The following is a 72,089-nucleotide window of genomic DNA, read 5'->3' on the forward strand; positions in this document are numbered from 1 at the left end:
AGGTGGCCAGGGCTGAAGATAGGCTGCAGTGGGTCATGACTTCTGATTTGTGAGCTCCAGTCCTTGAGGGCAGGGGAAATCCTGAGGCCAAATTGAAGTGATAAATCTAGAATGGGAAGATGTCTCTAAAGGCAGCAGTCTTCATGGGAAGTCATGACACCAACATAAAACTCTTGCGAGCCAGCTGCTGCTTCTTGTACTTGACATACATCTGACAGTGTCACCCTCTTCAAAGTCCTCTGGGGGCAATACTTCCCCATTTTACAGATGAGGAGACTAAGACATAGAGAGGTTAAGTCACTTGCCAGAGCCACCTTTTAAAAAAGATTTTATTTATTTTAGAGAGCAGGGCAGAGGATGAGGGAGAGGGAGAGAATCTCAAGCAGACCCCACACTGAGCGTGGAGTTGGATGCGGGGTTGATCCCACAATCCTGGGACAACCCCCTGAGCCAAAAACAGCGAGTTGGGTGTCAATCGACTGAGCCACCCAGGAGACCCCAGAACCAGGATTTGGAATCAAGTAACCTGGCTCTTCCCTACCCCACCTTCCCTACCCCACTGCCCTAAAATGCCCCCAAATAAAACTGAGTAAAATCCCAATCTATCAATATATAAAACAACTATTAGTCACATCTGTTCTGGGGGTGAGGAGGTCAAGGTCAGGGTTCAGAGAAGAAAGACGTGAGCTCCCTGAGATTTACCATCATACTGTGGGTTTCCCTTCCCCCCACGTTTAAGCACTGCTGGCATAGGGCCATTATGGAGTGTTCTGGGGAGACAGGGAGGTGATTTGGACTCATATTCAGAAGACCCTCAAATGCAGACTTGGTGTAACTGTCTTATGAGAAGGACCATTATATTTGCGTCATAGCTTTTGTTTTAAATTGTTTTTAAAGATTTTTATTTATTTATTTGACAGAGAGAAAGATCACAAGTAGGCAGAGAGGCAGGCAGAGTGGGGAGGGTGGGGAGCAGACTCCCTGACGAGCAGAGAGCCCGATGCGGGGCTCGATCCCAGGACCCTGAGACTATGACCTGAACTGAAAGGAGAGGCTCAACCCACTGAGCCAACTAGGAACCCCATACCTTTAGTTATAAAACCATTGATTTGTTGGGGCACCTGGATGGCTGAGTCAGTTGGGCATCTGACTCTTGATTTCAGTTCAGGTCGTGGTCTCAGGGTTGTGAGATTGAGCCCCAAGTCAGGCTCCCCACTGAGGGGGAGTCTGCTAGGGATCATCTCTCTCCCTCTCCCCCTCTCCCTGCTTGCATGTGTGTGGATGCTCTATCACTCAACTAAATAAATAAAAATCTTTAAAAAAACCTGATTTATTAAAACACATACTGGGGGCGCCTGGGTGGCTCAGTGGGTTAAAGCCTCTGTCTTCGGCTCAGGTCATGATCTCAGGGTCCTGGGATCGAGCCCCGCTTCGGGCTCTCCGCTCAGCGGGGAGCCTGCTTCCCTTCCTCTCTCTCTGTACCTTCCTCTCTGCCTACTTGTGATCTCTGTCTGTCAAATAAATAAATAAATAAATAAATCTTAAAAAAAAAAACACATACTGTAATATTTGTAAACCTCCCTGCCCCCTTTTTAGGTATTTCTCCTCCTCTTCCTCCTTTTTCTTTTCTCCATTGTTTTTTAAGAGTTGAGGTATAAATTATCCACTAAAAGAAACTAGGGCTGTTTGAAGAAATGACTGATTCCAGATTTGCATAAGGGAAATATAGATGCACATCTAGTTTCCAGAAATTAAGCAAACACACAAACAATCGTGGAAACATGTCAAAAGGACAAAGGAACCAGCTTTAAGGAACCAAATTTGGTATAAACTGAACATCAAATTAAATAATGATAGTAAGGGATCACAACGCATAGAATCAAATAAGAATCGATGAGTCCATATTGATACAAGCAAATAAGTAGAATCCCAACTTAAGAAACATAAAAGGAGTGGTAGAATTAGAAAAATCGCTGTTCAGCAGCTGACATAGTAACAATTTACTCAGGCAAGTGTCAACAATGAATAATAAAACTGGTAGGTGAAGGTATCATGGAAAACAGGATATTTACATAGACTTAAAGTATCTCCCTACAAGATACTTACAAACAACAAAGAGAAAAACAGTAACTTTACGGCAGAGAAATCTGGCAGGCACCACCTTAACCGAGTGATCAAAGTTAAAACCACATGATATCACATGCCTCCTGACACTTTGCCCTGAGAATGACACATCACTTCTGCGATAGTCCTGCCCAAGATGCAGAACCTGAACATAATCACGAGGTAACATAGGACAAGTCCAAATTGCAGAGCACTGTTCAAAATACCAGCCTTTCCTCTTCACAAATGTCAAGGTCACGAAAGACAAAGACTAAGAGACTGTTTCAGATCAAAGGAAACTAAAGACACATGACCGTGTAACACAATTCTAGACCAGAAAAATTCATGTTGTTATTTTGCTATAAAAGGCAGTAGTGGCACAATTGAGAAAACTTAGGTAAGATCTCTATGTTAGGTAACAATATCAAATCGATGTTTATATCTTGATTTTTAGAATCTTGTAAGAAAATGTTCTTGCTTTTATGAAATACACACTGAGATATTTAGGGATAAAGAGGACACATCAGGTCTGAAACTAGTCTCAAATGTTTCAGAAAAAAGGAAACATTTGAATAAGGGATATAGACCAACATCTAGATTTATGTTTTTTATATATCTCTCTCTCACATATATATAAATTTATATTTACATATCTATATATACAAATATGTTATATATTTAATTATAAATACAATAATATATTATATATAATATAACATTTTGTCATAAATACTTTATATATTATATATTTTTATATAAATAAAATGTTAAAAATAAAATGATATATAAAATAAATATATAATATTTGTATATATAGAAATATATACAAATAATGTATAAATATAAATATATATAAATAAGAGAGAGAGAATGATAAATCTAGTAAAATGTTAACCTCTGGGTAATGTGGAAAATCTGTGTAAAAGGTGTATGGCAACTCTTTATTATATTTTTCAACTAAAATTATAGTGCAGTATTAAAAATACACCTCTTGGACTGGAATTATTAAAGTGAACCCCAAAGTGGTAATTTTATAACCTGAGGCTCGTATTTGGTATAACATAAGCAAATTCATTCTATATATTATTTTATCAGATAAAATAAGTTAATTAATGACTTGTTAAATCTGAAGGTCATAAGTTATTTTTAGGCCATAAGTATATGATTGCAAAACTCTGAATTGTAACACATATGCAGTGAAGAGTAATTTTGCACTATATATGTATATATAAACATACATGTTTAAATTTTGCAAGCTCTACTACCATTGATGCTCACCCATTATTAATCTGCTCAGGAATCAGGGGAGGTGGACATCATTAACCTTATTTTACAGAAAAGAAACTGAGGGGCGCCTGGGTGGCTCAGTGGGTTAAAGCCTCTGCCTTCGGCTCAGGTCATGATCCCAGGGTCCTGGGATCGAGCCCTGCATCGGGCTCTCTGCTCCGTGGAGAGCCTGCTTCCTCCTCTCTCTCTGCCTGCCTCTCTGCCTACTTGTGATCTCTCTCTGTCAAATAAATAAATAAAATGTTAAAAAAAAAAAACTTAAAAGAGTAATTTAAAAAAAAAAAGAAAGAAAGAAAAGAAACTGAGGAAAACCATCCATAAGCAAGGGGCAGGATCCAGATTCAAAGCATCGTCTTTTGAATTTTATTTATTTATTTATTTATTTAATTTTTAAAAAAAAGATTTCATTTATTCATTTGAGAGAGACAGAGACAGCACAAGCAGGGGGAGCAGGAGAGGGAGAAGCAGGCTCCCTGCTGAGCAGGGAGCCTGATGCAGGGCTTGATCCCAGGACCCTGGGATCATGACCAGAGCCAAAGGCAGATGCTTAATGACTGAGCCACTCAGGCACCCCTTTATTTTATTTTTTTTAGAGATTTTATTTATTTATTTGAGAGAGAATGAGAGAGAGAGCATGCTTATGCATGAGCGGGGAAAGGAGCAGAGGCAGAGGGAGAGGCAGAGAATCCCAAGCATATTCCCCATTGAGCACAGAGCCTCACGTGGGGACTTGATCTCATGACTCTGAGATCATGACCTGAGCTGCAACCCAAAGCTGAAAGCTTAACCGAGTGAACCACCCAGGGGCCCCCCAAACCATCATCTTTGGAATTCCAAGGCCAGCATTTTTAAGTACTCTGCTACACTCATTAATGATGCTATTGTCATCAACAAACTGCGACTGAATTATCAGTTACTTTTCCAACCTGGAAAAGAGAAATCATTCTAACTAAAGAGGGTAAATGACAGGGAATTGATTGGATGTGCAGGTGGTGGAAGAGGGGAGAAGCCTAAGAGACACCAAGTGTAAGAAGCCACTGCTCCCCATCAGCCAGAGGGGCAAGGGAAAGGTCACTGGAGCCCAAAGGTCAGGGTCACCTGAGGAGGCCAGAACCATCACAGGCCTGTCTTTGGGAGCTGGAGCCGTGGAAGATGTGTAGCCATGACCAGAAACATTGCCTCAGGCTGAGAGAGGGAGGAAACCTCTTACCCTAGCCTTCTCCTTTCTCCTGTCTGCTGAGCAATAGCTAGTGCCCACTGGCTGACCCAGGAGTCTGTGACATGCAGCTTGAAGGGCTCTCTGGGCTACCCCTTCCCTGCCCTCACATACACGTTCAAGGGAAAGAAGAAAAGAGAGGGGAATGAGGAGGAGAAAGATCTCAGGGCACACAGGGCCAGACTAACACATGGCACTTCCCCTGTGGCCTTCTCAGAGCTCTTTCAGTGCCTGGCACACAGATCCAGGCTTCAGAGATGTGTGTGAAGAAATGATTGATTGTGGGGAAGGAGGGCATAGAGCCCCGTGTCATAGACTGTTTTAAAAAGTGAACACCTGTTCTCTTACTGGAGTGGTTTTGTGATTCCCTCAATTGGATACACACATGTTCCTCTAGGGGGCAGCACTACGATAATGAGAATGTGGTGACTTGTTTCAAGTCCTGCAACTAGGAATGATCTGGGGCTGAATTTGAACTCAGGCCATCGGCTGCAGAACCCAGGCTCTTAACATCTTTGTTCCTCCATGATCCAGAGAAAGCAAGAGACACAGTGATGTTGACTGTGGATCCTGGTCCTTATATGATTTTCAAAGTCGGGGCTACTTTGTGAGTGAACCAGCCCCAGCTCTGATGCTTACCCAGGACTTTCTGCCTCTGCCTTAGTCTGGCTGGGACAAAGCAGTTTCTACATATTTTATAAGACACCAGAGATAACTGGTCATGCCTGATGTTCCCTTCTGCTTCTGGGTGAGGTCAAAGGCCTTTGTCCTGACCTGGAGATCAGACTTAGATGGGGGTCCCTAAAACTGAGAAGGGAGTTGAGTTCAACATGGACAGCAAGAGAAAGCATCCAGTAGCAGCTCAAATTGGAAAGGGAGGTCAAAGGGAGTTCCTGGAGAACAAAGAAGAAAACAGAATGTGGACCTTAGCAATGACCTTCTCTGCTTTCTTCTTCTGAGGTGGTAAGCCTGGAATGAACTTCCTTCAATTCCCCAAATGGGTCTTCTCCCCTCTGGGCCTTTTCACAAGCTCTCTTTCTTCTCCCAATCCTACTCTTCCCTTAGTCTTTGCTTGGGGGCCAAAGCTGTGTTGACTTTGGACTAATGAGCCTGACCCACTTGCATTTTAATCTTACTCAGTTTTCAAATCTCACTTTAGAGCTCACTTGCTCCAGAAATCTCTTTATGACCCCTTGAAATCTGAGCATCTTGGAGTTCCCTCCTATAGCATTTACCACACTGGATTGTAAGTGTTTATGTCAGACTGGAAGGTTATGTGAGCAAGCACAACAACCTTGCTGCTCACTATTGCATCCCCGGGGCTAAGCACATAGTAGGTGCTCAACATATATTTGTTGAATGGATGGAGGAAAGTGCTCTGTTAGTCATCCAATGATGGTCCACCTGGCAGGGCTGGTCCCTCTCCTGTAACCTGCAAATAGTCATTTGTCCACAAGCTCGAGTTTCTTTCTTTGGTTTTTGAGTATCTTGCCTTTTGCGAAAGAAGCCAGACATTTCTTATTTATGATGGACACTTAATCCTTTGGATGGATCTGACCGAATCTTTCTTTTTTTAATTTTAATTTTTATTAATTTATTTGACAAAGAGAGAACAAGCAGGGGGAGGGGAAGAGAGAGAGGGAGAGGCAGGCTCCCTACTGAGCTGGGAGCACAGTGTGGGGCTCGATCCCAGGACCCTGGGATCATGACCTAAGGCAAAGGCAGATGCTTAACAGACAGAGCCACCCAGGCACCCTGACCATATCATTCTTTTTTTTTTTTTTAAGATTTTATTTATTTATTTGACAGAGATCACAAGCAGGTAGAGAGGCAGGCAGAGAGAGACGGGGAAGCAGGCTCCACGCCGAGCAGAGAACCTGATGCGGGACTCGACCTCAGGACCCCGGGATCATGACCTGAGCCGAAGGCAGAGGCTTTAACCCACTGAGCCACCCAGCCCCCTGACCATATCATTCTCAAGTCAAAATACAAAGTGCTGTAAAAATGCCAGGCAGGGGGCAGCATCGAGACTCAAGGCTGTCAGAAGAGTCTGTGGTCCCTGAAAAGTGGAAGGAGTAGGTGACCTCTGGACTTTAAGGCGCTCTGAGACCTTGTCCGTTTGTAGCTGTGTGGATTAACAGAGCCACATTCTCCTTGCTTCCCAGAGAAGAAATACCTCCCTCTAAAGCGGGTTTCTTAACCTCAGCACTATTGACATCTTGAACGAGATAATTCTTTGTTGTGGGGGGCTGTCCTGTGCTTTGAAGGTTAATGGATTGAATAGTGTTCCACCACCCCAGATTCATGTCCACATAGAATTTTAGAGTGTGACTTTGTTTGAAGTAAGGATCTTTGCAGATGTAATTAGTTAAGGATGGTGAGATGAAATCATCGTCGATTCTGGGTTGGCCATGAATCTCACGACTGTTGCTCTCATAAGAAAAGGAGAGGATACAGTAAGACACAAGGAAGAAGGTCATGTGAAGATGGAGGCAGAGAGGGGCACCCTAGAGCTACAAGCCAAGGAAGATCCAGGATTGCTGGGAGCCCCTAGAACCTAAGAAGGATTCCTCCCTAGAGCCTTCAGAAGGAGTGTGACCTCTTCTTGATTTTGGACTTCTAGCCTCCAGAACCACGAGACAATAAATTCTTGTTGTCATAAGCTGCCTGGGCTTGATACTTTGTTACAGCACCCGGGGGAATGGATGCAAGCCCCACCACAGCCTTCTGTCCTCTAGAGGCCAATAGCGACCCCCCCTCAGTTAAAACAAACAAAAGTATCTCCAGACTTTGCCAAATGTCCCCTGGGGGGTGCCATTTCCACCCCCCCCCAGAACCACCACTCTACCAAGTGGATATGATGAGGGAACAGAACATAGTAGGATGAACCTGCGTTTGAATTTCAGCCCCAGGACAGCCACGTAATTTGGGGAAAGTTGCTTAACTTCTCTGAACATGAGTTTCCTCACAGGCAAAATGGTAGTTCACAAGGTATTCGTATCTTGCAGAACCATCACACTGATGCAATAACAATGTGTAGAACGTGCTTAGCCCAATGTTTGACACAGAGCTGACAGTTAATAAGTAGCCACTGGAACAATAATTGTTGTGTTTTCATTAAGCAATAATTAATATTACCTAATTGATAATAAATATCTTAAGAAATCATAATGGCAACTATCATCACTATTATTTGAGGCCTGCAAGCTGAGTCGATTTTTCACTTAATCTATTACAGATGGTTGCCAAACTGGGGTGGTGGTTCCTTCCAGAGGGAGGAGGTACTGGGTCCCCATCTTAGCGTCGTAATTTCCAAACTACTATCTTTTCTTCCTCCATCTCATTTCAGCCTGAAAATAAACTTGTAAGATGCATAGGGTAGTCACTTAAAATAGGTCACCCTCATTTTACAGAGGTGGAAATTGAGGGGAAATTGAGGGAAATCGAGGGACAAAAACACTGAGTGACTTGTCCAAGTTCAGTGGCCAGCCCGGAACCCTAGACCACTAAACCACTCTGTCCCTACCTCCTCCACCTCTAAGTTACTACCTTTCTCGCTTTTTTAGATATCAAATCCTTCCTCCCTAACAAAGCTTGACTCTTAGCAAAGGAACTGATGGCCTACAGTTTTGAGTGTCTTCATATTTAACGGTTGTCTCTCCTATTGGTATCTGCTCAGCAAACATCTGTGGCTACTGGGCAGATAGTTTTCAGAGCTGAGATGAATTCTTCAGATAGGTGGAGTCCAGTTATATTTAAGAGTCAGGGTCCTGTGGGAAACAGAATTCCACTCAGTTCAGTTGAATAGATCTTAGTGAACGGACTTTTTTTTTTTTTTAAGATATTATTTATTTATTTGACAGAGAGAGAGAGATCACAAGTAGGCAGAGAGGCAGGTAGAGAGAGGGGGGTGGGGGGAAGCAGACTTCCCGCCGAGCAGAGAGCCCGATGCGAGGCTTGATCCCAGGACCCTGAGATCATGACCTGAGCTGAAGGCAGAGGCTCAAGTCTGAGCCTGAGCGACCCTGGTGCCCCCGGACTATTTTTTTTTTTTTTAAAGATGTTATTTATTTGACAGAGTCAGAGAGAGGACACAAGCAGGCAGAGGGAGAGAGAGAAGCAGTCTCCCCATCAGGCAAGGAGCCCGATGCGAGACTCGATCCCAGGACCCCGGGATCATGACTTGAGCCAAAAGCAGCCGCTTAACCAACTGAGCCACCCAGGCGTCCCGTGAACGGACTATTCACACTCACATGGGCAGAGCTAAGGAACCAACAAGGATGGTGAGGTAATCCAGGAACCAGCAACATTCTAAGTATGGAGGGATGGGGAGGGATGGTGAAACCAGTGTCTTTCCATGGCTGGTACTGTGAGTGAGGGGACACCAGACAGAAGGTAGTTCCGGGGGTTGGGTTATATGCCCCACTAGGACTGTGGAGCCCAAGCAGGGAAGCAGCAGGGAAGAAATCCCACAGATGCTCTCTCTTCCCAACCTCCTGTCTCCTCTGGGTGCCTCTCATTGGCTGAAGCCACCAGGAAGTCAGTCAGCAAGGGAGGTTGGGAAATGGAGTCCACAGGAACTACTCTCCAAGGGGATAGAGGATGGAAGGAGAGGGTTGCAGGAGTAGGAGATACACCAGCACAAAGATGGAGGGGTGGTGATGTGAAGAAGGCAGAGGTAGAATCAGCAAGCAGCACAGACGAGGAATTGATGTGAGTGGGCTATATCCGTGTGAACCTTTTGGCCATGCTCAGGAAGCCTAAACGTATTGACTCTGCCTTTTGTATCCTAAATGCTTATTTCAAAAACCAACTAATTTTGCCTGCTAAGTTGCCTGGACTCTATAGGGGGTAAGACGAAGGAGTTATCCTTGAAAGATAACTGAATCTAGTAATTTATGTCCTCTGAAAGCAAGCTGTCCAGCTAACTGGTGCTCACAAGGGTGTGAGGAGAGCAGAGATTCTGTGCCTTAAATTGGCTTTTTGAAGGGCATAGATGTTGGGGGTGTGGGTGTGGGTGTGCAGGGAGAGTCAGTGAAGCTAGTAGTCAGATGGCTAAGACTGGCTGTGCTCTTGTGAAGAAGCAAATGCGTTCTGAGACCAGCGACACCCACACATTCTGGGGAGAGGAACCTACTGTCATCTACCAGGCAAGGCTGGATTCTGGATTCCAAATGGAGGGAGGTAGAAGGGGCAGTGCATGGAAGTTTGTCTTTAGGAACAGTCTGTACCTTTCCTTCCTTAACAGCTTACTTCAGGGAAGGATACAACATCCAATTTAAGCCCAGAAGAGGGAGGCCTGCCCACTTGACTTAGCTTTCCTCCCTAGTGTCTGGAAATTCTCAGCTTGGTGCTAGCTCAATGGCCTCCTTGCTGGCCTCCAAGGTTTACTGTCGCCTCCCAGGTGGGAGTGAAGACAATGGCAATGCAGTGTTAGAACTAGACCAAGAATGACATTTCCTGTCATCTCTCTTCTATACCTCCCCTTCGCCTTAGTGAATCTTCCTGGCTGCCCACGAGCTAGGTATTTAACCCATTTATTCATCTTTCTCTGAAGGAAGAGACCTTGGGACAGAGGTAATGAAGGACTTGTCCAGAGTGACTCATACAACAAAAGAGTGACAGTGCCCAGATTCCAACCCAAGTCTGTTTGATCCCAGAACCTGAGCTCTTAAACCCCTCACAGTCCTGCCTTCACATTCTTGTATTTATTTAACAAATATCTATGGGACATCTACTATATGCTAGATGCTGTTTTAGGTACTGGGGATAAAGCTGTGTGCAAAACAAACAGAATCCCTTGCCCTCATGGAGCTCATATTTTAGCTGCTAGGGGTAGGGTGGGACTGGGGAGGAAAGACAGATAAACAAATGAATAAGCAGGGCACTTGCATTGCATGGCTCAGTCGGTGAAGTGGTCTGACTCTTGGTTTTGGGTCATGTCATGATCTCATTGTGAGCTGCATTGGGCTCCATGCTCAGCATGGAGTCTTCTTGGGGTTCCTTTCCTCTTCCTCTCCCTTTCCCCCACCCCCAGTTATGCTCATGCTCTTTCTCTCTCTCTCTCTCTCTCTCAAATAAATAAATAAATAATAAAATCTTAAAAAAAATAATAGGTAAATGGCACCTGGGAGGATCAGTTGGTTAAGGATTTGCCTCTTGATTTCAGCTCGGGTCATGATTTCAGGGTTGTGGGATTGAGCCCCGACTCGGGCTCCGTTCTCAGTAGGGAGTCTGCTTCAGATTCTCTCTCTCTTTCTGTCCTTCCCCCGGCTTGCATGCTCTCTCTCTCTCTCTCTCTCTCTCTCTCTCAAAATAAATGAATAATGTGTTTTTAAAAATGAGTAAATAAAATAATTTATTTATGGTAAGCCTTATGGGAAAAATTGAGGGTAGACAATACCAAAGTTAGGGTGGAGAAGCAGATAGGAAGGGGGCTTAATTTTTCCTAGGGTGATGAAGAAAGGCTCATTGCAAAGATACTAATTTAAGCAAAGACCTGAAGGAGATGAAGTACAAAAGGGGAGAAAATTTGGCCAATAAGCAGTGTTTTCTCCTCCTCACCCTAGGTTTTATTGGGGGTATAACTGACATGTAACAAATTGCACAGTGAGGGGTCATTTACAATAATTCAGGCAAAAGACGAAAGTAGGTCAGACTAGGGTGATCGTAGTAATGAGCAGAGTTCTAGATTTATTCTGAATGCACAGCCAGTGGGACCTGCTCACAGATCTGATGTAGGGACAAGAAAAAAAGGGTTAGTCAGGGATTACTCCCCATTTTCTGGTCTGAGTCCCTGGGAGAATGGAGTTGCCAGTTACTGAGATGGAGAAGAATGGGTGAAAAGCAGATTTGGAGGGAGAAGAAAAATGATAACTTTGGTGGCTATATGTCAAGTTTGACTCGCCCACTAAACATCTGAGTGCGGCTACTGGGTAGACGGTTTGATGTATGAGGCTGGGGTAGAGAAGAGAGCATGTTTGCTTGCTTGCATGCTTTACAGCTTTACTAAGGTATAATTGACATATAATACACAGCACATATTTAAATATTGAACAGCATACTATTAATTAAGTTTCGCAATTTTGTGGTTATTTGTGTTTAAAATTTAAAGCACTGACAAATACAACCCAAATGTTCATTGACAGATGGGTGAAGAAGCAAAATGTGGCAGGTACATACAATGGAATATTATTCGGCCTTTAATAGGAAGGAAACTCTCACACGTGCTATGTATGAATGAACCGTGAGAACATGACACTAAGTGAAAAAGCCAATCGCAAAAAGACAGATACTTTCTGATTGAGTTTATATGAGGAATTTAAAGCAGTCACAAAGGGCTTGGAGACAGAAAGTAGAATGGTGGTAGGCAGAGGCTGGGGCAGGGGAAAGGGGGAATGGAGAATTATTGTTTAATGGATACAGAGTTTCAGCTTTGCAACATAAAAAATCTCTGGCAATTGTTGCACAACAATACCGAGATACTAAACGCTACTGAATTGTGCACTTAGAGATGGTTAAGATGTTAAATTTTATGTTATGTGTTTTTTTTAAAGATTTTTTAAAATTTATTTGACACAGAGAGACATAGCAAGAGAGGGAACACAAGCGGGGGAGCGGGAGAGGGAGAAGCAGGCTTCCTGCTGAGCAGGGAGCCCGATGCGGGGCTTGATCCCAGGACCCCGGGTTCACGACCTGAGCCATCAAGGCGCCCTATGTTATGTGTTTTTTTTTAACCACAATTTAAACAGTGTAATGCTGTGAAACAGCGCAAACAGCAAGGCATTTTTGTCTGGTAACTGCAGACTTCAGCTTGTACATGTACTATGTTGTTAGCTCAATTCGAATAATATCTTTGTGATTGAAATTTATGATTTGTATTAGTTCAGGTCCTCTAAGCTAAGATGAAATTAGACATGAAGAGATTTACTTAATGGGGGAAATGCCTGTGGTGGGCAAAGGAAATGAAGCTGAAGTAGCCTGCGAGAGTGTTCAGACCACAGTACAGGTCACACGGTTGGGAAAGAAAAGAGGGAAGATTGGAGAGGAAATTTCTCAGACGACAGCATCTAACAGCATTTCAGCCAGGCCAATGGGGAGTCCCTAAGTCAAAGTTGCCCATTAGATGAGTCCCTGTAACCACTTCTTACCTGAGATCACTTCTTCCATACAAAATAGGTGACTAGATGCACCAGTCACAGCTTCACCCCTTGAAAAGATTTTCCCGCTCTCCTGTCTTTCGGGGCCTCCCACAAATGTAGTTGTGATGCAGCCACCCTCCACGTTTGTCTTGTACTCGCATTCTAAACCAGCCCATGTCTAAACCAAGCTCAGGCTTTTCCCTCCTTTTTAGCTGGTCGTGACCCTGTCCCCTCCCTGTCCTGGGTGTAAGACAGGGCAAGTGTGGTGGAGGACAAGTTGGTCGGGACTTCCCACTCATGCAGCTTTCTCAAGCTCTTTGGACCCCCTGGGACTCGACCCTGGATAGAACATTTCCATTTTACAATGGACTGAAGTTGTGCCTGTCCAACTTTATGCCTCGGTGGGTCCAGCAGAACCCAGGTCCCGATGAGCGGGACTGGATGCATGTTTGAGCATTCCATCTCTACCAGAGTCTAGAAACAGGCCAGGAGCTCTTTTTCAAAAGGCATGAAATTTCCTCCTGTGGACGGCATGATCTTTTTCCAAAATTCCAAGTCCTGCATTGTGGTCTCTCCACTGGATCTTGCTTTAAGCTTCACACTGCCTCTTTCCTCTCCACAGATACCTCCAATACCATAGGGCCTGCTCTATCATATAGCGCAATTGACAGGGCTATTTGCGCCATAGCCTGGACCTGTGGCAGAGTCCTTTCTTGCCCCAGGCCCTCTTGGGGATGGCATCTATTTGTATCACCTGGTATACAAGCATATTAATATTTCTAAAAGTGGTCTGTATTGTTCCTGGAGAGACCTACCAGTAGAGAAAAGGTGATGGCACGACTCAGGCTCTCTGCTGTCATCTCCAGTAATTCCACTCTGGCCTCAAATCTGTGCACCCTGTGGAAAAAAAAACAGAAGTTTTTCTTTGGAGTTTAGTGACTATATGTTGACACTAAGGCATGTCCCTTGGTGGGAGAAGGTGGCTGACCTCCACTCCAAGTGGTTTATCAGAGCTTGGTTTCAAACCACATCCAGCGCCCACCTCCACCTCAGAGAAGATTGCCCCTTCTGCCCTTTGCTCTCTTCCATCCCGGTGGGAGCAGACAGAAAGCTGCCCTGCCGCCTTGCCTATCCTTGCCATGATGCACATCAGTGTAGAAGTTAACGGCATGGATTTTGGTTGCTGCCAGAGCTTGATTCCTTTCCTGTGTGACAACGGACCACTCACCTAAGCTGCCCTATTGCTCAGTTCGTGATCTGTGAAATGAAGACTGAAATACCAATTTTATAAGACCGTTTTGGGGGTTAAATGAAATGATGACTATGAAAAAGTGTGAGGCGCAACAGTGCTGCGATCCTCACTCCACTTTCAACAGCGGGTTTAGGGGCTCTTTTCCTCATTTAACTGGAAGCAAGAGCCGGAATTGTCTGTTCTGTATATTCCCCCAGGACATAATCCCTATATAGGGATGTCTCTTGAATTTATACCATTTAATAATGATCCAGGTTTTTTTCTTCTAGGAATGCAGGACATCGGTATCTGATGAGAGAAACTACACTTAGAATGTGTGAAGAACCAGAGGGAGGACCGAGTAGAGGCCTCACGATGAGGTAGGGAAAGACACTGCAACAAATAGAATTAACTTCCCTTATCTGTTTCCTCTATTTGGAGAATACGCAGAATAGTAGATAATATTACAAGGTTGTCGCAAGGATTTGCATAAACTACGCTTAACACGGCGCCAAGGGTGTAGTAAGTGCCGCGCAAGCAATAGCTGCTAGTATTAGCAAGTTAAGAATGATGGTTGAGTAAGTGTAGGTGTCTGTGCTCTGGTGAGCACGGGGCTGGGCGGAGCGGCGTCGGGCGGAGCCTCTGGGAGCCCCGCCCCTCACGCACGCGTCCGGTCGCTCCGGCAACGCAGAGCTAGGTCGCAGCCCGCGTGACGCTTGGCCGCTAGCACAGCACGCTCTTGGCCTCACTGAGCATTGGCAAGGGCCACTTGGGAAGAGCGATGACTGATGAGGACTCTGAGACCACTGTCAGCGAGTTGCAGAGCGGGGAGGAAAACGAGCTGCCTGTTATCCAGCTGTGTGGGCTGGTGGAAGAGCTCAGGTACGGCCGGCCGGCTTCTGGAGGCCCAGAGGTCCATTATACAACTTCTTGGGCTCACGGCGAACCCCCCTTCTAGCAGCTGAATAGATGTAACTTCTGTACGTCTATACCTAGTTTAGGGCAGAACTGACGTGATATTCCTAATAGCCACAATTTTTTGAAAACTTATTTTGTGCCAGTTATTTTGCACGTAGTACCTTCTATAATAGCACGGGAGCCCCAGAAAGTGGGTGAGGAACCAAGACACAGGTTAACTCACTTTCCTAGCCAGTGGTGGTGCCAGGATTTAAACTCAGGTGCGACTCCACAGCCGACACTGGGAGTGTCGACATGCTGGGTATGTATGTATGTATGTATGTATGAATAAATACATACATACATACATACATACATACATAATTTAAAAAGGTGTTTTGATTTCTCAGGTTTTCCATTGAACCTGTGTCCATTAATCTTAAGATTCAGGCTACAGGAATTCACTCAGGAACATATGAAAATATCCAAGCTGTTCATATATATAAGTAGACACATGCATAACCTGTATGTTATATATATGAAAAAGCTAAAAAGGTCAAAATCTTGGCAAGCATATACAGGATGAACTCTAGTTGTCACCTCTAGTTGTTTAAAAACTGTCTGTTCCAAGTTTTTCCACCATTTATAATACTCTTTATAATACACTTCTTGTGGATTTTTTGTCTCTTGGGTGCTGGAAAGAACAGCTGAGAAACATAAACCAAAGGAAACATCTGAAGATTGTGGCTAGGTAATAACTTCAAGCATGCAGTAATTCAGAAGGAATTTCACAAATGGTTTAGAAGATACTGGAAGGTGGAACTTGTAGCTTCATCTCAGCAACAATTTTCAATATAATCCTAGATCTTTCAACTTTGTGGCTCATTAGACATTTAAAAAAATCAAATATTTAAATAGCACTGTTCTAAAGGCTTTGCATTCCTTATTGCAACCCTGAATAATAGGTACTATTATTATTCCCATTTTACAAAAGAGGAAATTGAGGCACCAAGAGGTTACATGTTTTGCAGAAGGTATGTAATTGCTATTAAGTGTTAAACACTAGTTATTTGGGGTTTAAAGTCATATTAATAGAACTTACTCAGGTACCCTCTGTCTTGCAGCTATGGAAACTCTGCTCTCAAAACTGAGACGGAGATGTTTGAGAAATATTATAATAAGCTGGAGCCCAGAGATCAGCGACATCCACGATTATCAGAAATTAAAATATCAGGAGCAGAATTTGCACAGGTACACTGTAGTGACCTAAGAATTCTTTTATTCTGTTTGTCCCTTTAGATGCAAGTGGTTTTTGTGTATCTGCCTTTGGTATGCCCTCTGTGGCTGAGTGGCATATGATTTTCAACCTGTTCTACTTTTTTTTTAAAGATTTTATTTATTTATTTGACAGACAGAGATCACAAGTAGGCAGAGAGGCAGGCAGAGAGAGAGAAAGGAGGAAGCAGGCTCCCTGCTGAGCAGAGAGCTGGACTCGGGGGCTCGATCCCAGGACCCTGGGGTCCTGGACTGAGCTGAAGGCAGAGGCTTTAACCCACTGAGCCACCCACGCACCCCCTCCCTGTTCTACTTTTAATTCTTCCTTTCCTTCTAAGGTTCTCTTTCAAGTGAGTGTGACGGGAATCAGGTTCAATTATTAGTGGACTGACTCACCCAAAATATCTGAGTTTACTTGAAATAATTCCCTTAAATTGGGGGACTCCAATGTTTACAAGGCCCAGCTAACCACATATAGGAGTGAAGTAGGTCTGCTGTGGGCATGGGAAAGTTCCTCGCTCATCTCAAAGTCCAACCAGGTGGACTGGTATTGCCAGAGCAGCTAATTTTTCGAGAGAAGCTGGAAATCTAGATTATTTGGTGGTATCTCCTGATTTTCAAATGTGGGTAATTAATTTTTGAAAATTTAAAACTGGATGTAGATCTGTCTTTTGAGGGTCAATCTCTTCAGGCCCATATGTTTCTTAGGGCCATATGTAGGGAATCATGTCTGGTTTTTTTGCTGATCACTGTGCCCCCAGATGCAATTTCTCTTCTGTTTTCAGTTTAGGAAGCATTGAGCTCTGGGCTTCCCCTGACACTGACCTGAATGCTAGTCTTTAGCAGGTTCATAGTCCTTCCACACCCTCAAGACACATTCCCTTATTTATTTTCAGTTCATTATCCAGTATAGGCCTTTGAATTCTTTAACACAGGACTTAGGCTGACTGGTGAAATAAACATCACCTTGGGCCTAATATCCTGAATCCTTTCACTTTGAGTTTGTTCTCCCTGGCGGTCACTCAGAGTAATTTCTAGCAGGTCTGAGTGGTCATTTTGACACCCAGCTTGAGCAACAATTCCTACTTGACAATGACTTGGTTCTTCTTGTATTGCAGTTACGAGGCAGGCGTAGGTCCAAGTCCCGCATGGGTATGGACCGTGTGATAGGCCTCAGTTGTGACCAAAAATGTGAGCTTGTACAAAAGGAGCTGGAAGACATGAAGGATGAAATAAGGCACATGAGAGCAAATGCTGAACGAGATCTGCAGCATCATGAGGTATACCATTTTCTCTATAGCCCATCCCACCTGGGCTCCCCACTTCCACCTCATTGAGAAGTACCTGGAGTATGTTAATATTTTTGTTATTTTGAAAGAAATATAAGTAGGAGAAGACAAATATAAGGACTGCTTTTAAGGAACTTCCCACCTGCTTGAGGAGACAAGAAATTTTAAACTTTTATTTATTTATTTATTTGAGAGAGGGAGGGAGAGCAGTGAGGAAGGGCAGAGGGAGAGGAGAGAGAGAATCTCAAGCAGACTCTGTGCCAAGTGCGGAGTCTGACACAGGGCTCGATCTCACGACCCTGAGATCATGACCTAAGCTGAAACCAAGAGTCAGACATTTAACCAACCATGCCACGCAGGTACCCCTAAACTTTTTTAAATGGAAAATTTCAAAAATGCACACATGTATAGAGGCTAGCACAGTGGACCCCTGTGTACTCAACAGCCACATGCAACAGTCATGAACATATGGCTACCCTTGTTTCCTCCATATCCCAACTTCTCCCTCATGATAGGCCACTGGGCTATTATGAAGTGACACCTCAATATATCATCCATCTATAAATATTTTAGTATATGTCTCTAAGATATGGATTCTCTTTAAGATTTTATTTATTTGAAAGAGAGTACTCGGGCTGGATGTGAGTGAGGGGGCAGAGGGAGAAGCGGGCTCTCCACTGAGCAGAGAACCTCAATTCTGGGACCCTGGGATCATGACCTGAGCCAAAGGCAGATGCCTAACCGACTGAGCTACCCAGATGTCCCTAAGATATGGATTCTTAAAAGAAAAAAAACTATAATAACCATAAGTGCTTTAAAAATGTTTGGTAATTCCTAATAATATAAGGAATCTGGGGCGTAAGTCAGTGAGTTGGGTGAGAAATCCTTTAAATCGCCTTCTGTGTGCAGCATGCATGACCATGGTCCATGTCTTTTTGGAGACCAACCAAGGTCAGTTTTCCTCCAGAGAAGAAACATCAGTGTTAGTTCCGTTTCCCATGGGATGTAGTTATTAGCTTGCATTAGAGAGCATTATTGTATGAGGAACAGATATTTCTGTTCTGTTTCTAAATTTTTCTGTTTCTAAACATGAGCACACAGACTCACACTCATTGCCTCCAGAGGGACAGATCAGTAGACTCATGTCTTTATTGATGGAATTACCTGTACCACTTAAACCTAACCTTTCCTCCCTCTCTCCTTTCTTTGTGCCCTACCCCCTACTTCTCTCTCTTGCCAAACATGCATTGTTGAATTATAACATGTTAATGCAGGCTAGAGTAGCCAAAAAAGTCTTTTTTGAAGAGGTGGGGCTATACATAGGGCTTGGCATGGTCTTGAAGAATGATGAGGAATAAAGTAGAGGCTTAAGAAAAGAAGGGCACCCTAGGTCGGGTGAATGACATGAGCAAGAAGTAGAAGTGGGAATGAATGTGTGCTTTAGGGCCTATACGAGGAAACTGGGGCTGTGAGACCTTGAGAGCCAGGCAGGGGAGTTTATCTTTGATGCCTTAGAAAGCAGGACCCTGATAAGGATGGCTGAGCAGGAGAGCAAGTGACAAGCTGAAAGTGGCAGTTATGGTGGATTGAAGTTCCTGCAGGTGGAAACCACAGGGAGAGGGGAGAGGCTGGCCAGTGAAGGAAGATGCTTTTGCTTCTTGGTGCCCAGGGACAAGGTCAGGACTGAGATGATTTGCTCTACAGCTACAGCTAGCTTTTCATTTTATTCTTTCAAATAGCATGTGTGTGTGTGTTTCCTTATTTAAAGACAATCTCTATGTTGTAGCAAAATTTGAATGTAGAAGTAAGCTAAAGGAGCATTTGTAAACATCCAGAATCTGCCTAGAGATAATTAGTGTTGACACTTGTGTTTATCTCCTAGAGTTTAGATTATTTTCTGGACATATATGAATTTATTTATAAAAAATATTATATTATTTTGTAAATTGTATTTTGCACTTACTGTCTTTCCATGTCAATACATATATTCATTTATACCACTTTCAAATTGCTGAAGTATATATATAAAGACTGTTGGTCTCCCTAGTAATCCGTCTCTCTGGATGTGGCTAATGTTTTGTTGTAATGTTTCCAGATTTTTTTTTTTTTAAGATTTTATTTATTTATTTGACAGGGAGAGAGAGAGAGAGATCACAAGTAGGCAGGGAAAGCCGGCAGAGAGAGGGGGAGAAGCAGGTTCCCTGCTGAGCAGAGAGCCCAATGCGGGGCTTGATCCCAGGGTCCTGGGATCATGACCTGAGCCGAAGGCAGAGGCTTTAGCCCACTGAGCCACCCAGGCGCCCCCAGATATTTTTTATATCCTATCCTATCCTATTATATTATATTATATATTATAATATAATTAATGTTATATATATAACATATTATATAACATATTATATATATCATTATATATAGTCTATATTATATATAATATATAATGTATAATAATATTATTATATAACATATAATAACATATATAACATATAATATTATATAGTTATATAACATATTAATGTTACAATTTTTAGTGGATAAGTATTATTTCAGATATGGAAATGTGTATGTATAGAGATACCTGAGGCCCTGTTTTTATTTGTTTACCACCTTCTTATGGATGCCCCCCCTTTTTTGAGGCCTGCTTCTTTTAAAAATTTTTGTTTATTTGTTTGAAAGAGAGAGAGTGTACCAGCAGTGGGGGAGGGGCAGAGGGAAAGGGAGAAGCAGACTCCCTGACAAGCAGGGAGCCTGATGCCATGGGGCTCGGTCCCAGCATCTGGAGATCATGACCCGAGGCAAAAGCAGACATTCAACTGACTGAGCCACCCAGGCGACCCGAGGCCTGCTTTTTAATGGTAACATTCCCATAGTCAAATTTGTATCTTATCAATATATTTCTAAGGCTAAGAAGAAACATTATGTATTAGACACAAAGAGGCCTGAGAATTTAGGTTTCCTCAGAGGGAGCTGTCCCTGAGGATTTTTGGAAACTGTTCTTTCTTTGTGCTGACTCCTGCAGGCTATCATTGAGGAAGCTGAAATTCGATGGGCTGAAGTTCAGAGAGCAGCGTATGATTTTAAAAAAGATATCCTAAAAACCATATCCAAGAAGAAAGGGAGTATTTTGGCCATTCAGAAAGTGATGAAGTACATTGAGGACATGAACCGCCGGAGGGTGAGTTGGCAGGAGGCCGGAGCTTAGAAAGGGAGAACAGATTCAGAGGATGAAGACATAAAAATGATCTACGTGAAGCGCCCCACTCCATTTGGTCCGCCATAAATGCTCTCCCCACATGCAGATTTATTGCATCCCCCAAAGTGTATGTCTTAAAAGGCACATTTATCAAGGCTGAAACCAATCAGGCTGGGTGAATATTAATAGTATCTCAGACTGATTTTTTTTCTTTTTTATTGTTGCTATTTGTTTCAAGATCTGATATGTTTCCTAGAGAAAAGTGAGGCAAGTCTATCTAATCAGGTGACTGCAGGGAGGGGGACAGGTAAATCTCAAGCTCTTTAAGTTCCATTATTATAACAATGAGGCATAAAATGTTCCTTCACTTTCAAAGATTTTGTAGCATGTCGAGCTTTGGATCCTGGACATAGGTAGGGTTACTAGCCCTAACAATGTATAAGTGATGAAAAATTATATAAACTACCAAGAGAATAAAAGACTGGAGAATCATAAGGTTGTTTTGTCAGGAATGACCCCTATATCCAAATGATACACCCCAATAATCTCGAATTTAAAAATAGTAGAAAATTTGCACAAAGCCTAACAAGTTACTTCTGCTTCTTGGTCATGAGTGAAGTGTTTTTTGTTTTTCGGGTTTTTTTCTTTTTTTTTTTTCTTTTTAAGATTTATTTGAGAGAGAGAGCCCACACAAGTTGGGGGAGAGGGCAGAGGGAGAGGGAGAAGCAGACTCCCTGCTGAGCGGGGAGCCCAACAGAGTGCTCTGTCCCAGGACCCCGGGATCATGACCTGAACCCAGGCAGATTCTTAACTGACTGAGCCACCCAGGTGCCCCTGTCATGAGTGAAGTGTATACCAGCTCCAGTAAATGCAAGAAGACCTGAAAATAAGTGACTGAATGTTAGGACTCAAGGTCTGGCTTATAGCCCCAGCCCTACCAACTTTTCAAACCAACAGGGAAGATGAAGAGGAGTGGATTAAAATTTACTTGTATTTTTTAGGATAATATGAAGGATAAATTACGTTTGAAAAATGTTTCTCTCAAAGTGCAGAGGAAAAAGATGCTTTTACAATTGAGGCAGGTATGTGGCTCTTTCTTCCTTTCTCTCTCTCTCTTTCTTTCTTCCTTCCTAAGGTTACCATGGAAGGTAGAACAATGCGTTCCCAAAGATGTCCATGTCCTAATCTCTGGAGTCTGTGAATCTGCGGCTTCACATGGCAAAAGGATTTTGCAAAGGTGATTAAGTCAAGGATTTTGAGATTATCTTAAAAATAATCTCTCTTGACCCAAAGGGAGATTATTTTGGATTATCTGCATGGGCCCAATATAATCCCAAAGGAGGCAGGAGAGAGAGGTGGAATACTGGAAACAGAAATTAGAGTGATGAACCTTTAAGGTAGAGGAAGGGATCACAAACAAGAGAGAACAGGCAGCCTCTAGAATCTGGGAAAGGCAAGCAAACAGATTCTCCTCCAGGGCCTCCAGAAGGAATGCATCTCTGCGAAAACACCTTGAGTTTAGGCCCAAGAACCATTTTGGACTTTGGACCTTGTGAGCTGTAAGATAATCGATTTTTGTTGTAAGCTACCGAGTTTGTCGTAATTTGCCACAGTGGTGATAGGAAGCTCCTACTGTTACAGTGCCGGCCCAGCCAGACAGAGTTGGCTTGAATTTACACTTGTGGCGTACTTGTTGACCCCTCTTGGTGAGTGTGGCCTGGATGGCACACTTTGAGGGTGCTTTGGTCACCTGTGCATCAGACTAAAGCTTCCTGATGGAAGGCAGTAAGCAGATAGGGCACAGGGCCTCTTGAATGTGATTACGTGGCTCCATCCCTTGAATTAACTCGAATATGGGCACCGACGGCTTGTGCATTAGAGGTGGCCACTGCCAATGACACAGAGTTGTGCAAATTAACACACTTGGAGCTATTGCCTGCTTGACTTGGGATCCCGAAAGATGACAGGCTAGGACAGCTTCAACAACACGAAGTGACTGAGGACAGATGTCAGCTCCTCCACTTTGATGCCCCAGGATGTCTGCACAGGTGCCAGGTGGCTTACCCGTAGAGTGCCTGATAAAGTCAGCTCAGTGGGAGGCGATGCTGTGCCCTGGGGTGCACCGAGAGAACCACAGCCCCCCCCCCCCAAGAAAGGGGTGGGCTTGCTCCTCTTGGTGTGAGTAGGCCTACCTGGAGCACCGTGTCTCCAGGAGAGCTGCTCTCTGGAAAGAATCGGGAACCTAGGGCTTACACAGGAGAGGGAGCTGGAGACCAAGGGGGAACGGAGAGCCTATCAGACGACCTGGGATTGATGGGCCCAAGCGGACTCAGGAGGACCAGCTGCTGGCTCCAGGTGCACAGCGGCTGTGGGGAGGAGAGAACGTGCTGTTCTGGAGGTCCCCAGCAGAGCAAAAACTGGAGGGGCTGTGTCATCGAAGGATTTGAGATTATGAGATTAGTGTAAGAAAGGAGAGAGGAGCTGCCTCCAGATAGAGAGTTTCTGGTACTCCAGGCTTTGTGCATGCTCAGGCCTCCTGAGGAGGGGGTTTGAGTGTGAGAGAGGGAGGAGATGAGTGACTTCTAGCCTAAAAGCCATTGCTGCACAAAGCTGACCCTGAGGTGGTCCTGCCCGCAGGAGCTCAGATTAGCAGCCAGTGGGGATGGTAGGAAACAGCGGGATGCCCTAACTGCTAGCCAGAGGCAATGGGCAGCAGGGACCACAGAGCCGCAGGTGGGGGAGTCTCCTGGTGTGGAAATGGTTTAGGAGTGTTTGAGTTGCCGGATGGGTCATTACTGGGAATTAAGGAAATTGTTGTGTTGGTTTAGGGGACAAGAAAGAAGCCTCCTTGGAGGCAGTATTGCATGAGTGGAGCGTGGGGCTGAGGAAGAGTTCCCAGGTTTGGCTCTTGGCCTACCACCCATATGAGATGGCCTAGACCTGGTGGGGCAGGTAAGGCGGGCCAGGCCAGGGAAGGGACCCAAAACACTGACATAGCCATAGTACAGAGATGTCACATGATCACAGAAAGGGAATTATGGGCTGCTGGTCCTGGGTTTTCCAGGATAAAAATAACTTTTATATGGTCTCCTTCTTATTCTTCTTTCATAGCCCTGTTTAGACACTACCTCTTGTGGGAAGACTTCCCTGACCCAGTCTTCCATTCTTCTCTGGCCTGGCTGAGGAGCTTCCGTGTATCCTCTGCCCCTCCCACTACACCACACTGCGACCTGTCTGTGAACCCTGGTTGAATATGTGCTCCTTGAGGCCAGGGAGCATTGTATTTATTCAGATCTCCACTCCAGTGCCTTGTATCACACCTGGCACCAAGCAGATCCCCAGCCCGTGTTTGTTGAATGACTGAATGATGACTGACTTTCAGAATCTCATCTAGAACTGCAAGGTGTGAATCAGATTCCGAAGTCATAACCTCACATCATTTCTTTCTTCTTTCTGAGCTGTAGAAGGAAGAGGTGGGCGAGGCTCTCCATGAGGTTGATTTTCAGCAGCTGAAGATCGAGAATGCTCAGTTTTTAGAGACAATTGAAGCAAAGAATCAAGAACTGATCCAGCTAAAGCTGGCGTCCGGAAACACCCTGCAAGTCCTCAATACTTACAAAGTAAGGTCTGCCCTGATGCCCAGGTCCCCGAGGCCTCCCACACCCACCTTTCCAGCCACAGTGAAGTTCCCATGCACCACTGTGGTGCTACACAAGGGCTTGGGGCCCTTCCGTCTACTGTTGCTCCCCGATTTCTCTTGACAAAGCCATTCTCAAATACTCTGAATGTTCCCACAACCCTAGCTGTGCACTGCAACCACCCAGAGAACTTTTTTTTTTTTAAATATACAGACACCCTAGTCTAGCCCTGGCCAGTTGAATAAGGGGGTAAGGGCCATGCATCTATTTTTTTTATAACGCCCTCATGATTTTTATGCACATTTTGAGAACTAACCACATTAGGGCCCTGTTTAATTTAGGCCTGTAAGAAGCACTTCTCTGCTTAAAACCCTCCAGAAGAAAACTGTCTTATCTAAAAATCAGAAAACTAGTATATAATTCCTTATCCACACAGAACCCTTTTGGGAGAGAGGGAGATACTGTTAATAACTAAGCAGGGTCCATAGCCGGGAATGCCCCAGCCACCCTGCTAGGAACTATGCAGTGTTGGAGTCAGCTGACTGGGGCCAGTGTATCCTGCCACTGGCCTGTGAGCATGGTTTTTCCAGAAGGGTATTCGTAACCAATTTGATAGAGAATGCTACCTTTGAAATCCAATTAAGCAAAATTGGTCTCTGCCCCAGAAATTCCATTCTTCTCATTAGTAGATCTGTATTCCAAAATGTACTTAATGATTATATTTTGAATGTCATCAATAAAACACGTGGAAATTTGTTTTTTTCTTTTGTTAATGTAAGTAATTACATAATATCCTCAATTTTGCCTCTTGGCCCGCAAAGCCCAGGTACTGGCACTCTGGCCTTTTATCGAGCAAGGTGGCTGACCCCTGGCCTCCTGCCTGCAGGACAGTTGTGGCTGCAGGTTTAGGTAACTCACAGGTGGTCTTCATTCGGCCCACATAGTATCATTTTAAAAAGTAAATTTGGAAGTGTTTAGATTAGATTATTATGTTTGTCCAGCACTTTGCTTTTTAAAAATGAAAAACCTGAAGTCCAAAGAGAGAGTAATTGCCAGCTTCCAGCAACAAGTTTGTGACAGGCTCAGGTTCCTAGTCCAGTACATGTCCCACCTAAGCCAACTGCCTGTGTCTGGCATAAAGCACATAGACAATGTTGTGCTGGCGTTTTGAAATTCATGTGTCAGCTCTCTGCAACAGATCATCCACTCATCAGTAGTTAGCTTATCTGATTGCTGTTACTTCAAGATAAAGCCAGTCCCCGTAACTTGAGCTTTCATAGGCTGGAGAGCTGGGTAGTACATGGTGACATCACATTGGATCTTGATCGTATCCTGTGGAATCAACCTAAGTAGCACAGGGCCTGTCTGGTCTTGTGTAGAAAAGCCAGGGCTTTGGAGTGGAGCTACTGGTTTGTAACATGAAACTGCCAGGCCCAGGGCAGCTCTTTAGGGCAGATCTAAACACAGAGGACAGATTGCAATATCTGTGCAGCAGCAACCCAGGCCACAGTGGGTGGAATGGGAGCTCCTCCAGCCAGAATCCCAGGCGTCACCATGCCTGTAGGCCTGTTTCAAATAATAGTAATCGGATGGTGGAGCTTGGAGGAGATGCCTACGGGAGTGCTACGGTGGACGCAGTGATGGTTTGAGGGAGATGCAAACTCATTTCTTCCGTGTGTCAGTTCTTAGGTCTTCTGGGAGAAATGGAGGTGGAACCACTGTTGAGTTTGGGGTCAGGCCTCACCTGGACTTGAGAGGGAATTCCAGTAGGGATCATGGGTCAGTGGCAGGTTTTTCTGATTTGCCACCAGGATAGAGCTCAGGTTGGTCTGTACTGTGTTCCTAGTACCGAGGACAGTGCCTAGCCAAAGCAAGTCCTCAACCAGTATTGTCACATGAGCTGCTAGCACTTGAGGTATGTATTTAGGGGGTGGGAGGGTGGCAGGATAGACCAATTTCATGTAAATATCAGCACCCACGTCTCAGACCTTGGAAAAGCTTGCAGAATAAGTATTACCAATGTGTTCACTTTAGTAACGCACGTATAGAATACCTGTTACCAAACATACAAGGAGGTGTAGAGTGCCAGACACCGGGCTGAGGGCTGAGGGTGTGGGTATGAAGGAGACAAACATGGTCTCCTCTGTGAATTTGGTGCGTGAGCTTCAGCCAAGGGGGCACCTTTATCTCCAACTTTATGCTGTCGAGCCCTGCGTGGTGGAATCTGGTAGCATGTAAGCATGTGATGACAGTCGTGATGTGTCGTTCCTAACTGGCTGTAAACTAGTGATCCCCATGTGAACTAGTGCCTTGTAGGTAGAATTCCAGGATGTGTCCCAGGGCTCTCCACCTACCGTGTATACCCAGTACAATCTGCAAGGCTAAGTATCATGGGTTCTACTATTAGGTTCTGTTCTGTTCTGTGATTATGAATATGATATGCCGTAGTTGACGTTAAAATAGGGAGACTATTGGATGGGCCTGACCTAATCACATGAGCCCTTTGAAGACAGATAGTTTTGTCTGGAAGAGGAAGTCAGGAATTTGTAGCGCAGAGGGAATTCTCTAGGCGAGAAGTTCTCCACTACTGGCTTGAAGGGATATCAAAGAGCAGAGGGCCACCTCCTACTCACAATTAGAAAGAAACAGAGATATCCGGCTTACAACTTAGAGGAAATGCTTTCTGCCAACAGTCTGTGAGCTTGGGAGAGGAGCCCAGCTCCAGAGGAAAGCCAGCCTGGCTAACATCCTAACTGCAGCCCCAGGGGACCCTACCTGGGCAGAGAATCCAGCCACACTGTGCCGGACTTCTGACCTGTAGAAACTGAGAAAAACTATGGGTGTTGCTTTATGACACAAAATTTGTGGTAATTTGTTACATAGCAAGAGAAAGCTAAAGTGCCTTTTTGGAAGTAGCCACCTCAAGTGGCCGACATTCTGCTCAGAATCACAAATAGCTCGCCTCACACCTTCCGAGTCAGGAGCTGCCTTGCAGTAGGCCTTGCAAATCCATTCTTTCCTGCCCCCACTCTCTGCATTGTCCCTCTGCTCTCCTTTCCTCCCACCAACTTTCTGGTTTGTGGTGGAATCCTGTGCTGCCTCCCCTTCCCCGCAGCCCACGCTCTCATTCTGGTCTTTTAACCCAGGGCACTTTCCTAAGCAGAGCCATGTCGTACAGGATGGGGAGCAGCAGTGAGCCTTAAAGAAGGGAGGATTGGCGAGAAGAGGAATGGGGGGCGGTGGCCTCAGTGCCCTGAGGTCCCCAGGAAGGTGGCTCCAGGCTTTTCTGCTAGGTCTAGGATTTTATACTCTGGACATACTGTGCCAGCACCCCCCCTTTCCCAGGCTTTTCCTTAGCTTGGCTTCCCCCCCTCCACACCTCTTACTAGACATGTTCAACAGCCTTTCAGCAACCTTTCCAGTACCCTTTCCCCCAGGGAAACCCCCACCGCTGTCCTCACATTCTCAGTGCCAGGCACAGTGGCGGCTTTACATGGCCGGGGGTGCCTCCGTCTAGGTGGTGAGCCGGCCTCTGGCTGGCAGGGCCCAGACTGTCGTGCTGGTCAGTGCCTAGGGCAGGGTGAGTGCATTTCAGAGTCCGTGGAGCGATCCCCCCGGAGTCACTGGCTTCTGTCACTGGCTCTTCAGCCCAGCAGAGCATGTCCCAACTCCCCCAGGCTCACCCTTCCCTGCTGGGAGACAAAGGTGTAGCGAAGGGGGCAAATCTGAGAAGCAGGGGCCTGGGGGGAGCTGGTGAAGGACAGTGGCAAGTGATGTGGGGGGCAGCTGCGGGCCAGTTCGGGCAGGAGCCCTCCAGGGTCAGTGGTGGTGGAGCCCGCGGGCCCTGGACTCAGATTGCCCAGGTTCAAGCCCTGCTTAACCTCTTATCCCTATGACCCTGGGCAAATTGTTTTCACTCACCAAAGAGTCAGTTCTTTTGCCTGTAAAGTGGGATGCCAGTAGCACCTAGCTCACGGGGAGTGTTTCCTCTTTCTTCATGTCATAATGGCAGTCACTTGCATGAGTGTTCTCCATGTGCGGGGGGCTCTCTGCTCGGCACTTTACCACGATTTTCTCCCTTGAGCCTCTCCACAACCCTGTGAGTTGACCAGCCCAAGTTTAGAGAGGTTCTGGGACTGGCCCAAAGTTTTTTTTAGTAAATGGTGGGGGAGAGTTTGGGTCCTGGTGTGTCCAGCCACTCTGCAGGTCTTTACTTCCCTGTAGGCACCAGGATTCTGAGAAGGGCAGGCTTGGGTTCCTGGATGGCCTTGCTGTCATCCTGCTTAATGAAGAACTGTCTTATCTTTCCTGTAGTTCTGAGTGATCATCTTTGCTCAAGACTTGCTTGTTGTTATATTTCAGAGCAAGCTACACCAGGCAATGGAAATGTCCATCAGTCTGGATAAGGAGATCTCGCTGAGAAATGAGTTACTTGAAAAAATTGAAAGAGAAACCCTACAAGTAGAACAGGTAGGAGAGGGTAAAATGTGCTATTTCTGGTGTTTGTCTCCTTCTGTCTATAAACACTTGAGCCAACGTACACCAAGACCCAAGCCACCTTGGTTTTTGTCTAGAAAAGCCTAGACCATAAAAGCAAAATATGTCTGGGCCGCTGGAGAGGAAGTGGTACCTGGAGACTCATAGTCCAGTAGAATTTTACTGCTGGGTTAGGGTCTAGAGTCAGAAATCATGTGGAAATGACCAAACCATTTAGAAATCATGTAGAGCCCAAATAACCCTCAAGAATAACCTTCTTATAACCCTTTGGGACCCATAAAGTACCACACTCAAAGTGTCATGTATACAGCATCACAAAAAGGCCTGTAATGAGTGTAATCATCTAACCGGTATGAGAAAAAATGCACATGCCAAAATATAGTGTTCTATGTACAGGAGGGAGAGTTTTCTTTAAACATGTAATTTTCACTCAGTACAGTGGATGCTGGGATGACAGACCTGTGACCTCTGTCCTGCGCCCACTCCAGGGCCTGCGGTCACTGTGTGGACAGACAGGTGGCATTATCTGAGCACCTTACATCTCCATTGTGATTTTGTGCTCTCAGTATTTTGCTGAGCACATACATTTGAATTTCACCAAGCTAAGTACACGAAAGATGTGACTCAAGAGGACTTTTTTAGAAAGATGAGGGCAAGAGCGTAAGCTTTGGTGTTGCCAGGTTCTGGCTTTGAACAGGCCTTTTAATGAGACAGGCCTCGGTTTCCGCACGTGTGAAAGAGGCGTCACAGGCCTTGTGGTGACCTGTGAGGACCAGGATGGTGATGCTTTGTCAGCCTCCCAAGCCATTAATACAGCTGTTGGTGGCCTTGTCTTGAATGAGTGTAAGTGTCCCCAGCAGTGTGCGTGGCCCCAGACCTGTCCACAATAACTGAAAAGCCATAGGATGACTACATCTGACTCAGTTTTGTCATGGCATCTAAGTCCTGTCCTCGATGGAGAACCGACAGATGCAGAGAAGTGGGTCTTGGTACAGAGTAGCCAGGAATAAAAGTAAAGCAAAAGTCTGTGTGCTCTCCCCATGCAGGATTTCTGTGGTATTTGTTTGGGTGGACACTTATTAGATTACAAGTAAAATACAACATCAGTTTTTAAAAGCCTGGAAGTCACTTGTTAGTATATTTTAGTTTTCTTGTGAACTTTTTTTTTAAACAGCTTTGTTGGGTTATAACTCATATACCATGTTATTCTCCCATTTAAAATGCACATTTTAATGATTTCTAGTATATCCCCAGAATGATGTAACCATCAGAACAATATTTTAGAAAATATTTGTCACCCTGGAAAGAAACCCTGTACCTTCAAGAAATCCTTGTCTGTTCCCCACCTCATCTTACTCCCACCCTTCAGCCCCATGACCACTAATTCACTTTCTGTCCCCGTGAATTTGCCTGTTCTGGACATTTTGTTTAAAAGGGATCAAACAGGGCGCCTGGGTGGCTCAGTGGGTTAAAGTCTCTGCCTTCAGCTCAGATCATGATCCCAGGGTCCTAGGATTGAGCCCCACATCGGGCTCTCTACTCAGCAGGGAGCCTGCTTCCCTTCCTCTCTCTCTGCCTGCCTCTGCCTACTTGTGATCTCTGTCAAATAAATAAATAAATAAATTTTAAAAAAATAAAAAATAAATAAAAGGGATCATACAGTATGTGGTCTTTCACTGGCTTCTTTAACAATATTTTCAAGATCTGTGCTGTAGTACGTGTCAAGACTTTGTTTCTTTTCATGGCTGAATCGTATTTCCTTGTACGGGTAGACCTCATTTTAGCCATTCATCAGTCGAGGGGGTTGTTTCCCATGGGTTGTTTTAGGATCTAATGAATAAAGCTGCTGTGAACATTCACATACAAATTTCTGTGTAAATGTATGTTTTCTTTTCTCTTGGACATACAGCTAAAAGTGGAACTGTAGATCATATGTGGTGATGGTGTGGTGAACATTTAGAGAAACTGCAGAACTGTGTTTGAAAGTGGCTGTGCATTCTACATTCCCACCAATGTGTGAGGGTTCTGATTTCTGCACAGCTTCACTGACACTTGTTATTTTGGGTTTTTTCTGTTTGCCTTTTAATGGCTGTCCTAGCGGGTATGAAGTGACATACCTCACTGTGGTTTTGATCTGAATTTCCCAAATGACTAATGACATTGAACATCCCTTCGTTTGCTTATTGGCCACGTGTGTTTTTTTGAGAAATGTTTATTCAAACCCTTAGTTTGAATATTTATTCAAACTATGTTTATTCAAACCCTTAGCCCCTGAGTAAGTTTTTAATTGAGTTGTTTGTCTTTTCATAATTGAGTTGTAAGAATTCTTTATGTATTCTGGATTCAAATACTTTTTGGATATATGATTTGCAAATATTTTCTCCCATTCTGTGGGTCTCCTTCTCACTTTAAGATGCTATTTTTAGGGGCGCCTGGGTGGCTCAGTGGGTTAAAGCCTCTGCCTTCAGCTCGGGTCATGATCCCAGGGTCCTGGGATCGAGCCACATATCGGGCTCTCTGCAGGGAGCCTGCTTCCCCCTCTCTCTCTCTCTGCCGACTTGTGATCTCTGTCTGTCAAATAAATAAATAAAATCTTAAAAAAAAAAAGATGCTATTTTTAGTTTCTAACTTTGGTGAGCCCCCGTTTATCTATTTTTTCTTTTGCACTGGAGCTTTTGGTGTTGTATCTAAGTAACCATTACTTAATATCATGAAGATTCAGTCCTATGTCTTTGGTTACAAGTTTTACAGATTTTATGTTAGGGTTTATGATGCATTTTGAGTTAATCTTTTGAATGTGAGGAAGGGATCCAGAAGCTGAGAGAAGAAAGGAAATGAAGTATGTGGGTTTTGTTTTTTTTTTAAGTAGGCTCCACACTCAGTGTGGAGCCCAGTGCAGGGCTTGACTCATGACCCTGAGATCAAGACCTGAGCTGAGATCAAGAGATCAAGAGTTGGACGCTCAACTGACTGAGCTGCCCAGGTGCGTCAGACATGAAGTATGTTCATAGTGTTTGTTGTATTAGCCTTTGTCTTTACCATTGTGTGGTTCTCCATTTCTTCCTCTGGATTCGAGTTACCATCCGATGTTATTTCCTCATTCAAATATAGTTTTGTTTTACCTTGCCTTCTTTTTGCTGTAATTGTCAAATATATTGTTTTTATATGTCACAGGTCCACGATAGAATTATATACATATTGCTTTATAAATTTATATATAAATTATATACATATTGCTTTTTAAATCAGTTGAGGAGAATATAAAATTTTACTTCCTTTATAATTACTTACCTAATTATCTTTACTTGTGCTATTTGTTTTCACATGGTTTTAAGTTACTTTAGCTTGAGCTACTTTCACTAGTTTTCAGCCTGAAAGTCTTCCTTTAGTACATCTTGTAAGGCAGGTCTGCTTGCAATGAATTCTCTCAGTGTGTGTTTGGGAATGTCTTTATTCTTCATTTTAAAAACTAAGTTTACTTTGTAATTGTTTTTGAAAATTGTGGAGAGTGCAGAGTTCCCCCAAATCTCACACCCAATTTTCCCCATCATTAACATCTTACAGTGGAATATTTATTAAAATTGACTAACCAATATTGATGTCTTATTATTAATATTTATAATATTAATATTTATAATTATATTTATAATTTATAACATATAAATATAAAAATATTTATAACTTATAATTAATATTATTCATATAGACTTGGTTTTTACCTGATGTCCTTTTCTGTACTAGGATCCCATCCAGGATAACACACTACATTCAGTTTCACATCTCCTTAGGTTTTTCTTGGCTGTAATAGGCTTTACTTTTTGTTGTTGATGACCTTGACAGTTTTGTGAAGTGGTCAAGTATTTGTCAAGGATTTGCTGTCTTTCCTGGGATTAGCCTGAGGTTAAATGGTTTTCAGGAGGAAGACTGTAGAGGTGAAGTGCCATTTTCATATTATATCAAGGGAGCATACTCTCAACATGACTTACCATTGCTGATGTTAACCTTGATCACCTGCCTGATGTAATATTAAAAGGGTTTCTCCACTGTACAGTTACTCTTTCCTTCAATTTTCTGGCTTAACTCTTTGGAAGGATGTTACCCTGTGCAGCCCACACTTAAGAACTGGGAACTTATAAACTATTTGGAATTCTTCTGTCTGGGCATTTGTCTATTCTCCATTTGTTTATTTTTTTATCATTTATTTATATCAGTATCAATTTATGGATATTAATTTTAGTATATGTGCTGTTGAAGTGAGCATGGATATTAATTTTATATGTTGGATAATAACCTAATATTTGTTTTATTACTGACATGTTTTACCTTGGGCATTGGAAGCTCTTTCAGTTGGCTTCTGTGTCCCTTCGACATATTGCCATTTATGTGTGTGTGTGTGTGTGTGTGTGTGAACACTTTTTTTCTGGCACTAGAAAATACTTGCAACTCATTTCCTATATTTTCTGCTCCAGCCCTAGAATTAGCCATTTCTCCAAGGAGTCCTGGTTCCTTTTATTTGAGAATAGCATTGGAAGCCAAAATCTGAGTGTACTTGTTGTTTGCTTTCATTTATGAAAGATAGTTTTGCTGGATATAAGATTCTTGTTTGACAGATTTTTTTAATTATTATTATTATTTTTCATTGAACCCTTAGAATATGCCATCCCACTGCTTCTGGCCTCCATTGTTTCTGATGAGAAGTCAGCTATTACTCTTATTTTGTTTCCCTTGAATGTAACGCATTGTTTTCTCACTGCTTTCAGTGTTTTCTCTTTGCCTGTCATTCAGCATTTTGGGTCTGATGTGTCTGGGTGTGGATTTCTTTCCAGTTTCCTACTCAGAGTTTTTTGAGCTTCTTGAATATGTGGTTTAATATTTTTCATCAAAACAATATTTTTCATCAGATTTTGGAAGTTTTCAACCATTATTTCCTTGAATATATTTCCTTTGTCTTTCTCCTCTCCTGTTATTTTCATTATATGAATGTTGGTACACTTAGTAGTGTTCCACACATTTCTCTGAGATTGAATTTTTCTTCTTTTCCTCTGTGTTTTCCATATTGCATGATCTCTATCAGTCTACCTTCAAGTTTACTAATTGTTCTGCTGACTTAAATCTCTGATCTCCTTCTGCGAATTTTTCATTTCAGTTATTGTATTGAAAATACTCCACATTTTCCATTTTTTAAAAAATAATATCTCTTTATAGATATTTTCTATTTGATGAAACATTATCATCATATGCTCCTTTAATTCTTGAAAAATGGTCACCTTGGTTCTTTGAACATATTTATAATAAATGCTTTGAACTTTGCTAAGTCCACCATCTGGACTCCCTCAGAGGCAGTTTATGTTGCTTCCTTTTTTTCCTGTGTGGGTCACACTTTCCTGTTGCTTTGTCTATCTTGTAATTTTTGTTGAATACTGGACATTTTAGATAATATAGCAATGCTGGATACTAATTCCACCCACCACTTGTTTATTTAGTGATTTGGCTGGATTAATTTAGTAAATTCTCTTTCTCCTGCTGTTGGTAGCCTCTGGTGTTGCTCCTTAGAGGGGGTGGCGTTGGTCATAGATAGTGTCCATGACAACCAGGAATGATTGGCATTTCTGCTGAGTTCTCTTCACTCTCCTTCATCTTCCTGTGAAGCTTCTAGCTGGTATAGTTCTATTGGTATCATACCCAGCTGTTAGCCTTCATTAATTACTAGCTGTTTGCTCTGTTGCTTTCAGCAACACCCTGGGACATTAACTGCGGCACATTCTGATCTAATCAAAGTCATGCCCCTTTTCAGGGACCTTTTTGGCAGTCTTCGAGGTTTGCTCCAACCCCAGTGGTCTCTTTCTCCGGTTCTGTTAAATATCTTGCTGGTCCTCTGTTTTACTTGTTGCTACTGATATTGTAGAATTATGATCTCTTAATGATTCTTTCTCTGGTCTGTTAAACATCTAGCTGGTCTGTTGTTTTGGTCTCTTAATGGTCTCTTTTTCTGGTTCTGTTAATCATCTAGCTGGTCTACTGTTTGGCTTGTTGCTACTAATATCATGGAACTTCCAGCTGCCTCTTAATTGCTCACCCCAAAGATCTCCATTGTTTTCCACAAACTACTTGGGCATGAACTCCCCACGCTTTGTTCCAAAAACAGTCAGTCCTTCCAGGCAGCATTCTAGAGCTATTTTATAGCCTCTCCCCTTGAGCAAAATTTCTGTACTGTTGCCGTGGATCTCAGGATGGGAAGAGTGGTCCGCCTGTCTTGCTGTAACAGCCCTATTCTACAAGTGGGGTGCTGGGTAGGGATCACAGTTCCTGGTATTAGCACATCCCTCAAAGCTGTAGAACTTATTTTTTAAAAGATTTTATTTATTTATTTGAGAGAGAGAAACCACAAGTGAGGTGGGAGGGTGAGGGAGAGAGAGAGAGAGAGAGAAGCAGATTCTCCACTGAGCAAGGGGCCCTATGTGGGGCTCAATCCTGGGACCCTGGGATCACAATCTGAGCTGAAGGCAGACGGCTTAGCCGCCTGAGCCATCCAGGTGTCCCTGTGGAACCTTTCTTTAATGCCTTGGTTCTTGTTCCTTCATTATTTTTATCTTAAGTATTCTTTCATCTTTTTTCTCACAAGATGTGAGGTTCCAGGTTCGTGTTTAGATCTCCCTACAGGAATATATCTCTGCTAGACATGGCAGATATTCACTGAATCCTTCTTGACAAGTTTTTATTGCATTCTGATAAGTTAATTAAAAATAATTTTATTGGTTTTCTCCAGAGTGAATTAAAGCAGTGCTTCTCAGACTAGAAGGTGCAAACCAGATATCTGGGGATTTTGTTAATATGCAGCTTCTGATTGGATGGGCACAAGAGTCATCATTTTCTCCAGTTCCCAAGTGATGCCAGTACCGTAGACTGTACCTTGTGAAACAAGGAATGAAAAGATGGTGCCAGGCCAGGAAGATTCAACAGCATAAAAATGTTAGGTCTGTTTAAGCTGAGGTGCAAAATCATGGTATTCCAATTAAAATAACAAGGTTGTTTTTTTAAGGACTTAAATTGGCTCAAAAGTTACTTTGGAAAAATAAAAATATCCCCCAGATTCTTAAGTAGATGAGTGGACTAGCCCTACCAGATACTGAAACATGATACAAAGTTACAGTATTTAAAACAAGCTCATGAACAGACTGGAAGTTCAGAGAAAAAATAGAAGTCCTATGATAAGCCCCAGTACAGATCACATATATGTCATGTATATGATCAAGTATCTGATAAAATTTTTATATGGGTGCATTTAGTTTATGGTAAAGGTATTGCAGTGGGGCACAACCGGATTATTCAATAAATGAAAAATCTAACCAAAAAATAGACAAAATGGGTAAATGATTTATACAGTTTACAGAAAAGCCAGAAAGTCTCAAACTTACGAAAAATATTCTACCTCACTGATAAGTAATAGAGAATAAAACTGTAACGAGAGACCACTTCCCCATCTCCTAGATTAGGAATGGTAAAAAAATTTGGTAAGACTGTTGAGAGAATGGGCAAAAACACAGGCAGCCTCAGGCATCACTGCAGAGGTGGAATTGGCTTATGGTCAGAGAAGGCACTTTAGTATTCTGTACCACACATACCTATATGCTCGTGGCAGGGCCTAGGCACCACCGGCATTTTGGGTCAGCTAATTCCGTGTTGTGGGGAACTGTCCTGTGCCCTCTAGGAAGTTTAGTGGTATCCATGGCCTCTACCTACTAGGTGTCAGTGGCACCCCCCTAGTTGTGACAGACGAGAATGTCTCCAGACATGGCCATGTCTCCTGGGAGCAAAACTGCCTCCTCCCTCACCCCGCAGTTGAGAACCAGTGTCTTCGAGCAGGCAATTTCACTTGCAGTAGTTCATCCTCCTGATGTACTTGCACATTACAGTGTGACCTCCACCCAGAAGATTAGTAATCACAGCATTGTTTATTGTACTAGCAGGGGATTGAGGAACTGAGTGACTGTTGTGAGGACGTGTTAAATCAGGGTACATCTACACAATGGAAAATGATGCAGCCGTTAAAAAGAATGGGTTTTTTAATGTGTGGATACAGCTCTGCTGGTATTTATTGAGTGAAAAAAAAGTTGGAGGGGGTAAAACTGAAAGCATTGTCTACGCTTTAGACAAAAAAGGTAAAATAAATAGGTTTATATGAGTGTAGATTTCTAGAAGAATATGCAAAACCTAAAAATAGTGCATGCCTCTGGGAAGAACTGTGCGTCCAGAGACAGGTTGGGATGGAAGATCGTCACTGTATATTTTTATACCGTTTAAATTGCATGTATTGCCTATTCAAAACAATTGTTAAAATAAAAAATAAGGGGTGCCTGGGTGGCTGAGTCAGTTAAGCATCCCACTCTTGGTTTTAGCTCAGGTTGTGATCTCAGGGTCTTGAGAGCGTGCCCAGTAACAGGTTCTGTGCTCAGTGGGGAATCTGCTGGAGAGTCTCTCTCTATCCCTCTGCCCCTACTGTTCCAGTACTCTCTCTCTCTCCCAAAAATAAACAAATTTTTAAACCAAAAAAGGCAGAAGGACATGCTAGTTCAAAAAAATCTACTCAAAGGAAAAGACTAGTTAATTTACTGTATGATAATTTTAAAAATAAAACTTAAGGGACGTCTGGGTGGCTCAGTCATTAAGTGTCTGCCTTCAGCTCAGGTCATGATCCCAGGGTCCTGGAATTGAGCCCCACGTGGGGCTCCCTGCTCAGTGGGAGGCCTGCTTCTCCCTCTTCCACTTTCTCTGCTTATGTTCCCTCTCTTGCTGTGTCTCTCTGTCAAATAAATAAATAAAATCTTTAAAAAAAAGAAACTAAAAGGGCATCTGGGTGGCTCAGTGAATTAAGGCTTCTGCCTTCGGCTCAGGTCATGATCCCAGGGTCCTGGGATTGAGGCCTGCGTCGGGCTCTCTGCTCAGCAGGGAGCCTGCTTCCCCCTCTCTATCTGCCTACCTCTCTGCCTACTTGTGATCTCTGTCAAATAAATAAATAATATCTTAAAAAAAAAAACTAAAAAAGAGAGTCCTCAAAAAATTGACTAACTATTGACCCGGCAATTCTACTTCTAGGTACATACCTAAGAGAACTGAAAGCATGAACTGGAAGAGATATTTATACACCCATGCTCCCAGCAGCACTATTCATGATAGCCAAGGGGTAGAACCCAAGTGTTCACTGGCAGTTGAATGGAGAAGCAAAATGTAGCATATACGTACAACGGGGATATAATTCAGCCTAAATAGGAAGGAAATTCTGCATATCCTACAACACAGATAAACACTGATGACATTATATTGAGTGAAATAAGCCAGTCACAAAAGCACAAGTATTGTCTGATTCCACTTATATGAGATTCTTGAAGAATGAAATTGATAGAGACAGAAAGTAGATGAGTGGTTGCCAGGGCTTAGGGGAAGGGGTCCTAGGGAGTCCGTGTTTCATGAGTACAGGGGTTTAGTTTTGCAAAATGAAGAAAATTGTGGAGATGGATGGTGGTAAAGCTCATACAATACTATGAATGTACTGAATGCCACAGAACTACACATTTAAAAGTGGTCAAAATGGGAAATTCTATGTTACATATATTTTGCAAAAAGTGAGTTGAGATTAATCAAATCAAAGTGTGCTTAAGTACATAGTTTTCCCCCAGAAACCATCAAACCTAAGAAATCACAACAGGGAAAACAAATTCCTCAATAAAGGAAAGATGGAAGGGAAAAATTCTTAGACTGTACTTTGTGTTTCTGAACTGAATGAAAACATCATTTGTAAAAAAAAAAAAAATCATCATCAGAATCTTACGATTCTCTCCACTTATTTGAAAATTTCAACATGATTTTGAGAACTCCACTGAAAGTGGGGAGAGATGTCAGGGTCAGTAAGTCCAGTAAGCCAGAACCGCCAGGATCCCTGGTTTAATCGGTCCTTCCCAACTCAGGACCGGGCCAAGGCTGAGGCTTTGAACAAAAAGCTCCGAAAACAGCTGGCTGAGTTCCGCTCGCCCCAGGTGATGGTGTATGTGCGGGAGAAGATCTTTAATGGGGAACTGGAGAAGATCATCAAGATGTGGGAAAGGAAAGTGGAGATTGCTGAGGTAAGTCCCAGAGAACCTCCAAGACAGGCAGTCTTTCATGTCCTTCACATTCTTGTCTAGGGTTTTGCTTTTAAGCTAAGAATACCAATGTTCGGACATACAATGACTATGAGAAATCTCAGCAGTCCCTTCAAGTCTTATAGGAAAATGAAGGATGCCCTTTCTTTTCTTTCTTTCTTTCTTTCTTTTTTTTTTTTAAGTTGCCTTTTCAGTGTTAGGGACAGGGTCTTTTCAAGTGATCAGGAGGAGACTTGGTAGTAATCATGTTTTTAGTTGCTTGTTTTCTTAATGAATTCTCGAAGTTTCTGTATCACTTCCCCCACCATTGGTGATTTAGTCATTGCTACTTTATACATGGAGAAGCCAGTTTTTTAAAAAATGAGATAATAATGGATTTTTAATATCAGAACCTGATTCCATGCATTTACATAGTTGCCATGGGTCTTTCATCCTTAGTAACCCACAGCCTTTCCGTATGGTACAGCGTGCTCAGAGCACCCTAGCCCCTTGTGAGCGTGGAAGAGAAAAATGAGAAAGGTGCAAAGGGTCAGACAAAAGGAAGGGAAGGCACCAGATCTGCCACAGGCCGGGTTGCATACAGAGGGCACTGGAGACATCAGCAGAGTAGCTCAGAAACCCAGGCAGGTCACTTTGGAAGCCTGGCTTTTTCCTGTCTAGACCCAGGCTCCTTTTCTCCCAGGACTTTCTCTTGCCCTTCCCATGGCCACTTGGTGGCAGGGAGTGAATTAGGATCCAAACTTGGGCCCATCAGATTTGGAGCCAAGAAGCAGCCCCACAGGAACCTGCAGCCTCTCCCTTCACCAACAGAAACAAACTCTAGGAAGAGTCTTGCAGCCTCGAATTGCCCACACACCCCCTGCAGCCTTGCAGGGCTAGATGCGGGTTGTGTTCTGGAAAAATCACCATTGCTTTTCCCCAAATGACCTTCTCCCCACCCCACCCCCTTTTTCCTTTTTGCAGATGTCCTTAAAAGGCTACCGCAAGGCGTGGAATAAAATGAAAACCACCAATGAGCAGTTGCAGGCAATCTGCCCCCCTGAGAAATAGCCTGAGGGAGGCCACAGCTGCAGACCAGCGGGATTCATTAAAATCATCAGTTCCTTTCCAGTCAAGGGGTCCTCTCACTGTTCCCTGTGCTGCGTGGTGTCCCCGACTCTGGAGCCGTTAACACTTGAAAGAACCACAGGGCACTCTAATGGTTTGACACTTGTTAGCCCACATTTAGTTCACAAGCACAAAGGAAAGTGACCATCCCGCATGCGGGAGTGGGGCAGAGGAGCCAGCCAGCCCAGAATGCGCCGTGGGCCTGTCCGTGGCAGCCTGGGTGTGCCAACTCAAAAAGACAGACACCAAAACGGCGTGGTGGCTGCCGGGCGCTCAGCATCCCGAGCTTACTCTTCAGTTGGGAGGGTTAGCTCCTAGACTAGATACCGTTGCAAAAGAAAACCAGCACAGAGAAAAACAAGATAATTTCTTGGGGCTGATGTAACCTGTTCTGACCTGAAGTAGACCCACCACTGTCCCCAGCCTCCCCGTAATAGTCATAGTACATGGGTTGTGCTGCCATAACAGAAGACTTGCCTAATTCCCGAAACCCTTTCTCCCCCATGTCTAGACTCTTTCTAGAGCTGTTTGTTGGCAATGCTGGCAATGCTGGCAATGTTGGCAATGTTGGCAATGTTGGCAATGTGTGAGAGGTGACCTTTATATGTCCTTGCAAGTATGTTTGGGACCATTCACCCTGGCCCAGCCCGGAATGTTTTTTCGGCGTCATGATGACATGTGATGAGTAGCTGGAGAAAGGAAACGATTCCTCCCAGTGGTGGAAGGAAGAGAGGGGACGGCTGGTTTTCTTAGTCTTGGACGTAATCCAGTCGCTATAGTCTTCCACCTTGATGTACAGAAATAGGCCGGGGCATTTCTCACCACCATGGGACAAGATTCCTGTCAGCAACCACATGTTCAGTTTCTGGAGCTGGCACATCATTGGGTTTCCTGGGTCCCCCTGTGACAAAAGACAGAAGGCTTCAGGTCTTAGAAAAACTTATTTTAAAAAATATATATATATCCTTCTGCAATTTACTATTTGTTCTAGAAATGCTTTACGCTAGTTCTCACTGGAGATGGGGTAAATTATAGGCTATCAATTCCAAACTAGGCGGCCACTACCACAAATTCCAACACGATGACTTTTTCTTTTATTATGCAAGTTATTTGTAGGCTTCTGCAGTTTGGCTCTAGCTTTCTGGTTCCCATTTCATTTTCATGGCCCTTTGACTAAATCCTCTCTGTCTTTTAGTTTCTCATTCCTCAAATGTTGACCCTCTCCCCTCGTTTTCTGGCTAGAATGCTTACATTTCTCCTTCTCCTCTCTGCTTTGTTTCCGTCCTTCATTTAAGCTGCTCCCTCCATCCCACACTCCTGCCGAGGTCAGAGTCACACACCCCCAGGATCACTGGCCAGGGAAGTTCACAGCCTGTCCACCCAGGGCAGCTGTCTGTCCGCGCCCCTGCTCTTCAGCCCTGCCCATGCTCCCACAGGAAGTGCTCTGCCACACAGACCTTATCTCCCTTCAAGGGAGCGTGTGGGCGCTCGGCACGCTTCCCTACATACATGACCCCAGTGAGTCACCTACTGGTCTCTGAGTTAAAGTGTTTGTACCACAGGCAGAACTCCTAACGCCATGCCTGGTGTACAGTCTGTGCTCAATAAAGAATCAGCTGCCATTATCCTGGTGTCTAGAAAAGGCCATCACTTTTCTGTGAAAAGCTGAGAAATATGGGAATAGCAACAAGACAACTTCTAGGTATCATTTACCTTACCTGCCCCACCCCGAGGTTCCCCTTCAGGGAATACCTGACCCCCATTCCTGCTCTGTGGTCCATCGTGGCCCAAGAGGGGTTGTCATTCAAAGGCTAGCCAGCCCCTTTGATCTGCGTGGCTGCCTCTGTAGGAGGACAGGGCAAGCACACGTTGTTCTTGCTGTCCCGTGCTGCCAGGGAGCAGAGGACAGAGATTTCATCCTGAGTTCTGGCTGGCAGTGGTAGTGCTGTTGAGTCGGCTCCTGTCTGCACCTGCTCATGTCTACCTGGGGCACAGAGGCTCTCGGGCCAAGCATAGCATGGTCTCCCCTCCTGTCACCAGTCCCACCCTCAGTTTACTTAAACTATGGTTTCATAGCTCGAGGAAGGAAAACAACACAATTTAGGACAAATGGTTTGATGAATGAGTGTGGGGTAGACCTTCCCAGCTGTGCATGGTTTTGTAAGTTGCCGTGTCTTGTGGGGATAGAATACACCGCTTTTTCTCTTCCTCATAATCTGTGGAACCAGACTTCTGAAGCCCAAGCAGCTGAGAGAAGTAGGACAGGGGCTCCTCTGGAGCAGTCCCACTGCATCTCCCAGGGGAGCCGCCCCAGCTTAGAGGGGCTCTTTCCTTGCGTGATCCTCAACCTTGACAGTAAACAAAAGCCCTAACGGTTGTGGGGAAATGGGGGGCGGCAAATTCTGAGTGATTCCACTTTGGGTTGGGTTTCTGGGCACCCACTAGGCAGATACTGGATTTAGGTGGTTTATTGTACCGTCATCTACATATTTGAATGACTTTGAGGATCTCTGGACGCTAGAACATGTTTCTGAAAGGAAAGGATCCTAGGTAGACAAGTCACTGTTTGAGCCAATTTGGAAGCACAGTTCAAAAACAAAGGACTGACTGCAGGTGTGCGCCAGTTAAAAACCAATAGGTAAAAACCAGTTTGAACTTTGCAGATAGATTTAAAGAGGTAATCATTTAGAGTATGCGCAGCTTACCATATTCCATTGAATCTAAGATGCTCTTGAAAAATTAGCATCTTTGGAATGAAATGTGTCTCTTAATTGGTTAATGTCAGAGTTCAACTGGCAGCATTTTCTCATGTGATATTCCATAGAAAAAATGGTGTATTCTACAACTTAGAATCTTAGATTTGATGAAATAAGGTGCTGGATTGATGGAATGGCTGATAGCAGGATTTTGATAAATAGCTATATTTTCTACTGTATTGTAACACATTATCTACCTTAAAAAGTTGTTAGCCTTCCACCTGGTAGAGTCCAATACAAAGTAGGCACTCGGGGCACCACAGTGGCTCAGTGGGTTAAGTGTTAAGATCCCAGACAGAGTCTTGGGATCCATCCCTGAGTCAGGCTCCTTGCTCAGTGGGGGGTCTGCTTCTCCCTCTGCCCCTCCCCCACCCCTGGCTTGTATTTTCTTTCTCTTGCTCACTCTCTCTCCCTCAAATAAATAAGTAAATAAAATATTTTTAAAAAGTAGGCCCTCAATAAATGTTGAACCAACTTTGGAAGGTCAAACTTACTGCCTAGTGAAAGGCAGTCCTTCAAACATTTGCAATAAAATTACTTTTAGATAGAATTGTCTGCATATAGGTATTTTCCCCTCTTTCTCTAAAATACTTTCCCTAGATCATCTGGAAAAAAAAATTTCCCCACCAGGGAATCCTGAGTGGATGATCAGCACTTACAGAGGAGAAAAAGTACCTGGAAATCTGGTGGACTTATGTTTTCATCCTTACCCTAACGTTTATTAACTGTGTGACCTCTGTAAACTGCACCTTCTCTGGGTGTGGACATGAGGGAGCCTGGGCCAAGGGCTTGTGAATTTCGGCCATTTTGCTGAGGCAGTAGAAGCACATCTATACAGCCTGCATGAAGATGGAGGGCAGGGCTTCTTACAGAAAAAAACTTTGATAATTGATGAGCACCTAGCATCAGAGTCTAGGCTCCATAGAAGCTGAAGACGAGGACCCCACCCTGTGGACACGCTCCAAGTATATCTGCGTGCATGGTTTGAGCTCACACTTCCAAACTTCCAGCCAGTGAGAAAACGTCTATGACTTAGACATGCTTAATCATGTCACACTGAAAATGGTGCCTGTTTAGGCCATTCAGTAGATTTTTATGGAGCATTTGCTGTCTGCCAAGCACTGGGAGACAGCTAGGAATCCCAGGTGCCAGTCCCTGCCAGTTCCCATGGAGTCCACCATGCAACGAGGGAGAGTCCCAAGGCTCCCTTGAAATGACCACTGCTTAATCTCAGACTTTAGCTTTTACTCCATCATGTTCATACCAAGCAGACAGCATCGGTTTCCTGCTCTACGTGATTGCCACATCCTGTTTTCTTGATTCTGTGTAAAGGACACAGGTCGATGTCTTTCACGGAGATTTTCCTCAGGATACTCATCGTCATGTGATTTCCTGTCTGGACCATGCAACAGAGAGCCAGGAATTATTAACAAGAAGAAATTGCCTATGTCAATTCAACTACAACTCACATATCCAGATGGGAGTGAGTAGAAAATGTTCTGATAAACCCATTTTCCTTATAGAAATCAGGACACGTGTCTGAGTTTTTCTGAAAACTACCTTTGCTTTGAACTTGAATCTGAAAATGAACATATTCCACCCTTCTTCCACATCTACAGAGAATACATTTCCTTGTTCATGTCCCAAGGAAACAAAGATAGCTTACCCAAGAGGATAATCAGTTCAGGGAATAAGATTCCCTGACCCCTCCCTAACTTGGCACTCACTTCAGGTCGTTCCCTGCCTATGTACTTCTAATTTTGGTGTAGGACTAGAAGAAAAAGGACCAAATGCGAGAACGGTCACAGGTAAGGCAAGCATTGCAAATCTTGACTGATTACATGAGGGTTCCAGCCCAACTCCAGAATCTTGAGCAGCCTGAATTATTCAGATAAGCCCCAGAATGGTTCATCCAAGTCACCCCCACCGCTAGCACACACACAGCCTCCTCTAGGAGAAGGAAGGCATTAACTGCGGACGTGGGATTCCATCCTGCCACCCAGCAATTCCGCAAGACTGGGGACACATGCAGCTTTCTGCCGAGGAAGCAGATGGGCTGGACCAGGCTGCTGAACTCTATTGCCGTGTCTGTCTTCAGGAGGGCTATGTTATTCGTCATGGTTTCATTCTCAAAATCCTCATGGATGATGATGGTGTTGACTGGGTACTCTTCATGAGAAATCACTTTGGCATCCATCTTAGCTATACCAACTATAACGATGACGTCCTTCCTAGAGAGAGAGCAAGGGAAACTTGAGAAGCCAAGGCATGATGAAAAAGTCACCCTTCCCTGTTTTCATATTTATTTTTTTTTGTTTTTGTTTTCATTTTTGTTTTGCTTGGAATACTCATTCAACTCATTTTTCCTGGGCTAATTTTTACTGACCCCTTTGGATCCAGTCCCTAGGAAATCTTTTCTGAACCCCTAAGCTTGTGTCCTCCTTTGGGAGCCCATAGCATCTTGGGAATCCTCCATCCGAACATCATTTGTCCTACCACCCCAAAATAATCGTTAAGTTGTGGCTGATTATCTTTTTTTCATGCTTTTTCAATGGTTTTATTTTTTGTTTTTCTACATGGTCATTGTTACGGCCAAGATGTAATCTTGACTCGATTTTAGCACTTAACATTTTAACATAAATATCTTATATTTTCATATTATATACTCTGTAAATACTCTTCAGAGAAATTCCGATTTTAATAATGATAGAATTCATTCTGGGTGTTTTCCCTTTCTCCTCTTGGGAATCACCCAAGGAACTATAGCAGAGTCTAAGAGGACAGTCCAGAAAGAAACTGAGGATATAGTCATCTTCCATGAAATTATAACTCTAAAATGAACACCAAGACAAAAACTCAAACTTCCCAAATTTGTCAGAAGAGACATACAAAACAAAACAAAGGCAATAGTGGGAAAAGAAAAGAAGCAACAAAAGCAGGAAACATAACCTAAAATAAAGCAAGAAGCAGGAGTTTCATTCTGACCATCAATTCAGAGCAGAAGAGCACGAAATAAAACAAAGAGAGGCTCTTAATGATGAGAAAGAATTCAGTCCACAGTCTACAGTGAAGATGTCATAGTCATAAACATCCGCAGCCCATGACATAATGTTCACAAAGGGAACACTCAGGAAACAGAAAAAGCCTGAAGCTTGTTTGTGATAGATTTTCATTTACCTTTGGCAGCCTAGGACGATCAAGGAGATTACCTCCCCCAGTTTTATATATTAAATTGTACACCAAAGACAGAATGAAATTTGAATTTTAACTGTGGGAAATGTTCACATGGATCACATATAGTAGACCACAAGGACAACTCCAACAAATTCCTAAATAGATCAGTTCACCATGAAGTATAACTCAAAATTCAATAATGTCAGAAAACAAAATAGACAAAACACCCCACTACCTGGGTATTTAAAAACTCTGTCTTTAATAAAACTCTAAGGCAAAGAGAAAATCAAAACCAAAACAGGACCAGATAGAAAATAGCAATAATGAAAACACAACACAGAAAGCAGAACCTTTCTGGAAGGCTAGTTGGCAATGGCTACTACTCTTTGGCTGAGTCTTTCCACTCCTGGGTTATTTATGCTACAGGACATTGCATGTGTGTGGAATAACATATGTACAAGTATATCTACTGCAGCATTTTTGTACCAGTAAAAGATCAGAGGCAACCCCAATTTCCATTCATAGAGGACTGTGCAATTATAGTAGATCCATCTTGGGATATTGCGCAGCTGATAAATGTGGGCGCTCTCTATGTAATGGTAAGAAAAGTTGGCTCCACATTCCCGGTAGAATGAAAAGGACTACGAGTGTAACACTGTGTTGGTGTGCTACCAACTGTATGGAGGTTGTTACAGACTGGACTGTGTCCTGCCAAATTTGTAGGTGAAGTCCTAGCCCCAAAGGTGACTGTATTTGGACAGAGGGCCTTTAAGGAGGTAATTAAGATCAAGTGGGCTCCTAAGTATGGGGCCCTAATCTGATAGGACTGGTGTCCTTGTAAGAGGGAACAGAGACACCAGGAGTATTCGCATTGAGGAAAGGCCATGTGAGGACACAGCGAGAAGGCAGTGGTCTGCAAGCCTAAGAGAATCTTCAAGAGGAACCAGTCCTGCTGATCTTGGACTTGAACTTGGACTTCGGCCTCCAAAATGGTGAGAGAGAAATTTCTCTTGTCTAAGCCACCCTGTCTGTGGCATTTTCTTATGGCAGTTCTAGCAGATTAATACAGGGGGAAGGAAAATTCTTTCTCTGTCAATGGATGTAAAAATCAATACAGATAGACCTATAGATATATAGATAACCATAAATACATTAATTAAGGAAGAATATTCAAGAAACTGATGACAGGCTATGGCTTAAGGGAAGGAGTTAGTCTCTGAAGGCCAGGGGAAAGGAGGAGCTGCTTTACCTTGTATACCCTTTGGTTCCTCCTGAACATTATACTATGTATACATATTTTCATTTGAATGCATGTATTTTTAAAAAATGCATGTGTTTTCAAATAATATAAATCATAGGTGTGAAAAATTCAGCAGCTGTACAATTTTCCATTAAGAGTTTACACTATTACTTATTTAACCAATTATAGTAATTATAATCTCTCTCCCCATACTTTGTATGTGTATATACATTTATATACACCTATAAGGCATATAAATAGTATAAAGAGAGATAGATATATAATTATATATTATTTATATACTGTTTGTTATATGCTATACCTATGAAAGAGTAACTATAATTTATTTATCCATGATAATTGGACATTACATTTCCAGTGTTTTATGTGTAACAAACCATCCTATGAACTTTGTGCATAAAACTTTTCCAGTGGCTGAAGTTACTTCCTTAATGTTGATTCCCAAAAGTGAAGTCATGGGGTCAAAAAGTAAGATGTTTTACAAAAGAATTATTCCTTTAATACTATTTGAGGTTTCTTTTTCCTGGTTTACAAGAATGCATATTTACTGTACAGAATTTGAGGAATAGAGAAGTTCAAAGATGAAAATTGGAAATCATGTGCATTCTCAACGTTTAGGAGATAAGTGCTCCTAAAAGGTTCGCTCATTTCCTTCAAGTCTTTTCTCTGTGTACATATATTTGAGGCAGACATGTTGTTAAGGCTTGAGGTTAAGATTTTTAAGTGTGGGCTCCTATCAATTCATTTAACAAGACTAGAGTCAGGACCTCTAGTATCAGGAGTCAGTGCCTGGGATTGTGGTAACATGGGGATGGATATCCTTCCTTTGGAGGCTGGAAGGATTTCATTTCACCTTGCAGTCCCCATGGCAGCCAACACATTGGACAGCATGACTTTGACACCTGGTGATTTTAGGAACCCGAGAGTCCTAGCGAGCAAGTGCCGAGCCAGTAAGAAGCCCTGTTGTCCTGTTACCAGGAATCCACCTCCAGGCCTCCCTAAGCTGAACAGAAGAAGGTCCCTCCATCCCCACCTCCAGGGGGCTGTGTAAGTCCTAAAGGCAGGGGTACTGGCCTGTTCTGCAAGACGGATGCGATGCTGATGATCCAGAACTCACTAAGGATGCTGCCAAAAGTCAGGTGGGTGTACTGGGAGTCCTGCAGCGACACCACCCACGGGAATTCCTTGTCGTTGACCAAACCCTCCTCGGAAGTTTCTATAACGCTGGCTTTCTGGATGCCACAACCTGCGGGGAAGGTGTGTGGGGACCTCACCGTTAGGGCAAGGAGTCGGTGGCCTGTGGCCACCATCACTGCATCTGACCTCAGGACCCCCTCTCCTGCTGGTTCCCCACTCCTGGCCCTCCATCTTGGTCACCACTAACTCTGCCACTGCCCCCTCGTTTCTTTTCCTAGTGGGTCTTCTTCTCCATAAAAGATGCTTGATGGCATCTTTGAGTCTAGAAATAACCTTAGGCTACCGATGATCTCTCTCATCCATTGGGCACTTAGCAGCACACTCGAGACAGTATCTGAAAGCTTTTACTTACATCAGTGGTTCTCAACATGGTCTGGGACCTCTGTGACTCAAGACCCTTTCCAGGGTCTTTAAGATTTAAATGTTTCCATAAGAACACTAAGACAGTATTTGTTTTTCTCACCCTCATTTTCTCACTAGTGTACAGGGGAATTTTCCGGAGGCTACATGATGTCATCACTCTGATGGCTAATAGCACATGTGAACCTGTGTGTTCTTCTGTTTTACAATTTTCCCAGTTTTTAATTTCTAATATGGTAAAGATGGGAATATACAGCATCATAACCAAAATTTTGGGAGGAGGTCTTCAATAATTTTTAAGAATATAAAGGGGTCCCAAGACCAAAATGTTTGAACACTGCTGATATATACTACTTCATATAATTCCTCCAACAGAATGAAGGTGGACTCTCTCATTCTCCATTTGCGGGGGAGAGCATCAGGTTCTAGAGCTGGTAAGCACTGTCCAAGTTACACAGCTGGTAGGCTACAGGGCCAGAATTCATACTCCATACACCTTCAACCCCTCACCATCCCTGTTCCAGCCAACATTTCATATCCTCAGATTTGTCCTTGCTGTTCCCTACCTCAGCAGCTGGCATGCGTGGCTCCCCCATGTCTGTTTTGCTTGCCCGTGTATCCCTAGAGGGATACACCTGGCCCACAGTAAGTGCTCAGTAAATCATCTGGTGAATGAATAAGAGCATTTTGCCGTATCAAGCACTTCCTGAAGTCTTGTCATCAAGGGGCTAAAGGGTCCTACCAGTTGGAGACTGCACCTGGCCCATTCAGGCAAGCTTGGCCTTTGCCTTCTCAAGCCCTCAAATGAGTTGCCTCCCACTGGGCAGTCTCTTGGGGAGTCTGGATTCTGTTTCAAATGAGAGTTAAATGTTGCCTAAAGTTTTAAATAATATTCTCCTCCTGCCAGCCCTGGTTTCACCCAAGATGTTGTATTGCTCTGTATTAAAAAAGAAGTCCATATACATAGAATCATGGAGAGTGTAACTGTGACAGAGCAGGAAGGACCCTTGAAGCACAAAGCCCCAGACTGGGTGAGCCAAGACTCCTACTTTCCAGGCACCATTATGGGATGGCATACACGTGGGGTGTTTTGCTCTTGTGGACTGCTGACTCCCTCCCCGCCCTGTGTCCTACCTCTCATGCCACTCTTCCTGTCCCAAGCGTCCCCAAGCCCAGCCTCCTTACTGGACCTAGAGGTGTCTGTCTCATCCTCGGTACGCAGAGTGGAGTGCAGGAATTCTCAGCTCAGCCACACGTTGCAGTCCTGCGCTGCCCAGCACTTCCCAGGCCCCTGGGGATGGGCTGGCACACTGGTATTTCATACAGCCTCCCCAGGTAGTTTCTAATGCCTATTCAGAGTTGAGAGCCACAAGTGTTTTGGGAGGGCCCCGGAGGCAGTGTCCCAGGTACAGTTGGCCCCTATGCCGTGAGACCTGGGACAAGCCACTTCATTTCTCTGGGCTTCAGTTTCCTCTTTTGAAATGTGTGGTGACACACCTCTTGGAGTTGTAAAGATCACACAAGGAGACGATATGGGAAGGTGCTTTGCAAATTCTATCCTCATGACTGATAATGCTAAACCCAAGGCATCCAAAAAAAGGATGATTCCTTTTTTTTTTTTTTTTAATGTAAACCACTACTCTGGTTGCTATTTATGAATCCCAGACCACAAGTGCTCAGTACTTGTTTCTAAATTGGTGGCCCTGGGTGACAGGTGTGACACGGTGGGCACCACTAGCCAGCTATGGGTCAGATCATTGGTGGCTATGTTTTCGGCGTTATTCAATTCACAGGACACTGGTAGTCTCTAGTGAACAAGGTTATGACTCTCACCCAGCCCAACAAGAACGTATGGATGGGTGATGACTATTGCTCTCTGAAAGCTCTAGTTGGCTAGTTTATTTGACATTATAAAACCCTTGGATATAATGAGGAAATCTGACCCAGAAATGAAATGTTTGCCCTGGGTCACTTGCCTGAGGCTTTTTAAGGAGGAGGAGAGGCCCTTTCTGTTTTGTGGGCATCCCTTGGTCTTTTGGGGGCTGTAAGGAAGTGGAGTAAGCTAGGAAGGTAGGGGGTTCACCCTTGATGTTGGGGTGTGTGGGGGGTAGGGTGGAGAAGAGTGGATGCTCTGTCATGTCTCCCATAGAACTCCGGGAAGTTAGGACAGAGCCAGCTGGTGGCAGCCAGAGCCACAGAGCTTGCTTGAATCAGGTGCCCCCTCTCTCCACCTGCCCCTTTCTAGCTGGAATCTTAGTCCTGGACAACCAGGAGGTCAAAGGAGAGACTGAGGCCCCAGCAGGCTCCCAGGTACGTCCTTGCTCCTGGGTCCAGCCCTACAATTGAGGGTCTATTGGGCAATACACTCTTTCGGATTAGAGAGAAAAGGTTTTATTGGGGCAAAAATACTGAAGTAGAAACACAGGGAGGGCGTGGTTCCCAAGGGTACCAGCTGCCCACAGGCCCCTACCCAGGCAGGCGGAAGGACATCCCTACCTTGTGGTGCCTGGGGGATGAGCCCCAGGAAGAGCAGGGTGGGCTTTCTGAACAGGCCTTTCGGTAGCCCGAGGCTTACTTTCCTAATGGCAGTCTCGCCGGAGGATCAGCTCTGACATCAGACTGTGGAAGCCAGTTGCCTATATCCACACCCCAGTTCCCCTTCTTTGCCTGAGTCCCACCACCCACGCCTGATATCCAAGCAGAGCCCTGTGAGTCAGCTCCCCCTGGGTCCCTCTCTGGGCATCCTGGGCCTTTCCCTGGCCCAGTCCCCCTGCCGTGTAACACGAGCAGCTCAAGTCCCCACAGCGAGGAGTGTACTCACTGTGAGGAGCGTACTCACTGGCAGAAGAGTGCGAGACGTACAGCAGAACTAGGAGCATCCCTCGCATCTCTGCCATCCCCAAAGCGAACTGCAGCGGACACCATGGGCAGCTGTGAAAACACAACATCCAAAGGCACAGGCTTTTCCTCTCCTCCCCACAGCGGCGATTTCCCCTCAACCCCCGACCCCCAGCGTCAGATGCCCTGCCTCTTTCCTTTCCACTGACAAAGCTTCCAAGATGTGGGAAACCAGACCTGTCACGTCCCAATTGCTTGGTTCCGTGCAGTGAAGAGCTCCGGGCCCAGCTGCCCAGCGCTGAGAGTCTTGGGATTGGAAAGGTGGCCCACGGAGAGGAGGCAGCCCTTGCTTGTCAGTTTTCTCCTCGATCCAGCCAGGGTCCCCAGGCTTCCCAGAGAGTTGGGGCTCAGAAAAGAGTTGTTTCTTGACTCATGGAACTCGACCCTTTTCTTAACTCTGTAGCCATAAAATGCTGCTGAAAGAAAAAGCAGGGTTTAGGGCAAGCCCACCCCCGGTTTGCCCGTCCTCCTACATTCGGAGGGCTCCAGTAATGCTGGGATTTCTTCTAACCACTGACAGCTTGTAATTTTACATAGCAACTGCCCAACATTTAGCTCAGCTAATGTGTATAATAACGCTGTGAGGCAGACAGTATCACTGTCCCCATTTTACAGATCCAGAAACTGACATTCGGACACGGAGAAGTCTGCCCAAGGTCATACAACTGCCAAGTGGTGGAGCTGGAATTTGAACTAGGGTCTGAGTTCAAAGCCCACGCGTGTCTCACCATCCACCATACCACCAGGCCCACCCTTGCCTCAAACAATGCACAGTGGCCGTTCTCAGTCACCATGTTCCACTCAAGACACTGATGTTTCTTGTTGTCTGGATGGCTCTCAGAGCCTTCTGTGAACTGCTACTGCCTAAGGAGAAATGAACTCACTCTGACCTTACACAGCAGAGCTCAACAGAGGGATTCCTTCTGCCACCTTGGGAAGAATGTTCCATTGTGGCATCATCGTTACCATGGTGTCACCAAGCAAACGTCTAGACATGGAGACCTAGCAGGAGCCAGGATGAAAAGCCTGCCTGTTTCCTAAACTTGGCAGGGCTCTTCTGGAGAAGAAGAAGACATCCCTTTTGCTGGATCACAAAGCCCTGTCCATGTGGCCGTGGTGTGTCTACGTCCTCAGCGGGTGCTGAGGCACCCGCCCTGTGTCTACATGACTTTGTCAGACTGGATGGAAGAAGCCCATTCTAGGCTGGGTTGGGTTTTTCTGACCCCCACGAGCATTCTGACACTCTCAGTGTGGTTTTCTGGGGCTCAGTTTCCCTTAGTGTTTCAGCTTGCAGGTCTGAGTTAAGCCACCAGACTGGCTGTGCCAAACCACGGGGCCAGATGGGATCTGCACTCCCGCCCTCAGGGGCAGCTTTGGTTTCAGCACAAATTCCAGAACCTGAGAGAAGTGTTGACAACATTGTGGTAACATGTAATTCCGTGGAATCCCGGGCTGCCAGCTCAGCTGCATGAAAGATGTTTGTTAGACAGGTAGGTGAATGGCTAATAGAAAGAAAGACAGCTGGACAGAAGTGAAGTCTGACTCAGAAGGTAGTCACTTTCTCCTTCCCCTCAAGATTCCCCCGCCGTTCTTCGTGCCTCATGATAATCTGTCACCTTTAATACCGAGCAGTGGTTGGCTTCTGCTGGAGAAGAGCAGAATGGGAAAGATTTGGGGCAGTGGAAGATACGGAAGTTGACCCTTCAGGTCTGTTCCTCATCACGGTGTCAAAATGCTTTCACATGTATTTTCTCATTCACGATTTACAATCACCCCGCCAGGATGAAGGAATTACGTGAGCTTTCCCCATGGGAACATGGTGGCTCATAATGGAAAAGTCACTTCCCTACAGCCACACATCCAGAGAGTGGCTGGGGCAGGACTCCAACCCAGATCCCTCCAACTCCAGGATGGTGAGCTGTGTCCAAGTCTGCATTTCTCAGCCTGGATCTTGTGCTGTCTGATAGGGGACTGAGGCAGAAGTGGTGATTAGGGCAAAGCCAGGGGCTGCTCCCTCTCTCTCTCTTTTTTTAATATGTTATGTTAATCACCATATAGTACATCATTAGTTTTTGATGTAGTGTCCCATGATTCATTGTTTGCATAGAACACCCAGTGCTCCATGCAATCTGTGCCCTCCTTAACACCCATCACCAGGCTCACCCCTTCCCCAACCCCCTCCCTTCTAAAAACCCTCAGTTTCACTTATTTGTGGAACATAAGGAATAGCATGGAAGACATTAGGAGAAGGAAAGGAACAATGAAGGGGGAGAAATCAGAGTGGGAGACAAACCATGAGAGACTATGGACTCCAGGGTCTGCTCTTTGAGTGGGGATGCTGAGGGCAGTGTACAAGACCCTGGCTCTCCAATTCCTCTTTAATTCCTGCATGAAGGGAAGCCATGTGGAGGCCACCAAAAACATTCACTCTTAACAGGAGCTATCTAGCATAACTTGATAATGATAAAGACTCAGAATCTTGAGGGGGCCCAGCGGACTGTATGAACAGAGGACCTCAAATCTTCAGCCTCCGAGGGTCACTTAATGCAGACACATCGACTTGAGGTGAACTTTTATAGGACCCATCACCATTTTGTAAATAACTATTTAATTCTTTAAGATTAATAATCATAATGGTAATAATAGTTTTATATCTTGGAGAGGAAATTCATTTGCAATCTTATGCTATGGGCTGCATATCCAGGATCGTGACAGCATGAAACATGTAGTTTCTCAACAGGTCACTTTCTATTTTTACTCTTTATTTTTATGAAGTTAGAAAATCCTAACTCTCAAAGAAAAAAGAAAAGAAAAGAAAATCCTAACTCTCAATTAAAGGACATCTGAAGTTGCAGCAAGTTCTGGAAACTCTGGCAGATAGCTCTGGATATTCAGGTTGACTGTGGACTCCAAAATCGTGGAGAGAAGTTTTTTCACTCTGCTGATGATTGCACCCAGTTATTCATGGGCCTGCCCGTGATGCTCAAAACCTGGGGTGTTGAAAACTTCTTCTGAGTAGTTTGCAAGTTTCATCCTAGGAGACAATGATGGTTGGATTTCTAAATCACTTGGTTACTTTTCCGTCTGGAAAATATGTCTTGATGTTCTGTTGCAGTTTTGGGAGAAACATGCCAATAAGCTTGACTGCATTTCAAAACCTCTTCTCTTGTGAAATTAACAGAACAACAAAAATAATCAAGTACTAGTTCATTTACATATCACACATTTTCCAAGTGTGGCCTGCTACTGATCCTTGGTTTGTTGGACTGTTAAGCAAGATGCCTGCTAGCCCAAATATGTCTTAGTTACTGCGTACTATATAGTATGACTTCATACAGATGCAACATCCCACAAAGTCTTCTGAACAGGAATTTTATCAATAGTTCATGATGCATTTTCTTTGAATTATTTTTCATTACTATCGATGTTCATTCACTGAAAGCTTCCTAGCAGCGTTATGATGTCTATGCTGAAGATTATAAGTTTGAATTAGGTTTTTGTTATTTGAATATCTTCTACGTTGAGCAAAAAAGTACAAGAGTTTCTTGGAAAGCATTATAATGTTCTCATTCTGGAAAAATATGTCTATAATTTATACACCAAAGAGGTCATTGTGTGTGAATGAAAATGATAAAAAGTATTTAATAGTTTCCTGCCATTATTTGGCACTTTTATTTTCAGATAATCTGTGTTGGATTTGCAGGTTTTTTGTTAAATAGATCATTCATAGAACGTTTTTATTTTCCCCAAAGTTTTTGAAACGGAATGTCATGTTTATCATATTCTTAACCAGTAAAGAAAGAGCTTGTGTGCAAGAGTTTTTCAGTTTTTATTTTTATTTTTATTTTTAAAAAGATTTTATTTATTTATTTATTTATTTGACAGACAGAGATCACAAGTAGGCAGAGAGGCAGGCAGAGAGAGGAGGAAGCAGGCTCCCTGTTAAGCAGAGAGCCTGATGCGGGGCTAGATCCCAGGACCCTGAGATCATGACCTGAGCCAAAGGCAGAGGTTTAACCCACTGAGCCACCCAGGCACTCCAGTTTTTCAGTTTTTATCTAAATGAAATGCATTTCATTAGCCACTGGCCCCTGCAAGTCAAATTACCCAATCAGTAATCTTTGAGATTGGCTGACAAAGAACATTCCTACCACGTGTACTAATATGTCTATTAATGTAAATTCCCCCCAAAATTTCCATTTTAAGTTATTCCATTTAAAAGGAACACTTAGGAAATGTATTTCTTTATGTCATCTAACTTACAACACTAGAGCTAGACCATTACCATTATCTTGTACCTACCAACACCTTCCACCCTCTCACTCATTTTCTTGCTCTTGAACAAGTTTATCCATAGGTATGTATGCCTAAACTATCTGCTGAGGTTTTCTAGGGTGTATATACTTAAGAATAGGATTGCTAGGTCAAGAATGTGTTAAGATATGCCTCGTTCTAGAAGATAATGCTAAATTGTTTTCCAAGATAGTTGAACCAGTTTACATTCATAGAGCAATGTAAGGTGATCCTACTGACCCATGTATGTCCTCTCCAATACTTAACTACTGTCAGCCTTAATTTTTGGCCAATCCAATGGGTATAAAACGATATCTCGTTGCTAAGTTGCATTTCCCCAGTACTAGTAAGGTTGAGGTTATTTTCCCATGTGTTTATTGCCTGTATGAGTTAATGCTTATGTCTTTGGTCCTTCTTTCCTATTGGGTTGCTTGCCTTTTTATTTTTTAATTGAAGTGTAGGAATTCTAAATACATTCTGAATATTGTTCACTATATGTATTGTATCTTCTACCAATTTCTGGACTGTGATTTCTGTTTTAATTTCTTTATGTTTTCAAATAAAGAGAAGTCTTAATTTTAGTTTTAATGAAGTGAAATGTATTAGTATTATAGGTTAAGTCTCTTTGTGTCTTGTTTAAGAAATCTTTCCCTAGATCCACATTAGCAATCTATTCTACCGTATCATCTTCTCAAATATCTAAAGTTTTGTTCTTCACATGTGAGTCCTCAATCCGTCTGGGATATTTTTTCTGCATGGTGTAGACCCACTTTTTCCACATGGATTACCCAGTGATGGCACTGTTCGTTTCTCCACAGGTCTCCAGTGTGACCTCAGACGTACGTGCTGGGACTGTTTCTGAGCTCTCTCCTGCTACACTGGTCATTTTATCCATAGCCTTACGCCAAGTCCACAGGATCATAAGACTTACAGCTTTGCAACGTCTTACTATTCAGCAAGGCAAGTGCTGTAATTCTTTTTCTTGAGGAATGTCTTAACTATTTTCGATTTGTACTTTCATGCGTTTTAGAATCAACTTGGCAATTGCCACCAACCAACCAACCTACCAACAAAACCCTCTAAGATTTGGATTAGAATTGCATTGCATCGGGACGCCTGGGTGGCTCAGTGGGCTAAGCCTCTGCCTTCAGCTTAGGTCATGATCTCAGGGTCCTGGGATCGAGTCCCACATCAGGCTCTCTGCTAGGCAGGGAGCCTGCTTCCTCCTCTCTCTCTCTGCTTGTGATCTCTCTCTCTGTCAAATAAATAAAATCTTAAAAAAAAAATTAAAAAAAAAAGAATTGCATTGCATCAACAGTTCAACTTGTGTCTACGTTAACATCTTTATAATATTGAATCCTTTTATCCATAAGCACACTGTCTCTCTCAATTTAATTAGGTCATTAATTAACTCAATTTAGATCACTAATTAGCTCAAATGAAGATTTTTAGTAAAATTTTATGACTTGCCTCATAATGGTCTTGTACATCTTTTGATAGGATTTATTCCTACGTATTTATACTTTTTGGCTGCATTTCAATGATGTCTTCTTTTATTAGGCTCTTTAACCATTTCTTACTAAACTGTTGTTATTTGTAGTAATTTATTGTTAGATTCTTTGGGGTTTTCCATGTGAAGAATCATATCACCTGCCAGTAATGACAGTTTGTTTCTTCCTTTACAATTGTTATGCATTTCATTTCTTTTTCTTGTCTTACAGTCCTGGCTAGGACCTCCAGTATAAAGTTGAATAAGATCAGTAAAAGTGGGCATCCATAATATATGGTATAGATTGCTAAATAGATCTCCTTAGGTTAAGGAACTACTCTTTTATTTCTAGGGTTTTTTTTTTTTAATCAAAATCTGGGGTTGAATTATGTCAAGTAATTTTTTGGCATTAATTAAGATAATCATATGGTTTTTCTTCTTTACTTTATTAATATGATTAATGAACTTAAAGATTTTCTCAAATTAAGCTTCTTGAATTTCAAGGATTAATGTTTTATCGTCTTATATACTGCTAGTCACCAATGTTTTATATAGGGTTTTTGGCATCAGTGTTTGTGAATTAGATTGTCTTATCATTTTCCTTTTTTGTATGTTCCTTATTGGTTTTACTGGCCTTGTGGAATTAGTTGGGGAGATGGAAATGGTCTGTTATCTGAATGTTTGCAGAACGCATCTGAAAACTATCAGGGCCTGGTGTTTACTTTGTGGGGCAATTTCTAGCAGCTGCTTAATTGATTTTTATTTTTAGTGTTTCTAAGACTATCCGTTGTTTATCTTGAGACAGATTTGGTAAGTTGTTTTTCTAGGAACTTTTCCATTTTGTTTTCAAATGTATTGGCACCAAGATTATAGTACTATCTTTGAAAATCTTCGTTTTTAAATTTAATATTCATTTTTTCATTCCTAATATTATTCATTCATGCCTCTAATCTATTCTTTATCATTTTCTCCAGAGTTCCAGTTTGTATTTTCAGGATAAACTTTTGTCTTTGTTGATCATTTCTTTGTTTTGTTTTTTGTTTGTTTGTTTTTTGTATCCCGTACCTTTATCTTGTAGCTTATTAGTAGTATCTTTTTTATTGCCAGTACCAGTACTGCTTTATTACTTTGGTCATTGTTTTCTAGTTTGTTATTCTCTGCCTTTGTATTTATTATCTTTTTCTTCTAGCTTTCTTTGAGTCTATCTTGTGTTCTTTTTCTAAAATTCAAGCTGGACATTTAGCTCATTATTTTTCCCTTTTTCTGAAATAAACCTTTAAAGTTATCTAATTCCTATGAAGTCCCACTTTCTTGGCATCTCTTAAGTGTTGATACATTGCTCCTTCTTTATCATTCAGTTCTAAGTATTTTTGCATATCATTATATGTGTTACTCTTGAACTATTTAGAAGTATGTTTTCAAATTTCTAAATGTGTGGCTAGCTTTATTTAACTTTCAATATCCCCTTCTAACCCAACTAGTTGGAGAACATCTGTGTAATATTGATTTTTCAAATTCTCTGATAATTGCTTTGTGGCCTAGGATGTGATAAGAAATTTTCTAACTGTTCCATGTTTGCTTCTGGAAAACGTGTAATGTCCATACTCATCAATTAGCCTTAGGTTTGTTAATGTTCTTTTCAAATCTTCTGTATCTTTATTGATTTTTTTTTGTCTGCTTAACCTAGCAATAGCAAAAGAAAGGTGTCTCCTGTTATGATGGTGAATTTAGCAATGTCCTTCTATAGTTACAGCAATTTTTTGCTTTATATGTTTTGAGTTTTTTTATATATACAAATAAAGAATTGCCATACCTTTGTGAATTGAACTACAATTGATTCTCATTATTCTCCATAACTATGCTCTGTAGAGTGTGGCAAAAACAAAGTTAACGAATACTGAACCATTGCTCTTAGGGAAAATATAGAGTTAGGTTTCTATGAGTCTGTGGTCATAACATTTTCATCAGTCAGTCAATACATAACCTTGTTTTACGTGTGCTTCTGTCTAAAGGCATCTCATTTGTTTTTTTTTTTTTTTTTTTAAGATTTTGTTTATTTATTTGACACAGAGAGAACAAGGTAGAGAGACAGAGAACGTGCACAAGCAGGGGGCACGGCAAACGGGAGAAGCAGGCTCCCTGTGGAGCAGTGAGCCCTACGTGGGGCTCGATCCCTGGACCCTGGGATCATGACCCAACCCGAAGGCAGCCTCTTAACCAACTGAGCCACCCAGGCACCCCTAAAGGCATCTCATTTAATGTGTGTTGTTGATTCATGAACATTGAACTCATGGCCAACAGCATGGTAACTCATGCCTGAATGAAGCTTATATAAGGCATGTCTGTATTTTCTCCATGAAGCACTTCACAGCCTTCTTGTGCATGGGATCACTAGACCCTTCTTCAGCAATATGCTTGGGGGACATTGTGAACTGCAAAATCACCAATGAAAAACACAAAAATGCCCAAAATGTGGCATCATATAGATGCAAAAAGGAAACTTGTTTGCAGGATGTGCTGCCACAAGAACGCAAAATGTCACCTTGTTCAACCTCAACTGTGAATGTGTGCATTGAGTGACTCAAATTTTTTGGCACTCTGTGCCTGTCTACAGATGACTGCAAAGCTCTGCAAGTATTGATTTTGGAGTTAAAATAAATTTTAATGAGTAGGCAAATTTGCATTATGGAATCCATGAATAATATGGACCAACTATATTTATGATTTCTATCCCTTTTAAAGACTTATTTACTTTATTTTTAAAGATTTTATTTATTTATTTGTCAGAGAGAGAGAAAGTGCACGAGTAAGGGAAGCAGCAGGCAGAGGGAGAAGCAGGCTCCCCACTGAGCAAGGAGCCTGATGTAGGGCTTGATCTCAGGACCCTGGGATCATGACCTGAACTAAAGGCAGATTGCTGGTCCAACTGAGCCACAGGCATCCCTGATTTCTATCCTTAATAGTACCTTTTTTCTTAAAGTTTATCTGATATGAAAATAACTATGCCTGCTTTTTATTTGTTGCTATTTCTTTTTCCATGCTTTTACCTTTTTACTTTCAAACTTTCTGTATCCTTATGCTTCAGATAAATCTCTTATAAACAATACACAGCTAGATTTTTAAAAAAGAAGTTAAATTGACAATATGCCTTTTTAACTGGCAAATATACGATTATATTTTAGGGGAATTATTGATATATTTGGAATTGCTTTATTATCTTCCTTTAAAAAATTATTTGTTCTGCTTTTTCTGTACCCCCCTCCATTCTTTCTTGCCTTTCTTGTTTTTGTTTTGTTTTGCTTATTCCAAATTTTCTTGCTACATGTTTGGAATTCATACACTCTATTCCTATTCTTGTAGAGGGTACCATTGAAATTTTACCACGCACACGTAATTTAATCACCCCTAACATCAATTACTGTCTTAACTCCTCCTTGATAAAACTACAACCTTGGTATGCTTTAACTCCAGTCTACCTGTCATGCTATTCTCATCCCATACTTTAGCTCTTTTTTTTTTTTAACCCCATACATTATACTATTATTATTTTATTCAATGTTTGGTTTTAAATAGTATTTCCATGCCATTTGTTTTCTATTCCAGTTGTATTCTAGAGCTTGTATCTATGGCTTATATCTCTTCCCTAAAGAACACCCTTTAGAAGTGTCTTTAGTACAGATTTCTTGATGGTGAATGTTCTCAGTCTTTGCTAGCCTGTAAATGTCTTTTTCTGGTACCATTTTTCTTGAAAAGCTGCTTTGTTGGTACACAGTTCTAGCTTGGGAATCATTTCCTCTCAGTTCTCTGAAGATGTTCTTTCCCTGTCTTCTGGATTCCGTTGTTTTGAAAAACTCTACTCTCAGTCTAATTGTATTTTTTTATAAAAGAGATTCTTCCTCTCTCGGCCTTTTTAAGACTGTCTTGTTTCTGGTGTACTGTGGTTTCATGAAAGTGAACTGAAGTATGAATTTATTTTTATTTATTCTGTTTAAGATAGGTTATGCTCCCTGGTTTTGTGTATTTATAGTTTCTTAGAGATTCTGGAACTCTTTCAGACATTATCTTTTCAAATGTTGCTGCTTCTTCAGGCTCTTTATTCTTTATCTTTGGGATTCCAAACAGATGTGTTAGACTTTCTCATTCTATCTTTCATATCTTATTATCACTTCCATTTTTTATCACTTCCATTTTTTTCATTACTTGAACATAGACTTTATTTAAATAAATTAAATTACACTTGACATACAATATTATATTAGTTTCAGTGTGCAACATAGTGATTCAACAATTCTGTGCATTACCTAGTGCTCATCACTCTAAGTGTACTCTTAATCCCCTTTACCTGTTTCACCTAAGTCTGTTTGGGGTATTTTTTGTTGTTGTTCATATATTTTGTTTTTAAGATTCTACATATAAGTGAAACCATATAGTATTTGTCTTATCTGACTTATTTCACTTAGCATAATACCCTTTAAGTCCACTCATTTGTCACAAATGGCAAGGTTTCATTCTTTTTTATGGCTGAGTAATATTCCATTAGAAATAAATAAATAAATAAGTATATTCCTATATATATACCATATCTTCTTTATCCACTCATCTACCAGTGGTTTAGGTTGCTTCCGTATATTGACTATTGTAAATGATGCTACAATGAACATAGAAGTGCATATACCTTTTTAAATTAATGTTTTTCAATTTCTTCAGGGAAATACTCACCAGTGGAATTACTGGATTGTATGGTATTTCTATTTTTAGTTAGTTGAGCAGACTCTGTACTGTTTTCCACAGTGGCTGCACCACTTTACCATGTACCAACAATGCCCGAGTGTTCCCTTTTCTCCACATCCTCACCAACCCCTGTCTTTTTGATTCTCGCCCTTCTGACTGGTGTGGGGTGATATCTCAGTGGTTTTTATTTGCATTTCCCTGATTATTAGTGATGTTGAGCATGTTTTCATGTGTCTTTTGGCCACCTGTATGTTTTCTTTGAAAAGATGCCCAGGTCCATTGCCCATTTTTAAATTGGATTGTTGAAGGTTTTTTTGGTGTTGAGTTGCATCAGTTCTTCATGTATCAGATATATAATTTGCAAACATCTCCCATTCATTTGTCTTTTCATTTGGTTGATGATCTCCTTTGTTTGTTTGTTTGTTTGTTTGTTTTTGAAGATTTTATTTATTTGACAGAGTGACAGAGATCACAAGTAGGCAGAAAGGCAGGCAGAGAGAGAGGGGAAAGCAGGCTCCCCGCCAAGCAAAGAGCCCGATGTGGGGCTCGATCCCAGGACCCTGAGACCATGACCTGAGCTGAAGGCAGAGGCTCAACCCACTGAACCACCCAGGTACCCCGATGATCTCCTTTGTTTTGCAAAAGCTTGAAAAGTTTGAAGTAGTCCCAGTTGTTCATTTTTCCTTCTGTTGCACTTGCCAGATGAGACAGAACCAAAAAAATATTGCTGAGACCAATGCCCAAGATTTTGCTGCCTGTCTTTTCTTCTAGGAGTTTTATTATTTCAGGTCTTACATTTTAGGTCTTTGATTCATTCTGATTTTAGTTTTGTATATGGTATAAGAATGTAGTCCAGTTTCATGCTTTTGCATGTAGCTTTCCAGTTTTCCTACCACCATTTATTGAAGAGACTATCTTTTTCTCATTGTATACTTTTGCCTCCTTTGTTGTAGATTGATTGACCATATAAGCACGGGTTTATTTCTGGATTCTATATTCTCTTCCATTGATCCATGTGTCCATTTTTGTGCAAATACCATACTGTTTTGATTACTATAGCTTTGTAGTATAGTTTGAAATCTGGGATTGTGATACCTTAATCTTTGTTCTTATTTCTCAGGATTGCTTTGGCTTTTTGGAGTCTTTTGTAGTTCCATGCAAATTTTAGGATTATTTGTTCTTGTTCTGTGAAAAATACTATGGGTATTTTGATGGGGATTGCATTTAATCTGTAGCTTGCTTTGGATAATATGGACATTTTTTACGATATTAACTCTTACAATCCATGATTATATCTTTCCATTTATCTGTATAATCTTCAATTTCCTTCATCAATGTCTTACAGTTTTTAAAGTACAAATCCTTCACCTCCTTGGTTAAGCTTATTCCTAGGTATTTTGTTCTTTTAAATGTAATTTTACTTATTTATTTTTTTTAAAAGATTTTATTTATTTATTTGACAGAGAGATCACAAGTAGGCAGAGAGCCTGGCAGAGAGGGGGGGAGGCAGGCTCTCTGCTGAGCTGAGAGCCCGATACGGGGCTCGATCCCAGGACCTTGAGATCATGACCTGAGCCGAAGGCAGTGGCTTAACCCACTGAGCCACCCAGGTGCCCCTAGATGTAATTTTATTTATTTATTTATTTTGTTGTTGTTGTTGTTGTATCAGTGACTTTAATACACTTTTGATCACCAAAAATCCCCAAGAAGGGCACTAGATGTAATTTTAAATGGGGTTATTTTGTTCATTTCTTTCTGGTAGCTTGTTATTCATGTATAGAAATGCAACTGATTTCTGTGTATTAATTTTGTATCCTGCAACTTTACTTAATTCATTTATTAGTTCTAATAGTTTTTTGGTAGAGTCTTTAGGGTGTTTTCTTTTTAAGATTTTATTTATTGTCAGTGTGAGAGAGCACAAGCATGGGGAGTGGCAGGCAGAGAGAGAAGCAGGCTCCCCGCTGAACAGGGAGTCCAATATGGGACTTGATCCCAGAACCCTGGGATCATGACCTGAGCTGAAGGCACACGCTTAACCAACTGAACCACCCAGGCATCCCAGGGCTTTCTTTATTTCTTTCTTTCTTCTTCTTCTTTTTTTTTTTTTAAAGATTTTGTTTGTTTGTTTGTTTGTTTGTTTGTTTGTTTTAGAAAGAGAGAGAGCATGAGCAAGGGGAGGAACAGTGGGGGAGAGAGGGAGAAAGAAAATCTTAAGCAGACTCTGCGCTGAGCATGGAGCCTGATGCTGGGCTCAATCTCATGACCCTGAGATCATGGCCTGAGTTGAAACCAAGAGTCAGATGCTTTACTAACTGAGCCATGCAGGGACCCCTGGAGTCTTTAGGGTTTTCTATATGCAGTGTCATGTCATAAGCAAATAGTGATGGTTTTACTTCTTCCTTACTGATTTGGATGGCTTTATTTTTTTTTTTTTTCTTGTCTGATTGCTGTGGCCAGGAATTTCAGTTCGATGTTGAATAAAAGTGGCAAGACTGGACATCCTTGTCTTGTTCCTGATTTTAGAGTGAAAGTTCTCAGCTTTTCACTGTTGAGTATGATGTTAGTTGTGGGTTTGTCGTATATGACCTTTATTGTGTTGAGGCATGTTACCTCTATACTCACTTTGTTGAGAGTTTTTATCATGAATGGATTTTGAACTTTGTCAAATGCTTCTCTGCATCTATTGAGATAATCATACGATTTTTATCCTTCATTTTGTTATTGTGGTATATCCCATTGATTGATGTGTTGATCTTAAACTCTTGCATCCCTGGAATAAATCCCAGTTCATCATGGTTAGTGGTCCTTCCAATGTATTGTTGGATTCAGTTTGATAATATTTTGTTGAGGATTTTTGCATCTATGTTCATTAGGGATATTTGCCTGTAATTTTTTTGTAATATTTTTGTTTGTTTTTGGTATCAAAGTAATGCTGGCCTCATAGAATGAATTTGGAAATATTCCTGCCTTTTCAAATTTTTGGAATAGTTTGAGAAGGATAGGTATTAACTCTTCTTTATTTTGGTTTATTTTTAATTTTATTTATTTATTTGAGAGACAGAGAGCACAAGTAGGAGGGACAGAGGGAGAGGGAGAGAGAATCTCAAGCAGTCTTCATGCCCAGTACAGAGCCTAATGTGGGGCCGAATTTCAGGACCCTGAGATCATGACCTGATCTGAAACCAAGAGTTAAATGCCTAACCCACTGAGCCACCCAGGTGCCCTGCCAGGTATTAACTCTTCTTTAAAAGTTTGGCAGAATTCACCAGTGAAGCCATATGGTCCTTGACTTTTGTTTGTTGGGAGTTTTTGATTACTGTGTCAATTTCATTGTATTTGATATGTTCACATTTTCTATTTCTTTCTGACTCAGTCTTAGAAGATTTTATGTTTCTAGGAATGTATTCATTTCTTCCAGGTTGACCAGTCTGTTGGTGTATAATTTTTCATAGTGGTCCTTTATAATTTTTTTGTATTTCTGTGATGTCAGTTGTAACTTCGGTTTCATATCTGATTTTGTTTATTTGAGTCTTCTTTCTTTTTTTCTTGATGAGTTTGGCTAAAGATTTATCAATTTTTTTTTAATCTTTTCAAAGAACCAACTCTTAGTTTCACTGATCTTTTCTTTTGCTTTTTTAGTTTTTATTTCATCTATTTCCACTCTAATCTTCATTATTTCCTTCCTTCTATTAACCTTGGGTTTTGTTTGTTCTTTTTCTAGTTTCTTTAGGTATAAGGTTAATTGCTTGTTTGAGGTTTTTCTTATTTCTTGATGTAGGCCTGTATTGCTATAATCTTTTTCTTAGAACAATTTTTTCTGCGTCCCAAAGATTTTGAACCATTGTGTTTCCAATTTCATTTGTCCCAGGTATTTTTTTTTATTATGTTCAATTAGCCAACATATAGTACATCATTAGTTTTTGAGGTAGTGTTCAACGATTCACTAGTTGCATATAACATCCCCTCCCAGGTATTTTTCTATCTCTTTTTTGATTTCTTCATTGACCCATTCATTGTTGAGGAGCATGTGGTTTAGTCTCCATGTGTCTCTTTTTTTTTTTTCTTGTAATTGATTTCTAGTTTCACACTGTTGGTGTCAAAAAAGATGCTTGATATGATTTCAGTCTTCTCAGATTTACTGAGACTTGTTTTGTGGTCTAACATGTGACTTCTCCCGGATGATGTTCCATGTGCACTTGAAAAGAATATATATCTTGCTGGTTTTGGATGAAATGTTCTGTGTATGTCAGGGCTATCTGGTCTAATGTATCATTCCAAGCCACCATTTTCTCGCTGATTTTCTCTCTGGATGATGTATCTATTGATGTTAAGTTGTGCGTTAAAGTCTCCTGTTAACGTATTACTGTCAATTTCTCCCTTTATGTCATTCATATTTACTTTATATATTTAGATGCCCTTATGTTGGGTCACATATGTATTTATAATTGTTATAGCCTCTTATTGAACTGATTCCTCTTATTGAATTGATTCCTCTTGTTAATCTTTGCTTTAAAGTCTATTTTGTCTGATGTAAGTATTGTTACCCCAACTTTCTTTCTGCTTCCATTTGCATGGGATATGTTTTTTCATCCCTTCACTTTCAGTCTATATGTGTCTTTTTAGGTGAAGTGAGTTTCTTGTAGGCAGCATACAGATGGATCTTGTTTTTTTTTTTAATCCATTCAGTCATGCTGTGTCTTTTGATTGGAGTGTTTAGTCTATTCACATTTAAAATAATTATTGTTGGTGTGTACTTATTGCCATTTTGTTAATTGTTCTCCACTGGTTTTCGTAGTTCTCCTATGTTCCTTTCTTTCTCTCTTTTCTCTTTCTGGGATTCCTATAACACGAATGCTGGTACACTTGATGTTTGTTGTTCCAGAGGTCTCTCAACCTCTCCACTAGTTCAGAATTTAAACAGCTGTGCTACTGAAGCCCCTGCCCTAAGCCCATCCTTCCTTTCCCAGCCCTTAGTGCTCTGGCCTCAGCCCACTCTTCCCGGAATCTTCTCCTGTAGTTTATTACGAGCAAAGATAACTCAAAGGTTGTGTCCTCTGCCCTGTCTCTCAGCAAGAAGGCTCTTCAGACCACCTAGTCTGCAGCTCAAAGCCAAAAGGGACTGAGCTTTACAACAAACCACACATTAGAGATCAGACAAATAGATTCCCAGTAGAGGAAAATATAATTTCCAGGTAGTCATTTGTTGTACTTCCTATTTCACCTTTGGATTGTTTTGTTGCTGTTGTTTGGTTACTTACTTGAACTCATCATTCACTCAGAATCATTTATCCCAGAATGAGTCAATCGTATTTGAGTCCTAGCCTCTCTCTGTCTGAGTTACAGCATTTATGCTCCTATTTTTAACCAGTATCTTTCTACTTCATGGAACCTCCTCACTATCCCCTCGTTTTGTGAATTGGAGCTATTAACACTGCACAGGCCTGCTATTCCTGCTGGCCCAGGGGTGGATCTCTAACCTCAGCCAGGCCCTGTAGGTCCTCCCGCCCCTGAAATCTGAGTCTTGAGCCAAGGGACTGAGAAACCAAAACAGCTGGAGCCGCCAAGCCAGGCCAACAGCAGGTCATGCTGGCCCTTCCTTCCTGTGCTGTCGTCCCTGAGACCAGGCTATTCCATCCACTAGCTCATGGGCCTCCTGCAAGGCCCTCTACTGCCTAAGAGTCAGGCACAGTTTCTGTTGCTTCTGACCCAGGAAAACTTGACCACTCCATTGGCCGAGGTCTCAGACTTATCTTTTATGCCCAAGAATTGTCATCGCAAGTTTGATGAGTGACTGTTGTCTAGTAAGGTCTCTTCAACAATAAGAACAACTGCACTCACTGAAAAGCAGTGATCTGTCCCCACAGAAATCCATGGGGTAGCATGTGCTAGTTCACAGTTCTGTGGCAATATCACTTACAGGCTTTCAAAGACAAACCTTTCTGAAATTTTATTCTTTTTTTTTTTTTAGATTTTATTTATTTATTTGAGAGAGAGAGAGAGAGAGAGAGAAAAGCATGAGTGGGAGGGGGAGGATACAGGCAGAGGGAGAGGGAGAAGCAGGCTCCCCGCTGAGAAGGGAGCCCCATGCGGGACTCAATCCCAGGACCCCGGGATCACGACCTAAGCCTAAGGCAGATGCTTAACCGACTGAGCCACCCAGGGTTCCCTAAAATTTTAATCCTCTTTATTTTCATTAATTCTCCAGCACTCATCTTTTATAGATGCTCATCATCTCTTTGATAATGAAGTCTTAAAATACAGAGACACTTTATTTACTTATTAAAGATAAAGGAATATTCTTCACTCCCAGAATGAAATGTGACCTCGTATTTCTTATGAAATACACAACCTTGTCCTCTGATCTTCCATTCCCTAATTTTTGATAGAAACTTGGGTGCAAAAATGATTTCATGCTCCTCTTACTACCCTGAGACAACAGCAAGACAGGTGTGATGACAAAATGCTGCTGACGCTTGTCAGCATAGTAAGGGATGCGGATCCACAGCAGCAGGATCTGGGGCAGGTGGGGAGCAGAGACCCTGTTTAAAGGAGGCATTAGGGAAAAGCACATCAAAACCACCCTGAGTTAGCACCTCGCGCCCATTTAGGAGGGCTGCTGTGAACAATAGCAACAACGATAAACAGAAACTCTCAAGTGTGGGCGAGGTTGTGGAGTAACAGTGCTTTGTGCACTGTTGAGAATGTGAAATGGAGCAGCTGCCGTGGAAAACAGTATGCGTGCTCCTCAAAAAACTAAAAATGGAACTGCCATGTGATCCAGTAATCCCATTTCTGGGTATCCATCCAGAAGGAGTGAAAGCAAGGTCTTGAAGATTTATTTGTCCACCCATGTTCCTAGCAGCACTGTTCGTAACAGCCAAGAGGTAAAAGCAGCCCCAGATCCATCAAGAGATAAAGGCATAAAGGATATGTAGTGTATATATTAACAAGGGAATATTATTCAGCCTTAAAAAGCCAAGAAATTCTGACACATGCTACCACATGTATGGATCCTGAGTACAGGATGTTAAATGATATAAGCCAGTCACAAAAAGGTAATTATAGTATGAGTCCATGTATGTGAGGTGGTTAGAGTAGTCAAATCCATAGAAGTGAATGGAATGGCAGTGACAGGAGTGGGGGTGGGGTGGGGAGAGGTGGGGAGTTATTGGCTAATGGGGAAATTGTAAATTTTTAAAATGAAAAAGTTATGGGGATCTGTTGTTTCATGACCATGTGAATATACTTATCGCTACTGAACTATATGCTTAGAAATTGTTAAGAAGGGGGGCATCCGGGTGGCTCAGTTGGTTAAGCATCTGGCCCTTGGTTTTGGCTCAGGTCATGTTCTCACAGTCATGGGATCAAGCCCCATGTCGGGCTCTGCGCTTGGTGTGGAGTCTGCTTCAGATTCTCTCTCCCTCTCCCACCCACTAGCTCTTTCAAATAAATAAATAAAATATTTAAAAAGAGACAGAGAAATGGCTAAGATGGTAAATTTTGTTATGTGTTTCTTATAATAAAAAAAATAAACTAACATCATAGGTGTGGGCCAAATATGAGATGTGGTCCAGGCAGGCAATCCCTTTTGTATCTTCCTCCCCAAAGTGAACACTATGACCTCTGGTGGTTTTTTTTTACATTTTTACTACAAATCACACATCCGTAAACAATATGCCATATTCTGTGTTTTTAAAACAGTCTTACACCGTACCCGACAGTCTGCTGCTTGCCCTTTCACTCAACATGATTTCAAGTTATAATCCATTCATTTTAATTGCTGTCAAGTGTTCTAGCCTATGAATATGCCTCAACTTATTTATTCATTCACTTGGTGATGGACGTTTGAATTGTGCCCAATTTTTAAAATACTAACAAATAACCCAGCAGACACTGCTTCCATACAGGCCTCCATATGCAAGCATAAAGGATTAGAAAATCCTTTACATGTTTCATAGAACTAACCCATTACACTAAAGAAACATCGTTGCTTGACTGTGCTGAGTGAAAGCTACAATTTGTTTTCCTCGGAGGAACTTTTCCTCCACATCCAATAAATCAACTCATCATATTTCTCATGGTCAATGACCAAAGCCCCAGAGGAAGTGGAAAATGTGACCAAACATGCTTTGTTGGGATCCCCTACAGCAAGACTCAGGTCCAGCAGCACAGCTCTGTCTTGCCGCTGCCTTCTTCTGCTTTCAGGCGGGTCCAGTTCTGCCCAGGGCCCTCTTGCTGCTGGGGGACTCTTTGCAACTTCCATGAGTCTGAGACGCATGGCATCCAGCCACAGGCTGGCGCTTTACAGAGGGCAAAAACCCTTTTTCCAAAGATCCCCTTGCAAATTGTATTAACGTCTTTGAGGTCTGCTTTTTCTAACACAGACGGCTGTGCTCAAGGCCACCTGTGCCTTTAACAACAAATTCTGCGTGGACAGGACTCTTCAGCAAGTACATAGGAGAGGGTGCGACTCAATGCCAGGACCCTAAAAGGCCTGGCCATCTATTGTTGAAGGAGAAAGGCAAGTTAAAACCAAGGTGTAGTATATGAGCTCATTTCTGGTTTTGGTGGGTTTTTTTTAAAGTACATTAAAATGTCTGAAGGACCACATCCATACCCCTGAGGAGTAGATTAGGAAGCTGGAGGTAGCGGAGAGAAGATAAGAATCTTTTGCTTTGGGCCTCATTTAATTATGTACTTTCTCTTGAATAAGCATGAGTTACCTTTAGAGGGTAAGGGACATTTACCAAACACAGGCTGCAGTCCATCCAGTCCTTCTGTGGAGCTCAAGGGAGCAGAGTTAATTTTAAAAACATTCTATTATAAATAATTAACAAAGACTGTTGTACTTCAAAAACTACATCATATCTTTAACATTTATCAGCCAGTAAAAACTTACTGCATAAGAGTTAGAACAAGAAGATCTTTTTTCTTTGGAACAAAATGTGATGTATCCCAATCAGCCAATTAACTAATTAAGGAAGGACTCCAAATGTCCCTCACTATAAAGTAAAACAACTTAAAAGACTGTCAGACTGGCTCTTAAGATTTCTGCCTCTTTGCCAAAATTGACATCCTGGATTCATCCATATTACCTTATTGAAACAGGAGGGACAGGAAATTTGGGACAACCAATACCTCCACTGACAGTTGCATGCGATGGGACAAAAGAAGAGTGTTATAATCATGGCCTAAGTCCTACGCATGCCCCTCAAGGTCCACCCCAGAGCAGCTTACCCCCAGCCTCTTAGTCTGCCCCCAACCCCTCCACTCTCTCCCATGGGCCCTGCCCCCTCACTGGTCTCCCTCCCTTCTCCGTCCATCCTGCACCATGCTGCCAATCATCTTACTCACTGCTTTGCCTCGGTCTCCCTTCTCTGCCCATAGATAAGAAGCCCCCAGCATGGTCACAAACTCCTCTGCCATTAGGCTCCTGCCAACCTCTCTAGCCTCATCACTCCCCACTCGGCACCCACCTCACCAAATGTCAGCCGTGTCCCAGGCAATGTCCCACCCACCCTCCTCCAGAAAGGCCCCCCCTATTCTGCTGCCACTCTGGTGAATTCTGTATCTATTTCTAATATATAGTCCTTAAGACTCAAATTCCACCTTCACTTAACACATCTACATTAGGAATATGTGAGACACGTCATTATATTATTAACTCATTTGATTCTCACAACCAGTCCGAACAGCAGGTCCAATGGTTATTGCCATTTTAGAGTTGAAGAAACGGGTTCAAAAGGCTGAAGACCCAGGGTCTGAATTCCGGTCTCTGCCCCTCCAAGTCCTGGGCTCCTCTCCACTGAGCCGCGTGAGAAACCCGTGTAGAGGTGTGTGGGCTCTGCATGGAAACTGGAGATTCCAGAAGGGAGAGACTGTCTTGTTTGCCTTTCTCTTCCCAAGGTGGAACACAGGGC

General features: G+C 42.6%; 2 protein-coding genes across 3 annotated transcripts; one reads left to right on the forward strand and one right to left on the reverse strand.

The window, feature by feature from the left end:
* Positions 1-14,629: 14,629 nt before the first annotated feature.
* Positions 14,630-40,431, forward strand: LOC111157399 (coiled-coil domain containing 113). Of its 2 annotated transcripts, XM_022518770.1 has the most exons (9): positions 14,630-14,860; positions 16,000-16,126; positions 17,269-17,430; positions 20,459-20,614; positions 21,634-21,714; positions 24,097-24,252; positions 28,633-28,740; positions 38,730-38,885; positions 39,867-40,431. In XM_022518770.1, exons 1-9 carry the CDS (start codon positions 14,760-14,762, stop codon positions 39,951-39,953), a joined length of 1,134 nt encoding a protein of 377 aa, XP_022374478.1. In that variant the 5' UTR covers positions 14,630-14,759; the 3' UTR covers positions 39,954-40,431. The 2 variants fall into 2 exon arrangements, with proteins under 2 accessions (XP_022374478.1, XP_022374479.1); XM_022518771.1 differs by lacking the exon at positions 17,269-17,430 and having other exon boundaries at positions 14,760-14,860.
* LOC111157400 (protease, serine 54) lies at positions 40,330-51,686 on the reverse strand. The gene is given in 6 exon segments (XM_022518772.1): positions 40,330-40,911; positions 44,031-44,162; positions 44,739-44,997; positions 48,276-48,447; positions 51,598-51,646; positions 51,648-51,686. Coding segments are annotated over 6 exon segments (1,230 nt in total). The 5' UTR covers positions 51,684-51,686.
* Positions 51,687-72,089: the final 20,403 nt, after the last annotated feature.

Source organism: Enhydra lutris, unplaced genomic scaffold (assembly GCF_002288905.1).
Source record: "Enhydra lutris kenyoni isolate GAN:26980312 unplaced genomic scaffold, ASM228890v2 scaffoldscaffold54, whole genome shotgun sequence".
NCBI lineage: Eukaryota > Metazoa > Chordata > Mammalia > Carnivora > Mustelidae > Enhydra > Enhydra lutris.

Coding starts and splice junctions, on each gene's coding strand:
- LOC111157399 (XM_022518770.1), top strand. CDS start 14,760: ATGACTGATGAGGACTCTGAGACCACTGTCAGCGAGTTGCAGAGCGGG. Junction 17,431..20,458: donor GAGATCTGCAGCATCATGAG/GTATACCATTTT, acceptor TGACTCCTGCAG/GCTATCATTGAGGAAGCTGA. Junction 21,715..24,096: donor TGCTTTTACAATTGAGGCAG/GTATGTGGCTCT, acceptor TCTGAGCTGTAG/AAGGAAGAGGTGGGCGAGGC.